We start from the raw sequence: 72,089 nt of genomic DNA, 5'->3' as shown, positions 1-72,089 counted from the left end.
TGCAAAGTGTTTGAACTTATATCAACAATTTATTTGATTTTATTTTTTGAATTTTGAATTTAAATATGATATTTTTTATCCACAGTTTTGATTAATAAATGAGGTATGTTTCAGATATATTATTTTATATTATTGAATATGTGAATGTGGGATAGAGGATATCATATTTTCAATCTTTTATATTGATGCAAAGTTAAAGAAGGAAACAAGCAATTTAAAGTTGCAGGCGTATAACTCTCTACCTACATGACCATGCACATAACTTGAGTTGATTGTACATTAATTTTCAAATTTTAAAATGGTTTTTTTTTTCTTTCTGTGACAGCAATGAGTAAGTTATTGATGAAGTTGGCGATGAAGAGTAAGCATAAGAGAACAAGAGGAAGAGAAAGAGTAGCATACAAGTTATTATAGGTAAAACAAGTGAATTGTTACCACAAAATTTAATAGTTAGATCTTCAGTTGTCGACATAAATTGAAGAAGTGAGACTCCCTAATTAAGAATCACAAAATAAAATTATATTATTAGTATTTCTTTTGATAAAGACTCCCTAAAACTATTATCGAAAAAACAAAACTATAGACAAATTTAGTCTTTTATAGATAAATTTAATAAATTAACCATTCACACTCACAGACATATACTAACACACAATAATTTACGCAAGGAGTAATATATATACTACAAAAAAATTCATTTTAATTCTGTCCAATTCAAAGTTTTTGACGATTTTATAACCGCCACAAAAATACTATTATTTTTACTTGTTTACATTTGATGGCGGTTTTAGATTGCCAAAAAATATATTTTTTATTTTTAAATCGTCAAAAATACACTTTATTTTACAATAATTTTTTATTTTTAAAATATATTTGAAATTATTTTAAAAGCGCATTTTAATTATAAATTGGCAAATAATATTCTATATATTTTAGGCATTTATCAAATTATTATTGAAAATTAACACTAACCATATTAATCATTAAAAATTAATGACTATTATATTGTTATTTAATTCAAGTAACTTATATATAAATAAAAATTTTACTTGTCGAATTCTATGATCACTTATTTTAGTAAATTTTAATATTTATGTGTTTTGTATGTTTCTTGATCAAATATAATTACATAAGGATACATTAAATTAACAACTTTTAACATTATTAAAAAAATCAAGATAACATCTAGCCATAGGTCTAGCATGACATATTTTTTATTATTAAGACATTAACATCCATCAATTCTAAAACATATCCAACATATTAAGTAACTCAAAATCAAATTCTTTTCAACCAAATATTAACTATAAAAAATTGATTATTCTTTTCAACCAAATATGCATACAGATAGGTCTAACATGAATAGAAATGCAATCTTTGTCCCAGCATGCAGGCAAATAATGTGCCTTGGGATAACTTGAGGTATCAATGAGAATAAAATCTAAAGCTGGAGGAAAAAGAAGTAATTTAAAATATGAGAAGTACAATTCTACAAGGATCAGATTTAAATTCCTAATAATTAAGGGGTTAGTTAGTTAGATTAATCCCAAAATCATCATGTTATTAGCTGAAAGATCAACCAGGCTATTTTAATTGTACTTTCATTTACTAATTAAGGCATAATGTTGGTCACATAGTTGATAATGAAAGACCATTGTTCTGAGAAATACTCATCATCTAGCAGTGCCAACAATAACTCTAGCCTAGCACTGGTTGAGCAACTATTTAATTGCAAACACCAAGGAACAAATATATTCTTGAATATTTGCATAAAGTCTTCAGTTTCCCCTACTTTATCCCCATCATATGAAAGCTGACTAGAAACGTGACTTTTGCTCTTAATAAAGACTTCTTCAACAATCATTCGTGGTCCAAATATTGAAACAGCAACTGAAAGAAGTCTCACAGAGTATCTGGTGAATCCTGATATTTAAGAAACAAGGTGAGTCTGGAAAAATATGGTAGAAAATATCATTTCCTTTTAAAGTAATCATTTGAAATTAATATGGTTTAACAATACCAAAATCCTATGAAATTTTAGATATTCTATTTTTCAACAGGATAATCAAGAACAGTGGTGACATCATAACTGATTCCCATATATTGCTGTTTCACTTATTTATATTTTAATTGTTCATAGAATCAATCTTTTTGATGACCCAAAAAATGTAATCTATTTTGTTTACCACTTGTGTCTAGATTTTAAAAATAACTTCTGTTCAAAAGACCTAAAAAAAAATCTACAAAGTAACAATAGAGCGCATCAAACCCAGATTCATTTAACCTTTATAAAGAGATCAATTCTATGCATAGATAAAATATAAACAAGCATACCAGAAAACTATTACAAAGTGAGGAAAAAGTAGGAATAGAAACTCTGTTCTAAAGAACTGTACCTAAGTTTTGCCCTAAACATTTATCCCCAGAGAGAGAAAGTATCAAACAGTTGGCAACCAATTCAAATATTTATCACGTAATTTTGCCCATATAAACAACATGATATTCATGGAACATTACAATCTTTATGGAATGAGTGGTTAACAAACCAAACAGAACCCCAAAGTACTGCATAAAGATTACAATTTCAATTTCTTTTAAGAATAAAAAGACACTATGCAGGGCAAAAGAACAAGATTACATGAAACAAAATGAGTACAGAAAAGAGTACAAAGAGAAAACCTGAATTTATAAAATCAATTCATCACTCCCCACCCCCAACCGATCAAGTAATCAATAAGAAATTTCCATTCATGAACAGAAATGCATAATTATAATTCTTATATTAAGATTTATTTTCATAGAAGCCTACAACAGAAATGTATAATTATGATTCTTATATTAATGCATTTGTGTTTTGCAGGCTAATCTAAAATTTTATGCACCATTTCCTTTTAATCCTAAGTACTTCAATTTCACAATAACTCTAAACTATATTGAAGGTGATAGCTCAACTTTTTATATAATATTTGGCTCAACACAACAATTTCTGTAAGATTTTTTATCCTGTCATGAACTTTGATAAAAAAATTTAAACAAAAAATAGAAATAGAAAAATATCAATGCAAGTCGATAAAAGAACATGCCATATTTGATGAGAGCCTGGCTTGGTGCGTTTAGATGTTGTTATTGCTCTCATATGAGGACGAGCAGAGTCGCAATCAGTAATTGGTGTTATAGGGGAAGACTGCAATAGCTGATCAAGGTAAGGCATATCATCAGTTCCAAAAAATTTCCATGGTTGCCCCTTCATCTTAGATTCAATGTCTCCTACAAGTAGAGCTGCTGCACCTATTTCTAAGAAACTGTGTGCTGTCATGTCTTGATTCTTGATAGCACGATCACTGCATTAAATCATGTTAAATAACAAAGTCAAAATTTTGAAGCACAATAAGATGGAAGAAAACTAACAGGTAAAGTAGAGATATAAACTTTCATGTAAATTATCGCAGCATATTTAAGCATAGGCTGGAAGTGAAGTATAACTAAAGTGTTGTGGAAAAGTACAAAACGTACTTTCATATTGCTAAATCTCATCGTGCCATTTTGTAAAAGTTAAAAGTTTCACAACGAAGTTGGGGTTGTCATATTTTTCAGCATGTGAATGTGTTTAGAATGCATATGGGGCTGCATTGGAAAAACATTCACTCAACTTCAATATGAAAAACAAAGCTGTTGAAGAAAGCAAAGAAGTGAATACTATGCTGACATTGTGAAGTTTAAAATAAACAAATAAATCCACATAAATATTTGAATATAATCTAATCATGAAAAAATTAACAGAGTCGGCATAAAAAGTAAATAAAGTAATTCAACCAGCAAAGGAATCCAATATTATAATGACTAATGAGTAATGACAAAATTAACAAAATCAATATGAAAAATCCATCAAGTAATTCAACCTGCAAGAGAATCCAAACATGCAGCTGTTACATGGCACCCTTCCAAATTTAACAAAGCTAGCTTTTGTAATCCTGAAATCAGCTGAAAAATTATTGAAAATGGAGGAAATGAACTATTCTGTCGATCTGAAATGAAACTCAATTTTCTTCATTCTGTTGATCTTAGACACTTATACATTGAAGATGATCATATATTTAACAATGCTCTAAAACATCATATCATAATAAAATCCATAACTAGATTCACACACACATATATAATCAGAGATAGAGAGAAACTCACATAAAAATAAGAGATATCCAATCATTTGAATTCCTTACACGTTTGTTTATGGACTACTTCAAACATTTATGACCTTCGTTGTCATGGGAGTATCCTAAAATGAACATGTAAAAATCAATATCAACCAAACTCAACAAACAAGTTATAATCAAATCTTTTAACTTAATCAGAACCATCTATACCATATAAAATTGTCCAATATATCCATAAAATACACAAGCTGAATCAAGTGCTTGGCACCACCAGCACTTATGATGGCCTTGGAGTGATCCACGTGGAGGTAATTCTCCGTGCACGTTCTGGCCCAATCATCCGACTTCGTCGTGTTGAACGTTCTGGCCAAATTCCCAATCGTCTTTATGCAAAGAATCCGCTTTCTTGATCCACAATAGCCTTGCAAGCGGGTGAGTTTGGCTTGAACGTCGATTTCCTCAACTCCGTGTCTTTCTCCGCCACTGCGGTAATCTCCATCACCGCCATCGCCAAATTGTAATGCACCGCCTCCGTTCCCTTCCAAATCTACCTTCTCGAACATTCAAGAAATTTTAGGGTTCCAACTTTTTTTGAAGTTATGCCTTTTCCACCACAATTGTAGCCGTAGAAGTCACATTTCTCTGCAATTTTCCATAATCGCGAGGAAACTATAATTGAACGCTGAGTAGAGAGAAGAATTACATTACCTCTTGGACTTTGAAATAATTGTTTGTCGGGGAAGACAAAAGAGAATGAGAGCTTGGCATTTCTTCGTCTAACATCAGGAGCAACTTTTTTGACTTGAAAAACCAGAGAATGAATGAGTGAACCCTAAAAAGTGGAGAGAAAAAGAGTAGTAAAATAGTATTTTTGATTAAAAATATTAAAAATGAAAAATGGGAAATGCTCAAATTAAATTATTTAAGAATAATTTTTTGACTTTTGAATTTTTTTTTTAAAATAATATCAAAAAAAATGGTTGTCACGTGTGACGTAGGATGGGAAAACACGTATTTAAAGATTGTGGCGGTTTTAAACAGCTGAAAATGTGACAGTTAAAATAACTGCATATAATATTTTGTGGCAGTTTTTGGAAACGGCCAGAAAAAAACCGCAACTAATTACATAATATTTTGCAGTATTATTATATAAAAAATGTTATTAGAGAAATACTACAACTAATTAACCCATTCGAATATTATTACAAATTTTACTTTTTATATCTGTTGGAATAATATTTTTGCATCATTCCAAAGTCTTGTACAAACAGGTGATACAAAAAAAATAGTGATTTTTTTAACGTATAGTTAAACTAATGTAAAAATAATAATAATAAATGTTTTCTACATTTATCATGAATATATAATACAAGAACCTATTTTAAGTTATTAATGCTTTTTTTTAATAGAGTCTACGATGTCATGTAAGGTACTTAAGAATATTCTTTATTTTTTCTCAAATAAAATAGTCTAATTTAAATTCTTAATTTACTTTTTATGTTACAATAAATTCATATTCTTCTTTTTTTACTATAAGAAACTAGTTCTTGCAGACTCTTAAATAAAAAGGAGTTTGATAGACAAGTCATTTTAAACCGTACTAAAAGAAGGACAAATTCTTACTCTAAAAACTCGTAAGAACTTTTCATTAGAGATTAATAAGTTGAGGGAAACAATTTCAAAATACCAATAACCATTAAATGGTGAAAAAATTTCAGCAAGTTTGAACGAAAACAAAGATTCTTAATACAATTTTTTTTGTTTAAAGCTGATTTTTATAAAGCCTACGATTCTGTAAATTGGATTTTTTTGGATTACATGTTAGATAAGTTAGGGTTTGGATTATTGTGGAGAAAATGGGTGAAGGTACTAGTTCAAACTAGTTCACTTTCTGTGTTGGTCAATGGGTCTTCAACAGAAGAATTTTATGCGGAGAAAGGTCTAAAACAAGGGGACCCTCTTGCACCTTTTTTATACCATTCAGGGAGGAGGGCTTGACGAGATTGACGAGGAAAGCTGAGGAGCGAAATTTGTTTAAGGGTGTCACTATTGCTGAGAACATTAATTTTTCATTATTGCAATATGAAGATGATGTTGTGGTGGTTGGTGATATTTCTTTCCAGAATTTATGGACCTTATAAAGGCAATTTTTAGGGGGTTCAAACTAGTTTCTGCCTTGAGGGTGAATTTTGATAAAAAGTCTTTTGTGTGGGATTAATATGGATCCTAATTATATGCAAGCAACTCAAATCTTCTTACATTGTAAAACTGCTCCTTTTCCTTTTAAGTTCTTGGACATTCTGGTTAGGATTAACCCAAGGAAAAAAAACTTGGGAAAGTATTATTAGAAGGTGCATGTAAAGAGAGGTTAGTCGAGTGGAAAGCTAGAAAGTTGTGTACTGCTAGAAAAGCAGTGATGATTAAATCTGGTCTTAATAGCATACTAGTTATATGTTTTCCTTCTATAAGGTTCCTCATAAAGTTATGAAGGAGTTGAATAAGATTTAGAGGAATTTTCTATGGCATGGGGGATTGGAATCTAACAAAATTAGTTGCATTAAATGGAGCAAGGTATGTCAGCCTAGATCTAGGGATGGTTTGGGGATTAAATGTTTAACTAATTTTAATGTTATTCTTTTTTTGAAAATGGTATTTTTTGGTAGATAAACATGCTCTGTGGTATAATCTGCTGGAATATAGATATGGCAACTTGTAGTGTCAGCCTACATCAGTTTCAGCATCCTCTTCTCTTTGGTGGCGAGATATGATTTTGTTGGACATAATTGGGGAAGGTTTCTTCTATCAGCACTTAAAGGTTGTGGTGGGGCCTAGAAAAAATATCTCCTTTTGGTCCCATCCTTGGGCGGGTACCAATTCCTTTGAAAAAGTTATTCCTTAGATTATTCTCTATTACTACAAATAAAAATTCAAGTATTGAACAAATGTGTTTTTTTTTTCCTGAAACTAGGGGGAGATGGGTGTGGAAATGGCATAGACCTCTCTTTCAATGGGAGGAGGATTTGCTACAAAATATGTTTATGATTATCTCTTATTTCTATCCAAATGTGGGGGAAGAAGATGCCTGGAGATGGGGTCCTGAAGTTTCTGTACTGTATCTGACGCCTACAATTCACTTATTTATTTGGATCAACCCATTCTGGATGAGGTGATAGATATTTTGAGCAAGCTTTAGTCTTCCTTTGTACCTCCTAGGATTATTTTCCTATCATGGCGCATGCTTCAAAATAGAATCCTCACGATAGATCAATTGATTGTTAGAGGAATGGCCTTTTCTGATTGTAGACACCCAATTTCGTCCGGGGGCACAAAAACAAGGAAATAGACCTCCGTTATGAAGGGAAGGAGCTTCCGAAGCAGGCAAACAACAAGAAAGGACATCAGAAGGCCTAAAGGCCAAATAAGGTGGTTTAAGTAGCCCGGAACGGGCTGTTCCAAAATCGGAACGGGCCGTTCCGAACCCCGAAACGGGACGTTCCAATATCAGAACGGGCCGTTCCAACGTGATTAAAATACCTAAAGAGGCTTGTCTGGAACGGGCCGTTCCAATTCCAGAACGGGCCGTTCCAAACTAGCCAATTTTGGAACGGGCCGTTCCGGAATGGGCAACCCTGTGTTAATTTTTACTCTGGAACGAGCCGTTCCGTTTTCAGAACGGGCCGTTCCAGGGTGTGAAATTTGCACATAATGAGTGGCCCAGAACAGGCCGTTTCGAATCCGGAACGGGCCGTTCTAGCCCCCTTCTAATTCCTATAAATTGAAGCCTCAGGCACAATTCTCCAGGAGGCCAGAGAAATTTCGAATAAGACTCCTTTGAGCACGAAAATTCTCTATCTTTCTCCCTTCTATTATATTTCTTGAGATTTGTGTCGCATCTCTATTTTCTCTCTCCTTCCTATTGTATTTCTTGAGATTTGTGAGGCATACTGTAGTGTGAAAGGTAGCCACAAAGCACCTTCTCCGTATTTGAAGATTCAATAAAGCTTGTTCAAGAGGTATTTCATTCAATCTTCTTCTCTTCTTTTTATTCCTCATCTTTATCTCTTTTTTTTGTTAAAATAAACGTCATAATGTAGATATTTTAGGGTAATCGCTTAATTTATATTTTAAGAATGTAAATAAACATTATGAAAGGGGATTTAATATTTAATCTATTAATTCTTATTACATTATCTTCATCATAGGGTACCGATTTAGGGCGTTGTAAGGGTGCTTAATACCTTCCTTACACGTAATCGACCCCCGAACTCAATTCTGGTTATCAAGACCATTATTGGATCTTTATAAACCTTTCCTTTTTCCAATATTTTGAGTAAAATATTGGTGGCGACTCCATGAACCTATTTTCAAAACCATTAATTAAGGATTAGTCTGGTGTTCGGGCATTCCTTAATTAATGAAACTTTTAAAAGGATGTCTAAACTATTAGTCGCGAGATTGGAAATTTTTGGGTTGCGATAGATGGCGACTCCACTGGGGATGTTTAAAGAGGGTCAAGCCCATTTAATTGATGGAGTTAATAAAATAAAAAATAATAATTTAAATATTTTTCCCCTTTACCTTGTTTGTTTTTTTTGTTTGACTTTGATATCTATTTGCTTATTTAAATTCCGCACCTGTTTGAAATAAAATTGTACACAAACCTTTGCACACAACAGTTCCCCCTACACCCGGGGGCATGAGGGTATTAAACATAGGGAGTGGTTGACGTACGACCGACCCAAGTTTGGCCTTGGAGCCTGCGAGCCTTGTCGGAAATCACACTCAAGGTGATAACCGGTTACTCTATGTAGACCCCTAAAATTGTCCGGGTCGGAAATAAGACTCGAAGACTCTCAAAGATCAAAGGAAAGTCAGCCAAAGGGACTCTTAGAAGACCGTGGGATGACAATCTGTAGGTTTAGAGGTCTTAGAGTAGCAAAAAATAAGAAAGTGGAAGGAGTGGAGCTCAATACGGCCTCTTTGGAGCTCAGTACGGCCCGTATTGCATTTTTGAACTGCAATACGGCCGTACTGAAACCAATACGGCTGTATTGAAGCTTTTGAACCTCAATACGGCCGTATTGAATTCAATACGGCCGTATTGAAGTTCAAAACTTCAATACGGGCCGTATTGACCCCAGGGACCGTACCGCGCCTCACCCCTATAAATAAGACGTCATTTGGACGTCATTTGACACTTTTCCACACAGTTTTGACTCTCTCCTTGAGTATTCTGGGGTTTTTGAGCAGTGTTCTGCCCTAGAAATCGCTCTGAGAGTCAATCCGACGAAGTTCTTGAGTCACGAGCCATTTGCTTGAGTCTCGAACTTAGTCGAAGGGAAATCTTTTGGATTTCCATAGTCAAAAATTATTTAGGAAGGAGCGAGCGAGCTTGTAGAGAGAGGGAGCGCCAAAAAGCCTCCTAGATTTCATTGATATAAAAGCACGCTTCAAAGGTTTCCTTTCCAAATCCTTTCTCTTATCGCTTTCCTTTATTGCTTTCTGATTGCTGCATTACATGTTTAAAGTTTTCATAATGTAGATATCTCGTTTATAATCGTTTACAATAAATAGGGGTAATTTAGTAATTTTACACTGTTATTTATGAAATAATCCGTCATAGGGAACCCGAAAGGGGCGCTGTGGGGTGCTAACACCTTCCCCGCACGTAACCGACTCCCTTACCCAACTCTGGTTGTAATGGCCAAGGTTGATTTATAAAATCAATTGCCTTAAATCTTTTTCCAATGTTTTGAGTAAAATATTGGTGGCGACTCCAAGAACCCTACCTTTTGCGAAAACCACTAATCTATGGAGGGTCCCGCTTGGGATTAACATGGATTAGTGAATCATTTAATAAAATTGTTAGTTCGATAAGGTCTCAGTTTGAGAATAAGTCGTTCTAACAATCCATCACTTTTCAAAACATTAATAAGAGTCCGACCATCGTCGCGAATGCCAAGGTCCGTTTCGGCGGGTGGCGACAGATGGCGACTCCACTGGGGAAGCCTCGAGAGTCAGTCCCATTTAGTGATGGATTCTTTTCAAAATAATAGTTTAAAATTACTTCATTACCCCTTACTTGTATGATAACACGTTTTATCTATTTGGCTTTAATAACTGTTGTATGTTTAAATTTTCGCAATTGTTTGAAATAAAAACTGCACACAAACCTTTGCACACAACAGTTCCCTCTATACCCGGGGGCATGAGTGGAAAGCCATAGGGAGTGGATGTTAGTACGGCCGGTTGTCGAATGGGTCTATAGGTGCCCGTAGACCGTTGTCGGAAAACATCACTCAAGGTGATAACCATGAACTCAAGTCCGACAGTGCGTTGGAACTTTCCATCGACTTACGACGAGAGGGATTGGGTCCCTATAATGGGGGCACCTTGGGGGCCTCAGACCAGTGAGAACAGTTAGAACCTCCTTGAATATGCACTTTTCTGCAGGATACCCCTACCTCGTGATTCGCTCGTGACTATTCGTGGATGAGTGAATTGTTTGTGTATAGGTTTATGTGATATTGTTTGTGCATTAATAAAACCTCGTGATAAGGTCTAAGAATAATCCCCATGCATGAAAATACCATGACATGAGAGGAAAAACCATGTGTGAAAATATAATAAAAGTAAGGAGCATGTACATCATTACCAATAAGACATCATGCATCCTCATAAATCATGCATTTTAGGTTCACCAATACCTCTTGACATGAGTATAAGAGACCCATAATTATCGAGATTCTCCGTTGGGGAGGGATCATAAGTCAAGGAGGGTGGTAACACTCTGTTTTAAAAAGGCAGCGCCTTAAAAATGGAGGGTTATCAAGCCCATGTCAAGAGCGTATTCATCCCATAAATAAACTAATTAAACATTCATTTTAGAAAGTGGCTGGTCATCTCTCTGTCCTCACACGCGCGCAGAAAATCAAGAAGATGGAAGCGCTGGAGGACCAAAATAAGAAGCTTACAGCCGAGCTCTCACAACTCAAAGAACAAATGGCGCAAATGATGGAACTCATGCGTCACCATAATGTACATGGGTCTCACCACAGTGACCATGAGTCCCATCATCATGAGGAAGAGGAGCACGAGGAAGAACCTCCACGAGCTGTACCCCTTGGGGCGGGGATCATGATTAAAGAGCCCGAGGTTTCAAAGGAACAATTCCATGCTCTTGAGGATCGGCTAAGAGCTATGGAGGGGCATGATTTTGACATCAAAGATGCCGCCGACATGTGCTTGGTGAGGGACATCCAATTCCCTCCCAAATTTAAAGTGCCAGATTTCCCAAAATATGTGGGATCGACTTGCCCCAAAAGTCATCTCACCATGTATTGCCGAAAAATGGCTGCATATGCTACCAATGAAAAGCTCTTAATTCATTGCTTTCAAGAGAGCTTGGCTGAAACCGCACTCAATTGGTACATGCAGCTGGATGGAAATCAAGTGTGCACATGGAGACAGTTGGCCGACGCCTTTCTCAAGCGCTATAAATATAACATCGACCTAACACCCGATAGGTCTGATCTTCAAGCCTTGAGTAAAACAAATGATGAATCTTTCAAGGCGTACGCCCAACGGTGGAGGGAGTTGGCGGCACAAATAGAGCCCCCGCTGTCGGATAAGGAGACGGTGTCCTTATTCATAAATTCGTTGACCGGTCCCTATTATGACAAAATGATAGGGAATACGACAACGCTCTTCTCGGACATCATCATCATTGGAGAAAGGATGGAACAAGGGCTGAAAAGTGGGAAGCTAGCTAAGCCTTCCCAACCATTTGAAGCTAAGAAGACCTTCGGGAAGAAGAAAGAAGGAGGAGTCAACGCCATAACCGTTTCTTCATCTTCTTCCACTTCGAAGTCAGGAAAGTCGCAATATAACCCTGTGAGGAAGCTTGACAAACTTCCGACCACATATAGCGACCTCTTGCCGAAGCTAGTAGAAGCCCATCTTCTAGCTTATGTTCCGCCAAGGAAGATGGATCCACCTTACCCCGAGTGGTACAAACCACAAGATAAATGTCTATACCACTCGGGGGCACCAGGGCATTCAACGGAGAACTGTAAAGCTCTCAAATACAAGGTCCAAGACCTCATTGATGCTGGGTGGGTCACCTTTGATTCGACAGCACCCGACGTGAGCAAGAATCCTCTACCAAAGCAGGAGTAGAGAATGGCAAGCCACAATAGGGCCCCTCCATATTTTTCTTTTCTTTTAGGGACTCGTGATCAGTACCCGAGATCATGAGAACCTTTTCATGTAAATAAGGGTCTTTGTACAAATTTTAATACATATCAATAAAGAGGCATTTTTCACACATTATTCTCTCATTTGTTCTTTTCTCTCTTTCTCTCATTAATATTAATAAATGCTAAACCTAAACAGAACCAATAAAACAATTATGTCTGTGATTGTTCGCTCCGACCGGGATCCGAAAGTTGAGGATGAATGGGTTGAATTGGACAGTGATGAGAAGACCATTTCTCCGGACTTGCAAAGACTGCTAGATCAAGAGGCTCGTCTACTCCAACCGCATCAAGAAAAATTGGAGACCGTGAATTTGGGGCAAGGCCAAGAAATAAAAGAAGTCAATATTGGAACCCATATCAGTGATGAAATAAGGGAGCAATTGATCCAGTTGTTAAAGGAATACAAAGATGTATTTGCATGGTCGTACCATGATATGCCCGGTTTGGACTCTAATATCGTCGAGCACAAATTACCACTGAAAGAAGGGTTTCGACCCGTCAAACAAAAGCTCCGACGAGTCAAGCCCGAATGGTCTTTAAAGATCAAGGAGGAGGTAGAAAAACAATTAGACGCGGGATTCCTGATTGTATCTCAGTATCCCGAATGGCTGGCTAACATAGTGCCGGTCATTAAAAAGAATGGGAAGGTTAGAGTTTGTGTTGACTACAGGGATCTTAATCGTGCTAGTCCAAAGGACGATTTTCCCTTACCACACATCGATACATTGGTGGATCATACAGCCACAAACACACTCTATTCCTTCATGGATGGGTACTCTGGGTACAACCAAATCAAGATGAATGTGGAAGACCGCGAGAAGACTTCCTTCATTACACCCTGGGGTACTTTTTGCTACAGGGTAATGCCTTTTGGACTCAAGAATGCGGGTGCCACCTATCAACGAGCGATGGTGACGTTATTCCACGATATGATCCACAAAGAAATTGAAGTATATGTGGATGACATGATCGCAAAGTCAAAAGATGAGATGGACCATGTCCAATATTTGAGAAAATTATTCAATCGGCTTCGCAAGTACCAGCTTAAGCTAAATCCGGCTAAGTGTACTTTCGGAGTTCGGTCAGGTAAACTTCTCGGGTTCATTGTCAGTGAAAAAGGCATAGAGGTGGACCCTGATAAAGTAAAGGCAATAATGGAAATGCCTCCTCCTAAAACCAAGAAAGAAATAAGAGGATTCCTCGGCAGGGTGAACTACGTTGCAAGGTTCATCGCACAGTTGACTGACACGTGCAAACCAATATTCAGGCTGTTGCGCAAAAATCATTCTGAATCGTGGGATGAGAATTGTCAACAAGCTTTTGATAAGATCAAATAGTGCTTGGCCAATCCACCAGTATTGGTGCCGCCTGTCGGGGGAAGACCATTGATCCTCTATCTAACTGTGCTTGATGAGTCCATGGGAGTTGTGCTAGGACAACAGGACGAAACTGGAAAGAAAGAACGAGCCATCTACTACTTGAGCAAGAAATTTCTCGATTATGAAACCCGCTACACGCCATTAGAAAAGACATGCTGTGCGTTAGCGTGGGCAACACAACGGCTCAGGCAGTATATGATAAGGCATACTACTTGGTTGGTTTCCAAAATGGATCCAATCAAGTACGTGTTCGACAAACCAATAATCACTGGGAAGATTGCCCGATGGCAAGTACAGTTATTAGAATTTGACATAATACATGTCACACAAAAGGCCATCAAGGGCAGCACCCTAGCTGATTACCTAGCACATGGGCCGACCAACGACTACCAATCCCTTCAGGATGATTTCCCCGATGAGCATATAATGCATTTACAACATGAAGAGCTTAAAGATGATGCGTGGACCATGTATTTTGATGGAGCCTCCAACATGCTTGGACGAGGGATTGGCACAGTGCTAATCTCTCCACAAGGAAAACACATTCCCATAACGGCAAGACTCAACTTCGATTGTACAAACAATATGGCAGAATACGAGGCTTGCGCGTTGGGAATCCAAGCAGCCATCAACAATGGTATCCTAAAGCTCAAAGTGTTTGGTGATTCGGCCCTAGTCATCTACCAATTACGAGGTGAATGGGAAGTCCGAAATCCCAAATTGATACCATATGTTGAGCACATCAAAGATTTGACACAACTCTTCCAAAGTGTCGTCTTTGAATACATTCCAAGGGAGGAAAATCAGTTTGCCGCTCTCTTGCTACACTATCATCAATGTTCGCCTTGGATAATGAGCATGAAATGCCCATCATCAATATCCAGAGGCATGATAAGCAAGCGTTTTGCCTTCTGATAGATGAAGTAGTTGATGATCATCCATGGTTCCATGACATCAAGCAATATTTGACAAAAGGGGAATATCCTGATATGGCCAGTGATAATGACAAGAAGCATATCCGAAGAAGGGCCATGGGATTTCTACTAGTCGGCGAAACCCTCTACAAGAAAAATTATGACTCGGTCTTGTTGAGATGTGTAGACCAAGTCGAAGCTCAAAACATGATCAAAGAAGTTCATGAGGGGGTTTTCGGTACCCACATTCCCGGGCCCGCAATGGCTAAAAAGATCCTCAGGGCGGGATATTATTGGTCGACCATGGAAAAGGATTGTTACCAATATGTGCGAAAATGCCATAAATGTCAAGCATACGCCGACAACATTCATATCCCACCAACCCCACTCAACGTATTGGCTTCGCCTTGGCCATTCTCAATGTGGGGCATGGATGTTATTGGACCCATTGAGCCGAAAGCATCCAACGGGCACAGATTCATTCTTGTGGCCATTGACTATTTCACCAAATGGGTAGAAGCGGCATCGTATGCTCATGTGACCCGAAAGGTGGTAACATCCTTCATCAAAAAGAATATGATATGCAGATACGATATTCCTGATAAGATCATCACTGATAATGGATCCAATTTGAATAACAAAATGGTGGGAGAACTGTGCCAAGAATTCAAGATCCAACACCACAACTCTTCCCCATATCGGCCAAAGATGAATGGGGCAGTCGAGGCAGCCAATAAAAACATCAAGAAAATAGTGCAAAAGATGGCTGTCTCATTTAAAGATTGGCACGAGATGTTACCCTTCGCTCTCCATGGTTATAGGACTTCCGTACGCACATCTACCGGAGCTACTCCATTCTCCCTTGTCTATGGGATGGAGGCAGTTCTACCTGTCGAAGTCGAAATACCCTCTCTGAGGGTAATCATGGAAGCAAAACTTTCCGAAGCAGAATGGGTTCAAAGCCGGTATGACCAGTTGGACCTTATTGAAGAAAAACGGCTGAACGCCATATGCCATGGTCAAGCCTATCAGAGAAAAATCAAAAAGGCTTTTGACAAGAAAGTCCACCCTCGAGTCTATCATGAGGGAGAACTGGTAATGAAGAAGTTGCTACCAGCTCAAAAGGATAAAATCGGAAAGTGGGCCCCAAATTACGAAGGACCATATGTGGTAAGGCGAGCCTTCTCAGGAGGAGCACTGATCCTCACGGACATGGATGAAGAAGAACTTCGATACCCAGTCAACGCTGACGTGGTAAAAAAGTACTACGCTTGAAGACGTTGCTTGCACAGGCTCGCTAGGATGAAAACTCGAAAAGGGCGTCCTAGGCAAAAGTTAGGGCAAAATAAAAAGCCCGCCAGTACAAGGGTACTAGGCAAAACAAAGGCAAAATCATCCCCGCTAGGACACGTCCTAGGCAAAAGTTAGGGGCAAAAGAATAAGACATAAAAATAAAGCAAGCAACGATCACTTGAATCGAAAACCGAAAGGCGATTCAAGTGATTATCTTCTAGAAGCAAGCGTCTTGCAATGTCTACACTCCTGACTCAGGCATATCACCCGAAGCGATTAGGGGAACGCAAGGACAACAATTACAGATATAATTGTTAAGCCCAATGTATATAGCCTACCCTGGCCAGCCATTCTTCAGAAATTCCTTCTGTATATCTTTATGTAAAAACACTTGTGAATATCAATAAAATATCTATTCACTTTCTCTTCTCTCTTGACCATGTGATTATGCCTCTAAAATTGGTATTTCATAAAAATTGTACGAAATTCCTTTAATAATCGGTCAATAAAGAAAAATTGGAGGGGTTCTTATAAAATCCGTAATCTCCTGCATAAAAGGCTCACAAAAATATTCCCTCACGTCGACGACAGAAATTCCTCCAAGAAAAGGAAGATAGGGAGAGCCATTCATTTTTCTAAAAAACATTAATAAAAATAATCAAACTTGCATTTTTGCATCACACACACATTAGTTGCACATTCAAAGACCTTATCATGAGGCAATCGCATAAAATAGAAAAATAGAAAAATTGCTTGTGTGTGACAGCAGTCAACAGAAAAGGCCAAAAAACGACAAAAAGGCAAAAATACAGAAAAAGCCAAAAAATGACAAAAAAGGCAAAAATACAGAAAAAGCCAAAAACGACAAAAAAGGCAAAAGATTTAGAAAATCAATCGCATCGTACAGAATAACTGAGCCTGGAGAGGCTTGCCGAAATAATACTCGTACAGAATAACTGAGCCTGGAGAGGCTTGCCGAAATAATACTCCCACAGAATAATTGAGCCTGGAGAGGCTTGCCGAAATAATACTCCCACAGAATAATTGAGCCTGGAGAGGCTTGCCGAAATAATACTCTCTCAGAATAACTGAGCCTGGAGAGGCTTGCCGAAATAATACTCCCTCATCAGAATAATTGAGCCTGGAGAGGCTCGCCGAAATAATACTCCCCAGAGATATCTCAGCTTCCACTCACGGACCAAATTCCCCAGTGAAAGCTATCAAACCAAGATCAGCAAGATTCCCCAAGGAGGGCTTGATCGTCTAAACAGAATATCCGAGTCGAAAGGACTATGACCTCCTCAGTGGAGGATAGCTTTCCAACTCAAGCGATGAGTGAAGCTAAGCCTGAAGAGGCTTTCTAAATAATACTCTGGGATATATAAACTTTAAATCCCCACTCGCCTACTCAGAGGCACCCCTTCAAGAAAAATCACAAAAGACAAATAATCATTCCCCAAGTGGAATCCGGCTCTCAGCCAAACATCAAGCGTCGAGATGATCTGCCTAACAGAAGAGGCTAATCACAACAAAACGACAAAATCCCCCAGCGGATGATAGCCTACACAGAGGCAACAAGATCAGAAAACCAAAAAGAGTCACCCGAATAAGGATAACCGGGATACTCCACCATCGTCGAAAGGACGTCAGCCAATCATAAGGCATCGCTCACATCAGAAAGAGCATCTTCGTGTCTACACCCCAAGGAAACAGAAATTCCTCAATGGGCACCAACTACGCAAAGGAAAGTTGGGACACAAGAACCTATGAATAACTGCACATCCCCTAGACGGATCCCTGCGTTATCCAGCCCTCAGCGGCATCAATATCAAAAACAAACTGTCAAAGCAGCATCGTGGACTGTGGAGACAAAACCATCACAGATCCCTGGAGAGGGCAAACTCACATTGCCAGTGTCGTCAAGAACACGCTGGTATAGCCTGGAGAGGCGGTACTCAGCTACCCCGAGGTTGTCAGGAACACGGAGGTATGCAACTACCCCGAGGTTGTCAAGAACACGGAGGTATAGCCTGGAGAGGCGGTACTCAACTACCCCGAGGTTGTCAAGAACACGGAGGTAAAGCCTGGAGAGGCGGTACTCACAACTTCCAGCTCGGGCGTCGAGTGAAGTTGAGCCTGGAGAGGCGGTACTCACAGCTTCCAGCTTGGGCGGCAAGCGAAGCTAACCCTGGAGAGGGCAAACTCAACTGCCTAGGATGTCAGAAGCACCGAAGCAGAGCCTGGAGAGGCGGTACTCACAGCTTCCAGCTTGGGCGGCAAGCGAAGCTAACCCTGGAGAGGCAGTACTCACAACTTCCAGCTCGGGCGTCGAGTGAAGTTGAGCCTGGAGAGGCGGTACTCACGCTACCAGAGTATTCAGAAGCACGAAGGTATGTAGCTTCCGGCTCGGGCGACGAGCGAAGCAAAACCTGGAGAGGCTACTCAGCAATTTTCCACCGGAAGACACTACAAGTCAGAAGGATGGCCTTATTCCCCGGACAATTGGGTCAACTCCTTTACTTATCAACCGGTACACTAAAAGGCCGTTTGACTAAGTAAAGGGGGGGCAGCTGTAGACCCCTAAAATTGTCCGGGTCGGAAATAAGACTCGAAGACTCTCAAAGATCAAAGGAAAGTCAGCCAAAGGGACTCTTAGAAGACCGTGGGATGACAATCTGTAGGTTTAGAGGTCTTAGAGTAGCAAAAAATAAGAAAGTGGAAGGAGTGGAGCTCAATACGGCCTCTTTGGAGCTCAGTACGGCCCGTATTGCATTTTTGAACTGCAATACGGCCGTACTGAAACCAATACGGCTGTATTGAAGCTTTTGAACCTCAATACGGCCGTATTGAATTCAATACGGCCGTATTGAAGTTCAAAACTTCAATACGGGCCGTATTGACCCCAGGGACCGTACCGCGCCTCACCCCTATAAATAAGACGTCATTTGGACGTCATTTGACACTTTTCCACACAGTTTTGACTCTCTCCTTGAGTATTCTGGGGTTTTTGAGCAGTGTTCTGCCCTAGAAATCGCTCTGAGAGTCAATCCGACGAAGTTCTTGAGTCACGAGCCATTTGCTTGAGTCTCGAACTTAGTCGAAGGGAAATCTTTTGGATTTCCATAGTCAAAAATTATTTAGGAAGGAGCGAGCGAGCTTGTAGAGAGAGGGAGCGCCAAAAAGCCTCCTAGATTTCATTGATATAAAAGCACGCTTCAAAGGTTTCCTTTCCAAATCCTTTCTCTTATCGCTTTCCTTTATTGCTTTCTGATTGCTGCATTACATGTTTAAAGTTTTCATAATGTAGATATCTCGTTTATAATCGTTTACAATAAATAGGGGTAATTTAGTAATTTTACACTGTTATTTATGAAATAATCCGTCATAGGGAACCCGAAAGGGGCGCTGTGGGGTGCTAACACCTTCCCCGCACGTAACCGACTCCCTTACCCAACTCTGGTTGTAATGGCCAAGGTTGATTTATAAAATCAATTGCCTTAAATCTTTTTCCAATGTTTTGAGTAAAATATTGGTGGCGACTCCAAGAACCCTACCTTTTGCGAAAACCACTAATCTATGGAGGGTCCCGCTTGGGATTAACATGGATTAGTGAATCATTTAATAAAATTGTTAGTTCGATAAGGTCTCAGTTTGAGAATAAGTCGTTCTAACAATCCATCACTTTTCAAAACATTAATAAGAGTCCGACCATCGTCGCGAATGCCAAGGTCCGTTTCGGCGGGTGGCGACACTCTAGCCCGAAATACTGTGACAGACCTTAGAGTTTGCCAGGTGACGGTGACGAAGATACTGGGTCCCTATAATGGGGGCACCTTGGGGGCCTTAAAGACCATTGAGATTAGAACCGTCCTATACAACGCACTTTTCTTGACAGGGACCACAGACCAAGAATTTGATCATGATCGTTCGTGGGTGTACGTTGATTGAGCATATGTGTGTGCATTTGTTTGTATTATTTTTTTCTAATAAGATGGATTGGAATTTTATAATAAGCAAACAATAAAGATAATAATAATAATAAATAATAATAAAGATTTTATACCCTTTTGTACATTCTTAGGTCAGCATTCCATTAACATCATATAGGTAGTTTCCTTTTTGTAAAAAAAAAAAATCAATAAAAGAAATCTCATCTTTACCATGCATCATTCCCCTTTAGATAATAGAAACATGATAAAGATTAGGTAAAAAAAATTACATGCATTCTAGATTAGCTCATTAATTTCATTCATTTTATTTTATTAGCTAAGGAGGATTAGGTTGTCGTATGTATAGAAAGTTAAGAAAAGTGAATGCTCTAATATACAACAGTATCTGCGCTCTAAAGAAAAACCCAAATCATCTTCAAAATACTACGGTTTGACCCTTGCTTTGATACGCTTGTTGAAGTAAGTCTTCTTAGAATCTAATATAGATTCTCGCTTAATACTGTCAAAATCTATTTGAGCATTCACTGATAAACAAATCAATGAGACTGATATTTATTATTCTCAACTTTCTATACATTCTACATTACATTCATTTAGAGCATATCCCTCCTTGTAAAAGGATAAATGAGAATAAAAAGGGGAATTAACCTATGTGCGTTAGTCGGAAGTAATGGAAGGAAACCAGGCATAAAGAGTTTAGGGTAAATCATCAAGACGCCAACTTTTATCCTAAGAGGACAAAGTCGTGTCGTGCAACGTGAAATCCAAGCGGAATAGGAATGGACGAATCCACACTCCTAACGAGTTGTAAGCTAATAAAGAGAACTTGAGGATGACGAATCTCTCAAACACTAAGACAAAACGATTAGAGCTTTCTCGAAAGGTGATTTCAACAAGAGAGAAGCATTGCTTGTTAAGAAGCTGCTAGAATGAAAACCCGCAAAGGGCGTTCTAGGCAAATAATAAAAAAAAAATAAAAAAAAAAAATAAAAAAAAAAACAATGTTTGTTCGAGCTGAAAATCGAGAGATAGCTTGAATGTTCCTCTTGAGATTTCATAGAAAGCTCTATCATCGCTTCTACCTATTTTTACATCTCAGGAAAGATACGGGTTGAGAAAACCTTCATGAGAGAAGAAGCTAAAGGCCCTCCCTCTACACAAAATCTTCTAAAGCGCCACATCCAAGCAAGTGGAGGACTAGCTCTACAGTTAGATGACCTAAGCCTCTCTGAGGGGCAACCTCCTTCTTTTTCTTTGTGTTCGAATCACGAACTTGGGGCATGCCCGGGCCCTCAAGCTACATTAAATGGGCACGTGTAAATTGACAATTCTATTTTAATGCCATACATTTTTCTACTTCATTTCTCTTCTCTCTTTTATCTACTCTAAGCCTCGTCAACAAACCTTAAATGAACAAGTACATTTGAAATAAGGACGTCATTAGAAACAATGGCTTAATATGCAAAAAAAAAAACACATAAAGATCAATCAAATTGGGCATGACTTATGGATAAAAGTCCAAATGAAATCAGTGCAAGGGGCATCCCCCTTTAATGAAGGAATGAAAGATGATCACAAATGCTGCAAAAATAAAATCCTGGCAGGAAACCCACTAAGGGGACTGCGCAAAAATTAGGGCAAGGTCCGCTAGGAGACCCACAAACAAAAAGGGTAGCCTAGGCAAAAGTGAGGATCAAAGAAACAAGAAAATGTCCGCTAGGGAACACATCTCAAGTAACTTAGGCAAAAGTTAGGACAAAACAGCATCCCGAGCTGAAAATCGAAAGGCGGCTCAAGAAGATCATTTAATCAATATGCAATCCCAAGTCATCGCTTAACTTTGAAGGAAATAATAAGCTAACGCGGAAAATGATTTACTCACTTTGAATGTGCTTGTTCATCAGCCTAAACCACTAAGCCTACCTCGGCCAGCCATTCTTCTATAAACCATTTTTGAAAAAAAATCCTTTCTAACAAAACTTTTACAAAAAATATATATGTATATATCCCCTTCCTCTCATTCCTCTTGACCTACATGGCATTAAGATAAATTTGAGAGATACACGGAATATGCACAGTGAACACTCACAAGGAAAAGATGGAGGTGTCCTAGAACAGAGTCTAGGTACACCTGATCTAAGGGCTAACATATCATATTTGGTACAAGCGAGAAGGCCGAACTACACAAACCTCAGGTTCAAAAAGCAACACTAAATTCAACACGGCTAATGTCATTGATCAATGCGCATAGATTAATTTATTGAAAGTAAAATCAATCTGCATTTAGACATTAACATATAGGCATCATTGCATAGCATGCATAGGGAACAAGTATGCACAAAAAGGTATAACTTCACTTTATAAAAAAAATAATAATAAAAATAAAATAATAATAATAATAAAAAAATCCAATCCATTCCTATCTTGCATTTTCATGTGCATCCATGCATCCATACTCACCATGGGGCATCCACAACCATCCATCAACAATCAAACAATCAATCATTAATGAATCAAAAGGACTCCGCAATAAGTGCCTGGAGAGGCATACTCACGTGGCAGGGACGACACTAGAATCCCTACTAGTCATCCACTTCTCTGCCCACCAACACAGGGGCAAATCAAACATCTCCTGCCCATCCACCTAGGGGCAGTCTTTCATCCCACAACACCAACAAGAAAAGCCAAGAAAGGGAAACACAAATTCCAATTGACAGCATCTGAACAAAAGACAAAAGCAGCCTAAATTAGAGGCATCACAACGCACCTCTTGCCCAACATCCTTGGGGCAATATCTACCACAAGTCAAGCAAACCAATGAGGGCATCGACAGTTTCCTCAAAATACAACAAAGGTCTGGAGAGACTGTACTCACATCCCAATCCAGTATACAACAAAGCCGTGAGGGAAAGGTATGGAGAGACTGTACTCGCATCCCAATCCGGTATACGAAAAAGCCGTGAGGGAAAGGTCTGGAGAGATTGTACTCGCATCCCAATCCGGTATACGAAAAAGCCGTGAGGGAAAGGTCTGGAGAGACTGTACTCGCATCCCAATTCGGTATACGACAAAGCCATGAGGGAAAGGTCTGGAGAGATTGTACTCGCATCCCAATCTGGTATACGACAAAGCCGTGAGAGAAAGGTCTGGAGAGACTGTAATCGCATCCCAATCCGGTATACGACAAAGCCGTGAAGGAAAGGTCTGGAGAGACTGTACTCACCTCCCAATCCGGTATATGACAAAGCTGTGAGGGAAAGGTCTGGAGAGACTGTACTCGCATCCCAATCCAGTATACGACAAAGCCGTGAGGGAAAGGTCTAGAGAGAATGTACTTGCCTCCCAATCCGGTATACGACAAAGTCGTGAGGGAAAGGTCTGGAGAGACTGTACTCGCCTCCCAATCCGATATACGACAAAGCCGTGAGGGAAAAGTCTGGAGAGACTGTAGTCATCTCCCAATCCGGTATACGACAAAGCCGTGAGGGAAGCTGAGCTACGAAAATACTCCCTCTTCAACAAGCTACAAATAAAAGAACGCACTATCACAAGAGAAACAATGGAGCATCTAGTTGAAGATCGAAGATCAGGAGTACGGTTCGTCAGCCTTGTTACCCAATAGAGTATCTAACCAACACTCAACTACTCTAAAGGGCGAGGACACGAGCAAGTACACCTATCCAAGAGAAGGAACGTAGAAGCGCCAACACCAAAGAGACGAGGAGGAGACCCGGACGAAATGTCTACGTCTTTACTTGCCTTTGGAAAAGAAACACATAGCTACTCCAAAGGACAAGTAAAGAGGGGCAGCTGTAGACACCCAATTTCGTCCGGGGGCACAAAAACAAGGAAATAGACCTCCATTATGAAGGGAAGGTGCTTCCGAAGCAGGCAAACAACAAGAAAGGACATCAGAAGGCCTAAAGGCCAAATAAGGTGGTTTAAGTAGCCCGGAAGGGGCTGTTCCAAAATCGGAACGGGCCGTTCCAATATCAGAACGAGTCGTTCCAACGTGATTAAAATACCTAAAGAGGCTTGTCTGGAACGGGCCGTTCCAATTCCAGAACGGGCCGTTCCAATTCCAGAACGGGCCGTTCCAAACTAGCCAATTTTGGAACGGGCCGTTCCGGAATGGGCAACCCTGTGTTAATTTTTACTCTGGAACGGGCCGTTCCAGGGTGTGAAATTTGCACATAATGAGTGGCCCAGAACGGGCTGTTCCGAATCCGGAACGGGCCGTTCTGGCCCCCTTCTGATTCCTATAAATTGAAGCCTCAGGCACAGTTCTCCTGGGGGCCAGAGAAATTTCGAATAAGACTCCTTTGAGCACGAAAATTCTCTATCTCTCTCCCTTCTATTATATTTCTTGAGATTTTTGTCGCATCTCTATTTTCTCTCTCCTTCTTATTGTATTTCTTGAGATTTGTGAGGCATACTATAGTGTGAAAGGTAGCCACAAAGCACCTTCTCCATATTTGAAGATTCAATAAAGCTTGTTCAAGAGGTATTTCATTCAATCTTCTTCTCTTCGTTTTATTCCTCATCTTTATCTCTTTTTTTTTGTTAAAATAAACGTCATAATGTAGATATTTTAGGGTAATCGCTTAATTTATATTTTAAGCATGTAAATAAACATTATTAAAGGGGATTTAATATTTAATCTATTAATTCTTATTACATTATCTTCATCATAGGGTACCGATTTAGGGCGTTGTAAGGGTGCTTAATACCTTCCTTACATGTAATCGACCCCCGAACTCAATTCTGGTTATCAAGACCATTATTGGATCTTAAAAAACCTTTCCTTTTTCCAATATTTTGAGTAAAATATTGGGGGCGACTCCATGAACCTATTTTCAAAACCATTAATTAAGGATTAATCTGGTGTCCGGGCATTCCTTAATTAATGAGACTTTTAAAAGGATATCTAAACTATTAGTCGCGAGATTGAAAATTTTCGGGTTGCGACACTGATCCACAACAATCGTGTCCATTTTGTTCTATTTCTTTGGAATCATCACAACACTTGTTTTTGGAATGTGAATTTTCTAGAAATGTTTGGCATAATTAATATTTTTATTTGGTCAGGGATCCGTTTGGAGCTTCCATTTTCTTTGTCTCTAAAAACAATGTTTTTCCTCCTTAGGAGCATGTGTTTAAATTTAGGTAAAGCAAAAAGAAAGTGGAGGGATATTTTTTGGCATGCAACAATTTGGGTTATTTGGACCAACAAAAATGAAATTTTTTTTAGAGACAAAATGGTGTTGCATTTTGATTTTCTTTATCAAATTAAAATTACTTCCTGGAATTGGTGGATGTATAGGAATGGTTGAAATCCAGGTTTTTCTTTTAGATCTTGGTGTATTGACCCATGACTTTGTATTTTTGGGAGTTAACTAGTGAGTTGTTGGTGTATATCCTTTTGGACAGTTCTACTTTGTGTAGAACTTTTATATAACCTCTTTCTTTAGTTTTTATTAATATGAGATGTGCTTTTCAAAACAAAAATGAAGTAGGATTAAGGGCTTTCTTGAGAATTGCAGATGGTGTGAATGGAACTTGTAAATGGCTTGACTAAAAAAGAACAAGGAAGTTGCTACGGTACTTTCAAAGATTGAGGAGTTTCAATATATTCTTTTTTGTAAACTTATAAAAATTTTAAAAAAAACCTAATTTAATTATAAAATGAATAATCCAAATTATATTTATAAAATGAAAAGTAAGATAAAATTATAGAGATTAAAATTATAAGATTTTAATGTTATAAAACATTAAAAAAAATTAATAAATAAAAAAAATATTAAAATTACAATATAGAAATTCAAAAATTTAAGACAAAAGACAAAAATATATTTAAAAAATTATTAAAATTAAAATATAGAAAATTAAAAATTTTAAGTGAAAAGACAAAAAATATACTTCAAAAATTATTAAAATTAAACTATTTAAATATATAATAATATTATTACAAATAAAATTAGAATATATAAAATAAAAGTAAAATGACTAAATAATTTAAAAATTTAAAAAATAAAATATCATAAATATTATTTAAATAAATTACTAAAAATATAAAATATAAAATAAAATTATAATTACAACTGTACCGGTACCATAGAATTTCTCAAAGAACAATTAATGAACAAGAACAATAAACTTATAAATGACTTAACAATAATAAATTGTATAAAAACAAACATATGAAGGCAAAATTTTATGGGTAATCAATTTATAAAGATGCTAAAAATGTACACGCCTCTATCTACTCTTGTTAGTCTTTTTATATAGTTCATATATAAATCATTTTCCAAAAACTATACTAGTTAATATGAAATTTCTGCCTTTTGTAATACCTTATATCCAATATCAACATCATAAATGAACAAAAACAATGAACAAGAACCAGCGAGATAAAGGGGCGGCAGTGAGAAGCGATGAACCAGCGGCGATGAGTTGCGTGCGGGGCGCAACGGAGGAGCTAACTGAGGGTAAGTCAGAATGGAGCTCTTCCTCACAATTGGAGCTCTTCATAGCAAAAAGAGATAGGGGTAAGTATTTTTCAACATACTTTTTAAATCATTTCAAATTTAAATTAATGTAAAATTTATTTTCTATATCCATTATGTATAGTGTATTCTTAAGGGTTGATTTTATTAGCCAAATATTATGCTAACAAGAGCACAATACATCCTAGATAGAATATATATGAGTATTAATTAGAAAAGAGAAGTATACAATATAATTTTAATATATATATATATATAGAGAGAGAGAGAGTGAGAGAGAGAGGATAGATATATTCTCACTACTAGAAACAGAGTGCAAATTCTGAATGTGAAACGGCCCGTTCTGCTTAAAGAATTTGCACTCTGTTTCTTTAAGCAGAACGGTCCGTTCTGCTTTTGGAACGGGCCGTTCCGCTTCCCAGATCAGCCCACATTTGCCTCCATACACGAAAAAAAAAAATTTAAAACCAACTCAGAATTCGGTTCCCCGGGAACCGAATTCTGAGTTGAAAAAACAAAAAAAATTACATTTTGATGCTCAGAATTCGGTTCCCGGGGAACCGAATTCTGAGCTTGAACAGTAAATGGTTCTATCTTGGTAAATAATCCTGCACAGTGATCATTCTTGTAATTTTTTTTTTAAAAAATATTATTTCAGAAAAAAATTCCTAAAGCCTGCACACATCATTAAAAATAAATTGGCAAAATATGCTAGGTGACGGGACAACTTAAAGGATTAAATAAAGAAAAAAGATAGGTAATATTAAGTTTTAAAAAATTAGTATATTCTTACTTGGTATTTTATTTGATCATTTAATTTGTTTTTAAAAAATATCTTTGTTTTTTTTTTATATTCATAATATGTTTAATAATTGATTAAATTTACTTTATTAAACAAATTAACTAGATGTGTATATTTAATCATAGATCAAATTTACTTTTATAGATTAATTGCACGTGACGTCCTCTTAATTTTAAAATTTTAGAGCACAAGTTGTGATAACTTTGCAATGCTAAGTTCTCTTCTAAAAATGAAGTATTTCATAATTGTTAATTTAGACTAAGCCATTATAATAATAATAGTATTACATACAATGAGAACCTAATGATTTTATTCACTGTAAGAAAGAAAGGATTTTTCTAACATTTTGTTTTAAAGAGAATGGATTAATTAGATGAAACATTTATTTAATCCTAAAGGTTTGGAAGCAAACATTGACAGTTTGATAGTCCTAAAACTTCTCTTTAAAACTTTAAAACTTTAAAACATATCAAGCTATTTAAAAAAAAATGGGATTAGCTAAGGAGTACACCTTAGTTGGTTCCACCTTGTAAGACATGTGAACTATGACAGTTCAAAGATCCTACAACTATAATAATAATAATAATAATAATAATAATAATAATAATAATAATAATAATAATAATAATAATAATAATAATAATAAATATATAGTGATAATAATAGTTAATGTAATTACAATAATAATAATAACTATGGGGTTCTTCATTTATATTCATAATATCTATCATTTTAAAAGGGATTATTTGAATGTGACATTCTTTTAATTTTAAAGCTTAAAGGTGCAAGTTGTGACAATTTGTCATCTTAAAGTCTTTCTTATTTAAATTTTAAAATATAATTTATATAAAAAAATATTGCCACAACATTCAACATAAATAATCTAAGTTATTATATCAAAAATTTTATTGGAGGAATGGTTAATTAGATGTGACATCTTTTTAACCTTTGAATTTAAAGTACAAGTTGTGACAACTTATCTTTAAATTTTTTCTCCAAAAAAAAAAAAAATCCCCAACCAAGAAATTTTTTAAGATCATAACATCTATAGCAATAATTATAATTAAAATTTTATTGAATTGACTTTGGTGTACACTTTAGTCAATTTTATATTTTTAGGGTGAATGAGTTGAGACAATTCAAGAATCCTATATTTAATAAAAATAAAATTTAATTAAAAAATATCAACACACAAATATTTTTTTACAAAGAACTACGTAACTCCGATTCTTCATTATACATGAAGATATGTAGGAGAAAGAAATAAATCTTGTTGAGCCAAAAAATAAAAAATATATTATTTTCCTTTTTATATAACAATAATAATTTTAACTTTTTTTAATGCATTAGTTAAATGAGATATATTTCATCATTTTTGTGAGATAAATATTTTATAAATTATAAATAATTTGTTTAATTAATTAAAGGTAATCGTCTTAGGACGAACGTTGTGAGATGCTAATACCTTCCTTACACGTAATCGACCCCCGAACTCAAAAATCTGGTTTTCGTAGACTATTTTCTAATTTTATGATTTTTCTAATGTTTTTCCGTAAAAAATAATATTAGTGGTGACTCCCTATTTTTTAATTCATTTTTCACCGTCCCATCACAATCTCGGTTGCGACAATGGGAGTATGATATACAATAAATGTGATTATAGAATGTGATACGCTTCTATTCCAAAGCTTAATAATTAAATATTTAAAATATAAAAGTGACGTAATTAAAATCATTATAAAATACTTAAACTTTAACTCTTCTATTGAAAGAGTTTACAAAACTTTTAAATAAAACTCTTAAATAAAAGGATAACCACATAAGTTCATAACAAAGCACAAATAATCTTAATACACAAATCCAACAGAAAACATAAAATAAAATCAACTGTAATTACAATCGCAAAATCATAAACTCTCCACCTAAATGTCATATTATTAGAGAAAAATCTCAAAATAACTAAGAAAGTTCTAAGCTTCACTTCTATCTTACTCATCCCCATATACTTGGTCTATTTTTCAAATGGTGATCAACCCAAACACATACAAAAATAATAACACAAGAAATGAGAATATATTTCATCTATGTACAACACATAAGGTATACGGATAGTTAAAAAATACATAAATCATAATTAAACTTTGATATATATATATATATATATCCATCTCCAACATCCCAGACATACATTGATAATACCAATCACACCACATCAACAACAACTATTCATCTCATTCAATATATCTCAATCATAAAGCAAGACTTGTGCAAATGCATATGGTTAACTCTATGCATGTGATACTGATACCAATCTCCTCATCATCACCAATTCAAGGCAGCCTAGGAGCTATGGATTGGATCACTACATATTTGGTGACACTCTTAACTAGGGGCGAGGTTTACCAGGATCCAATCGAACCATTACAATTGGCCATGGTTACCTCACACTGCACATTAGAGGCTCCCTACCATAACATCCCCAAGATCTAGTTAGATGATCATAGACACTCTTTTACATAGACTCGTACTAAAAGGTGATGTGATAAGAGAACAAAAGAAAAAAAAATAAAAAGAAAAGAAAAGATTTTGAAACATACATGTTTTGACAAAAGAGATGAAAAAATAAGTCTTGTAGGAACTTCAAGTATTCATTGATTTTATAGAAAAAATATATTCATATATCAATTGTAACAAATTATAAAAAAATATCAATTTCACAATAAAAGAACATTATTTTGTTAGTTTGCGAAATAGGTTATTAAATTGTGACACCCTTCTACCCCAACATTAATATACAACAAATGTAATAATTTTTTTTTTCTTTTTGGGTAAATAAAATCTTTCATAGTTGACAAATGTCTCAAATATCACAAGGTAGAAGATTCACATTCATAACTCATAAATCATAATTCAATGTAAAAATTACAAAAGAAAAGAAGTTAAGATTTTCAATACAATTTAGTGACAATAAGAAATCATATATATATATATATATATATATATATATATATATATAATAATACAGGAAATATAAATTAACTCCAGTAAAGGTGGCAGTGCCTCCTGGTTAGGAATTAATTTATAACTTTCAAGTCATATAATAAAAATAATATGACATAGATGCATATTTTGGTCTTTTAGGTGTTCAAAATTACAAAAGAAAGATTATAACTTTATTTACATTATTTCTTTGCTAGAAAATACAAAAGAAAACAAACTAAAGTTATTAACCCAATAACATATTAAACTAAGCTAGCTAAGCCCCGATGTCACATCCTATTAGAGCATGCCCAACTAAAGCATTAAGCCTCATCACCAACATCCTCATGATGCTGATCACCTGTAACATAATTTAAACATATACAAAAACAACAAGGGAGTGAGAAACATCTCACTCAGTTTCAGGTGCAGAAATAAAGGCTAGATAGCTTACACACACAATATATATAAGTCACATGTAAACAATACACATAAATAATCAATATCACATATATACTCATTTATCATGCTTATGATGTCATGGACTCGACTCATAAATGCATGCATGTGGCGCCATAAGGAAGTTTCACATATCATCACTGGTGACCCTAAGGTACACCTTGTTAGCATGTTACATCGTGGATGACCATAAGGTACACCTTGTTAGTCGTGGGTGACCATAAGGTACACCTTATTAGCATGTTACATCGTGGGTGACCATAAGGTACACCTTGTTAGTCGTGGGTATGCGGCCTCAGCGGCACACCTGGAGTAATATATGCATATGATGCATGTCATACATTTATAATCTCATTGACTCAACATTTAACTTATTACATAATTTCGTTTAGTACATCATGTCATTATTTGTCATAGTCTCATAATCATAGTTTGTCTCAATAGTCCATTCTTAGGTCTCATGTCATTTGTCCATATTTCACATGGTCATGTCATAAATACTCCTCATAAGGTCCGCATAGGAATTCACAGAGGACATTCTTTTTCATATTAAAACTTATTTAATTTTAACATTAATTCCATATTCATTTGTTACTTTCAAGGAACAAAGTAACAAGAACAAAGTAACAAGAACAAAGTAACAAGAACAAAGTAACAAGAGCAAAGTAACAAGAGCAAAGTGACAAGAACAAAGTAACAAGAACAAAGTAACAAGAACAAAGTAACAAGAACAAAGTAACAAGGAATAAAGTAGACCAAACAGAACCACAGGCAAAGGATTGGGGGCCAATCTGACAAACAGACTATCCAACAATTATCCACACACCCCCGAGCGAGGTTTCTCACTCCCCCCTTACCTGGATAAGCGGAGCTGGAATTTGGGTAGGGCCTCCTCCTCTAGATTCCCTCTTTCCTTCCCTCTCTTTCTTTCTCTTTCTCTTTCTCTCTCTCTCTCTCTCTCTCTCTCTCTCTCTCTTTCTCTCTCTAAGATTTTCACTTCTCCCTCATTTATAAAATTTTCACCCCCTGCCCCTATTTATAGGCAACCTGGTGTACCCGGAACGACCCGTATTGAATTCGGAACGGCCCGTTCCGGATCCTTCGAATCTGTGCAAAATGTACAACTGGAACGACCCGTTCCAAAATTAGAACGACCCGTTTCAAAAAGCAGAACGACCCGTTTCAAAAAGCAGAACGACCCGTTCTGAAGCTCACGTTAACACTGATTGACCATAGTTGGAACAGCCCGTTTCCAACTAAGGTCTTTAGGCAATTTCATAACCTTGGAACGGCCCGTTTCCCTTTGGGAACGGCCCATTCTGGAAATACAAAAATGGGTCCTTTTCTTCTTTGGAACGGCCCGTTCCACTCTTGGAACGGCCCGTTCTGGTCCCTAAAAAAAAACTTATTATCATTATCTGGAACGGCCCGTTCCACTTTTGAAATAGCCCGTTCCAGCCTAAAAAAAATAGAAAAAAAATAAAATTTATAAAAATTTTCATAAATAATTTTAAATTAATACAAACCTTTATAAAACCCCTTTTATTAACAAAATAACTATATAAAAATAATTAATAATCAAGTAGCAAATTCGGGGTGTTACAATTCTCCCCTCCTTTTAGAAATTTCGTCCCCGAAATTTACCTGAAAACAGAAATGGATAAGCTTCTCGCATCTTGCTTTCTAATTCCGATGTAGCATTTTCTTCAATATTTGCTCCCCAAACGACCTTAACCAAAGGGATTTCCTTTCCTCTTAGTTGTTTCACCCTCTTGTCATCAATCCTTAAAGGAATCGTTTCATAGGTGAGATTATCCTTCACCTGAATGTTGTCGGACTCAATGATATGGGAAGGATCATGGACAAACTTTCTGAGTTGGGAAACATGAAAGACACTATGGAGATTTGAAAGAGATGGAGGCAAGGCAATTTGATAGGCTACATCATCCTTTTAAGAATTTGATAAGGACCAATGAAACGTGGAGTAAGCTTACGGGATTTCAGTGCTCTGCCTATTCCTGTCCAAGGAGTGACTTTAAGGAATACATGATCACCTTCTTTAAACTCAAGGTCTTTTCTCCTCTTGTCATTATAACTTTTTTGCCTACTCTGGGTTGCTTTCATCCTCTCTTGGATCATCTTAACCTGTTTAGTAGTTTGTTGAACAATCTCAGGTCCTAACATGACATTCTCTCCAGGTTCTGCCCAACATAAAGATGTTCTACATCTCCTACCATACAGAGCCTCATAGGGTGCCATCCCAATACTGGAATGGTAGCTATTATTGTAGGTAAACTCTATCAAAGGTAGGAAACTATCCCAACTACCTCCATGTTCCAAGATGCAAGCCCTCAACAAGTCTTCCAAAGACTGTATTGTTCTCTCAGTTTGGCCATCTGTCTGGGGATGGTAGGCTGAACTCAATCTAAGCTTAGTGCCTAAAGCCTTATGCAAACTCTCCCAAAATCTAGAGGTAAACCTAGGATCTCTATCAGACACTATACTAGTAGGAACTCCATGCAACCTCACAATCTCACTGATGTACAACTTGGTTAACCTCTCTAAAGGATACCTAATATTAGTGGGAATAAAATGGGAAAACTTAGTCAATCTATCCACAATGACCTGTATAGCATCCAAGTTCTTCACAGTCTTAGGTAATCCAACTACAAAATCCATAGAGATGCTATCCCACTTCCACACAGGCACATCTAAAGGTTGCATCAGACCTGAAGTTTTTTGGTGTTCTACCTTAGCTTTCTGACATACTAAGCAAGCATACACAAATTCCTCCACTTCCATCTTCATCTTAGGCCACCAAAACATCTTCTTAAGGTCTTGGTACATCTTAGTGGCTCCTGGATGGATACTAAGGCCAGTCTTATGACCTTCTTCTAGGATTGCTCTCTTAAGCTCTAGCACACTAGGAATGCACAACCTATCCTTAAATCTCAAAACTCCATCCACTCCAACTTTAAACTCACTCTCCACACATTGATTCAACTTCTCTATTTGACTCAATAAGAAAGGATCTATCTTCTGACCTTCTATAATCTCATCTATCAAGCTATTAATCACTTTCAAAGCTCCCAACTTAATACTCTTAGAAGTCAATTCACACCCTAAGCTCATATCCCTAAACTCCTCAATCATATGCAATTCCCTCATCATCAAAGAAGACACTTTCAAATATTTTCTACTCAAAGCGTTAGCTATAACATTAGCCTTGCTGGGGTGATAATTCAATTGAAAGTCATAATCCTTAAGGAACTCTAACCATCTTCTCTGCCTCATATTCAATTCCTTTTGGTCAAACAAGTACTTAAGGCTTTTATGGTCACTAAAAACCTCAAACCTAGACCCAAACAAGTAATGTCTCCACAACTTAAGCACAAATACTATTGCAGCTAACTCAAGGTCATGGGTAGGATAGTTTTGCTCATGAATTTTAAGTTGTCTAGAAGCATAGGCTACTACCTTACCCTCCTGCGTAAGCACTCCTCCTAAACCCAATTTAGAAGCATCACAAAATACCTCAAAAGTCTTACTAGGATCAGGTAACACTAACACAGGGGCACTAGTTAATCTCCTCTTAAGCTCTTGAAAACTTTCCTCACACCTAGAATCCCACACAAAAGGTTGGTCTTTCTTTGTCAGCTTAGTTAAAGGAAGAGCTAGCCTAGAAAAATTCTCTATGAACCTTCTGTAATAACCGGCTAGTCCTAAGAAACTCCTAATATCAAATACTGATTTAGGTGTACTCCACTCTAACACAGCTTCTACCTTAGCAGGATCTACAGCTATCCCACCCTTGGATATCACATGTCCTAGAAAGTTCACACTATCCAACCAAAATTCACATTTTGACAATTTAGCATACAACTGTTTCTCCTTAAGGGTTTGAAGAACGATCCTAAGGTGCTCAACATGCTCTTCCATAGTCTTGGAATACACTAGGATATCATCTATGAAGATCACTACAAATCTATCCAAGTAAGGGTGAAAGATCCTATTCATGTAGTCCATAAAAACACCAGGTACATTAGTCACACCAAAAGGCATAACTAAATACTCATAGTGCCCATAGCGGGTCCTAAAGGCAGTCTTAGGAACATCCTCAGCTCTCACTCTAATCTGATGGTATTCTGACCTTAAATCTATCTTACTGAACACACAAGCTCCAACTAGTTGATCCATAAGGTCATCTATCCTAGGCAAAGGATACTTATTCTTAATAGTCACTTTATTCAGTTGCCTATAGTCTACACACAACCTTATGCTCCCATCTTTCTTCTTGACCAACAAAACAGGCGCTCCCCAAGGCGAGACACTAGGCCTAATGAATTGTTTTCCTTGTAGTTCTTCTATTTGTTTCTTAAGTTCAACTAACTCTGTTGGGGACATCCTATAGGGTGCTATAAATATAGGTGAGGTGCCTGGTACTAAGTCTATGCTAAACTCAATCTCTCTCTCAGGTGGTAAACTAGACACATCCTTAGGGAATACTTCTGGAAATTCTCTCACTAAGGGAATCTCATCTAGCTTACTATCAGTCTCAAGTGTTAAGGAAGCGAAGATCATGTACACTCTTTCATTTTCTTCTAAACAAGTTTTAATGTGAGCAGCACTAAGAAATTCTGTACTCTTACCTTCACCAAAGGAAATAGATTTTTCAAAGCAGTTTAAAAGGACATGGTGAGAAGATAACCAATCCATACCGAGAATTACATCTAATTGACTAAGAGGCAAACAAATTAAGTCAACTAGAAACTGCTTATCAAAAACTGTCAAAGAACATTTCAAACACACTAGAGATGTAGTTACAGGACCATTAGTAGGGTTTCAACAACTAAATCAAAATCTAACAAAGACACAAGTAAATTCAATTTTTGGACACAAGAGACAGAAATAAAGGAATGAGTTGCACCAGAATCAAATAGTACAATAAAAGGAGTCTCAGCTATGAAACAAGTACCTTGTATCAAATTTTCTGACTGAGCAACTTCAGCACCACTAAGAGCAAATACTCTCCCTACGGTCTTTGGACGCTCAATTTGTGAACCTGATCCAATAACACGTGTTCTTCGTGGTTCAAGACATTGGGTGCTGATGTGACCCTTGCCACTGCAATTGAAGTAGGTAATCTCCTTGTCAAGACACTTAGACTGATTATGACCAACACGTCCACACTTCCCACATCTTCCTGAAGGAGTGGACACAGACCCTCCAACACTTCCAGTAGCACTAACAGTGGATCTTCTAGTAAGAAACTTTCTTTTATTAGCAGCAACTTTACTCCCTTGAAATCTATTAGAAGCGGAGTAAGGCTTACTCCTAACCGAAGTACTAGAACTCACAGCACGGATAGGACCTCCAACTCCTTTATAAAAAGCAGCCCGAGCACGGTTGTAAAGATCATAAATGCTGCACTTATTGACTAGAGTGGGAAAATGATATATCTCCTGATAGTTAATTGCAGTTTTCACTTCAGGACGCATACCATTTACAAATTTTATGCATTTAGCTCTTTCACCACCCTCACCATGGTAGTGTGTACAATAACGAACCAAAGCATCAAATTTGGCAGCATACACAGCCACTGTGTCGTTCCCTTGATTCAGCTCAAGGAATTCCATTTCTTTCCGACTTCTCACATCATCCGGGAAATACTTCTCAAGAAAAGCCTTCTTGAAGTTGTCCCAATTCAAGTGCACCCCTCCATCAATCATCCTCCGAAGTGCTCCTTCCCACCAAAAGTGAGCATCACCAGTCAACATGAATGTGGCCAACTTCACCTTCTAAGCGATAGGACAATCCATAACATTGAAAATTTTCCCGATTTCTGTTAGCCAATTCATAGCAGCATCTGGGTCATATCCTCCTTTAAAGGTAGGTGGATGATTTCGTTGAAATTGCTCTAACCAGTTAGGAGCGACCTCAACCCTATTGTTATTATTCATAGCTTGTGCTAATGCTTGGAGAGCATCAACAATCGCACGATCATTTCTTCCAGCCATAGTCTAAGAAAATAATACAATTAATAAACATAATCAATCATTATACTAGCATACCAACAAGTTCTACAATCAATTCAGTCCATCATTCATTAAACAAATAAGCATAGTAAACTCATAACTCATGGTCGATTGGATCGACCTGCTCTGATACCACTAAATGTGACACCCTTCTACCCCAACATTAATATACAACAAATGTCATAAAAAAAATTTCTTTCTTTTTGGGTAAATAAAATCTTTCATAGTTGACAAATGTCTCAAATATCACAAGGTAGAAGATTCACAATCATAACTCAGAAATCATAATTCCAATGTAAAAATTACAAAAGAAAATAAGTTAAGATTTTCAATACAATTTAGTGACAATAAGAAATCATATATATATATATATATATATATATATATATAATAATAATAATAATACAGGAAATATAAATTAACTCCAATAAAGGTGGCAGTGCCTCCTGGTTAGGAATTAATTTATAACTTTCAAGTCATATAATAAAAATAATATGACATAGATGCATATTTTGGTCTTTTATCAAGGGTGTTCAAAATTACAAAAGAAAGATTATAACTTTATTTACATTATTTCTTTGCTAGAAAATACAAAAGAAAACACCTAAAGTTATTAACACAATAACATATTAAACTAAGCTAGCTAAGCCCCGATGTCACATCCTATCAGAGCATGCCCAACTGAAGCATTAAGCCTCATCACCAACATCCTCATGATGCTGATCACCTGCAACATAATTTAAACATATACAAAAACAACAAGGGAGTGAGAAACATCTCACTCAGTTTCAGGTGCAGAAATAAAGGCTAGATAGCTCACACACACAATATATATAAGTCACATGTAAACAATACACATAAATAATCAATATCACATATATACTCATTTATCATGCTTATGATGTCATGGACTCGACTCATAAATGCATGCATGTGGCGCCATAAGGAAGTTTCACATATCATCACTGGTGACCCTAAGGTACACCTTGTTAGCAAGTTACATCGTGGGTGACCCTAAGGTACACCTTGTTAGTCGTGGGTGACCATAAGGTACACCTTGTTAGTCGTGGGTATGCGGCCTCAGCGGCACACCTGGAGTAATATATGCATATGATGCATGTCATACATTTATAATCTCATTGACTCAACATTTAACTTATTACATAATTTCGTTTAGTACATCATGTCATTATTTGTCATAGTCTCATAATCATAGTTTGTCTCAATAGTCCATTCTTAGGTCTCATGTCATTTGTCCATATTTCACATGGTCATGTCATAAATACTCCTCATAAGGTCCGCATAGGAATTCACAGAGGACATTCTTTTTCATATTAAAACTTATTTAATTTTAACATTAATTCCATATTCATTTGTTACTTTCAAGGAACAAAGTAACAAGAACAAAGTAACAAGAACAAAGTAACAAGAACAAAGTAACAAGAGCAAAGTAACAAGAGCAAACAAGAACAAAGTAACAAGAACAAAGTAACAAGAACAAAGTAACAAGGAATAAAGTAGACCAAACAGAACCACAGGCAAAGGATTGGGGGCCAATCCGACAAACAGACTATCCAACAATTATCCACACACCCCCGAGCGAGGTTTCTCACTCCCCCCTTACCTGGATAAGCGGAGCTGGAATTTGGGTAGGGCCTCCTCCTCTAGATTCCCTCTTTCCTTCCCTCTCTTTCTTTCTCTTTCTCTTTCTCTCTCTCTCTCTCTCTCTCTCTTTCTCTCTCTAAGATTTTCACTGCTCCCTCATTTATAAAATTTTCACCCCCTGCCCCTATTTATAGGCAACCTGGTGTACCCGGAACGGCCCGTATTGAATTCGGAACGGCCCGTTCCGGATCCTTCGAATCTGTGCATAATGTACAACTGGAACGACCTGTTCCAAAATCGGAACGGCCCGTTTCAAAAAGCAGAACGACCCGTTTCAAAAAGCAGAACGACCCGTTTTGAAGCTCACGTTAACACTCATTGACCATAGTTGGAACGGCCCGTTTCTAACTAAGGTCTTTAGGCAATTTCATAACCTTGGAACGACCCATTCTGGAAATACAAAAATGGGTCCTTTTCTTCTTTGGAACGGCCCGTTCTGGTCCCTCAAAAAAAACTTATTTTCATTATCTGGAACGGCCCGTTCCACTTTTGAAATAGCCCGTTCCAGCCTAAAAAAAATAGAAAAAAAATAGAATTTATAAAAATTTTCATAAATAATTTTAAATTAATACAAACCTTTATAAAACCCCTTTTATTAACAAAATAACTATATAAAAATAATTAATAATCAAGTAGCAAATTCGGGGTGTTACAATTCTCCCCTCCTTTTAGAAATTTCGTCCCCAAAATTTACCTGAAAACAGAAATGGATAAGCTTCTCGCATCTTGCTTTCTAATTCCGATGTAGCATTTTCTTCAATATTTGCTCCCCAAACGACCTTAACCAAAGGGATTTCCTTTCCTCTTAGTTGTTTCACCCTCTTGTCATCAATCGTTAAAGGAATCGTTTCATAGGTGAGATTATCCTTCACCTGAATGTTGTCGGACTCAATGATATGGGAAGGATCATGGACAAACTTTCTGAGTTGGGAAACATGAAAGACACTATGGAGATTTGAAAGAGATGGAGGCAAGGCAATTTGATAGGCTACATCATCCTTTTAAGAATTTGATAAGGACCAATGAAACGTGAAGTAAGCTTACGGGATTTCAGTGCTCTGCCTATTCCTGTCCAAGGAGTGACTTTAAGGAATACATGATCACCTTCTTTAAACTCAAGGTCTTTTCTCCTCTTGTCATTATAACTCTTTTGCCTACTCTGGGTTGCTTTCATCCTCTCTTGGATCATCTTAACCTATTTAGTAGTTTGTTGAACAATCTCAGGTCCTAACATGACATTCTCTCCAGGTTCTGCCCAACATAAAGATGTTCTACATCTCCTACCATATAGAGCCTCATAGGGTGCCATCCCAATACTGGAATGGTAGCTATTATTGTAGGTAAACTCTATCAAAGGTAGGAAACTGTCCCAACTACCTCCATGTTCCAAGATGCAAGCCCTCAACAAGTCTTCCAAAGACTGTATTGTTCTCTCAGTTTGGCCATCTGTCTGGGGATGGTAGGCTGAACTCAATCTAAGCTTAGTGCCTAAAGCCTTATGCAAACTCTCCCAAAATCTAGAGGTAAACCTAGGATCTCTATCAGACACTATACTAGTAGGACCTCCATGCAACCTCACAATCTCACTGATGTACAACTTGGTTAACCTCTCTAAAGGATACCTAATATTAGTGGGAATAAAATGGGAAGACTTAGTCAATCTATCCACAATGACCCGTATAGCATCCAAGTTCTTCACAGTCTTAGGTAATCCAACTACAAAATCCATAGAGATGCTATCCCACTTCCACACAGGCACATCTAAAGGTTGCATCAGACCTGAAGGTTTTTGGTGTTCTACCTTAGCTTTCTGACATACTAAGCAAGCATACACAAATTCCTCCACTTCCATCTTCATCTTAGGCCACTAAAACATCTTTTTAAGGTCTTGGTACATCTTAGTGGCTCCTGGATGGATACTAAGGCCACTCTTATGACCTTCTTCTAGGATTGCTCTCTTAAGCTCTGGCACACTAGGAATGCACAACCTATCCTTAAATCTCAAAACTCCATCCACTCCAACTTTAAACTCACTCTCCACACATTGATTCAACTTCTCTATTTGACTCAATAAGAAAGGATCTATCTTCTGACCTTCTATAATCTCATCTATCAAGCTATTAGTCACTTTCAAAGCTCCCACCTTAATACTCTTAGAAGTCAATTCACACCCTAAGCTCATATCCCTAAACTCCTCAATCATATGCAATTCCCTAATCATCAAAGAAGACACTTTCAAAGATTTTCTACTCAAAGCGTTAGCTACAACATTAGCCTTACTGGGGTGATAATTCAATTGAAAGTCATAATCCTTAAGGAACTCTAACCATCTTCTCTGCCTCATATTCAATTCCTTTTGGTCAAACAAGTACTTAAGGCTTTTATGGTCACTAAAAACCTCAAACCTAGACCCAAACAAGTAATGTCTCCACAACTTAAGCACAAATACTATTGCAGCTAACTCAAGGTCATGGGTAGGATAGTTTTGCTCATGAATTTTAAGTTGTCTAGAAGCATAGGCTACTACCTTACCCTCCTGCATAAGCACTCCTCCTAAACCCAATTTAGAAGCATCACAAAATACCTCAAAAGTCTTACTAGGATCAGGTAACACTAACACAGGGGCACTAGTTAATCTCCTCTTAAGCTCTTGAAAACTTTCCTCACACCTAGAATCCCACACAAAAGGTTGGTCTTTCTTTGTCAGCTTAGTCAAAGGTAGAGCTAGCCTAGAAAAATTCTCTATGAACCTTCTGTAATAACCGGCTAATCCTAAGAAACTCCTAATATCAAATACTGATTTAGGTGTACTCCACTCTAACACAGCTTCTACCTTAGCAAGATCTACAGCTATCCCACCCTTGGATATCGCGTGTCCTAGAAAGTTCACACTATCTAACCAAAATTCACATTTTGACAATTTAGCATACAACTGTTTCTCCTTAAGGGTTTGAAGAACGATCCTAAGGTGCTCAACATGCTCCTCCATAGTCTTGGAATACACTAGGATATCATCTATGAAGATCACTACAAATCTATCCAAGTAAGGGTGAAAGATCCTATTCATGTAGTCCATAAAAACACCAGGTACATTAGTCACACCAAAAGGCATAACTAAATACTCATAGTGCCCATAGCGGGTCCTAAAGGCAATCTTAGGAACATCCTCAGCTCTCACTCTAATCTGATGGTATTCTGACCTTAAATCTATCTTACTGAACACACAAGCTCCAACTAGTTGATCCATAAGGTCATCTATCCTAGGCAAAGGATACTTATTCTTAATAGTCACTTTATTCAGTTGCCTATAGTCTACACACAACCTCATTCTCCCATCTTTCTTCTTGACCAACAAAACAGGCGCTCCCCAAGGCGAGACACTAGGCCTAATGAATTGTTTTCCTTGTAGTTCTTCTATTTGTTTCTTAAGTTCAACTAACTCTGTTGGGGACATCCTATAGGGTGCTATAGATATAGGTGAGGTGCCTGGTACTAAGTCTATGCTAAACTCAATCTCTCTCTCAGGTGGTAAACTAGGCACATCCTTAGGGAATACTTCTGGAAATTCTCTCACTAAGGGAATCTCATCTAGCTTACTATCAGTCTCAAGTGTTAAGGAAGCGAAGATCATGTACACTCTTTCATTTTCTTCTAAACAAGTTTCAATGTGAGCAGCACTAAGAAATTCTGGACTCTTACCTTCACCAAAGGAAATAGATTTTTCAAAGCAGTTTAAAAGGACATGGTGAGAAGATAATCAATCCATACCGAGAATTACATCTAATTGACTAAGAGGCAACCAAATTAAGTCAACTAGAAACTGCTTATCAAAAACTGTCAAAGGACATTTCAAACACACTAGGGATGTAGTTACAGGACCATTAGTAGGGGTTTCAACAACTAAATCAAAATCTAACAAAGACACAGGTAAATTCAATTTTTGGACACAAGAGACAGAAATAAAGGAATGAGTTGCACCAGAATCAAATAGTACAATAAAAGGAGTCTCAGCTATGAAACAAGTACCTTGTATCAAATTTTCTGACTGAGCAACTTCAGCACCACTAAGAGCAAATACTCTCCCTACGGTCTTTGGACGCTCAATTTGTGAACCTGATCCAATAACACGTGTTCTTCGTGGTTCAGGACATTGGGTGCTGATGTGACCCTTGCCACTGGAATTAAAGCAGGTAATCTCCTTGTCAAGACACTTAGACTGATTATGACCAACACGTCCACACTTCCCACATCTTCCTGAAGGAGTGGACACAGACCCTCCAACACTTCCAGTAGCACTAAAAGTGGATCTTCTAGTAAGCAACTTGCTTTTATTAGCAGCAGCTTTACTCCCTTGAAATCTATTAGAAGCGGAGTAAGGCTTACTCCTACCCGAAGTACTAGAACTCACAGCACGGATAGGACCTCCAACTCCTTTATAAAAAGCAGCCCGAGCATCAACCCTATTGTTATTATTCATAGCTTGTGCTAATGCTTGGAGAGCATCAACAATCGCACGATCATTTCTTCCAGTCATAGTCTAAGAAAATAATACAATTAATAAACATAATCAATCATTATACTAGCATACCAACAAGTTCTACAATCAATTCAGTCCATCATTCATTAATCAAATAAGCATAGTAAACTCATAACCCATGGTCGATTGGATCGACCTGCTCTGATACCACTAAATGTGACACCCTTCTACCCCAACATTAATATACAACAAATGTCATAAAAAAAATTTCTTTCTTTTTGGGTAAATAAAATCTTTCATAGTTGACAAATGTCTCAAATATCACAAGGTAGAAGATTGACAATCATAACTCATAAATCATAATTCCAATGTAAAAATTACAAAAGAAAAGAAGTTAAGATTTTCAATACAATTTAGTGACAATAAGAAATCATATATATATATATATATATATATATATATATATAATAATACAGGAAATATAAATTAACTCCAGTAAAGGTGGCAGTGCCTCCTGGTTAGGAATTAATTTATAACTTTCAAGTCATATAATAAAAATAATATGACATAGATGCATATTTTGGTCTTTTATCAAGGGTGTTCAAAATTACAAAAGAAAGATTATAACTTTATTTACATTATTTCTTTGCTAGAAAATACAAATGAAAACAAACTAAAGTTATTAACACAATAACATATTAAACTAAGCTAGCTAAGCCCCGATGTCACATCCTATCAGAGCATGCCCAACTGAAGCATTAAGCCTCATCACCAACATCCTCATGATGCTGATCACCTGCAACATAATTTAAACATATACAAAAACAACAAGGGAGTGAGAAACATCTCACTCAGTTTCAGGTGCAGAAATAAAGGCTAGATAGCTCACACACACAATATATATAAGTCACATGTAAACAATACACATAAATAATCAATATCACATATATACTCATTTATCATGCTTATGATGTCATGGACTCGACTCATAAATGCATGCATGTGGCGCCATAAGGAAGTTTCACATATCATCACTGGTGACCCTAAGGTACACCTTGTTAGCATGTTACATCGTGGGTAACCCTAAGGTACACCTTGTTAGTCGTGGGTGACCCTAAGGTACACCTTGTTAGTCGTGGGTGACCATAAGGTACACCTTGTTAGTCGTGGGTATGCGGCCTCAGCGGCACACCTGGAGTAATATATGCATATGATGCATGTCATACATTTATAATCTCATTGACTCAACATTTAACTTATTACATAATTTTGTTTAGTACATCATGTCATTATTTGTCATAGTCTCATAATCATAGTTTGTCTCAATAGTCCATTCTTAGGTCTCATGTCATTTGTCCATATTTCACATGGTCATGTCATAAATACTCCTCATAAGGTCCGCATAGGAATTCACAAAGGACATTCTTTTTCATATTAAAACTTATTTAATTTTAACATTAATTCCATATTCATTTGTTACTTTCAAGGAACAAAGTAACAAGAACAAAGTAACAAGGAATAAAGTAGACCAAACAGAACCACAAGCAAAGGATTGGGGGCCAATCCGACAAACAGACTATCCAACAATTATCCCCACACCCCCGTGCGAGGTTTCTCACTCCCCCCTTACCTGGATAAGCGGAGCTGGAATTTGGGCAGGGCCTCCTCCTCTAGATTCTCTCTTTCCTTCCCTCTCTTTCTTTCTTTTTCTCTTTCTCTCTCTCTCTCTCTCTTTCTCTCTCTAAGATTTTCACTTCTCCCTCAGTTATAAAATTTTCACCCCCTGCCCCTATTTATAGGCAACTTGGTGTACCCGGAACGGCCCGTATTGAATTCAGAACGGCCCGTTTCGGATCCTTCGAATCTGTGCAAAATGTACAACTGGAACGGCCCGTTCCAAAATCGGAACGGCCCGTTTCAAAAAGCAGAACAACCCGTTTCAAAAAGCAGAACGGCCCGTTCTGAAGTTCACGTTAACACTGATTGACCATAGTTGGAACGGCCCGTTTCCAACTAAGGTCTTTAGGCAATTTCATAACCTTGGAACGGCCCGTTTCCCTTTGGGAACGACCCGTTCTGGAAATACAAAAATGGGTCCTTTTCTTCTTTGGAACGGCCCGTTCTAGTCCCTCAAAAAAAACTTATTTTCATTATCTAGAACGGCCCGTTCCACTTTTGGAACAGCCCGTTCCAGCCTAAAAAAAAATAGAATTTATAAAAATTTTCATAAATAATTTTAAATTAATGAAAACCTCTATAAAACCCCTTTTATTAACAAAATAACTATATAAAAATAATTAATAATCAAGTAGCAAATTCTGGGTGTTACATAAATCCCAAATTTTGTTAGTTTGCGAAATAGGTTATTAAATCCCAAATCATGTGAGTGGAATCAAATTAAGAATATAGTGAAGAAAAAAAAAAGACTACCTAAAAATTAGTATTTAGACATGCCATGATATACAACAATGGAGGAGCGACCGTCGAGGTGGGAGAAGGCAAAGATAACGGAGGAACAATCATCCCACGTAAGCGACAAATATATAGTCGTCGTGATTTTTGCTTCATCGGAGAAGCTATGGCTAATGAGTATTTGGAGGATTTATGGGGTGGGGAGATGGCAAGGGTTGATAGATGCGACAGAGGATCAATAGAGAAACTGCGATAGGTGAAGATTTGAAGGATTTGGGGGATGGGCATGGAGGAGGTCAATAGGTGGTGAAGGACGATTAGATGACAAAGTACGACCATTGTAGGTAGATGAGTTATGGATTTACTATAGAGCTATAGGTGGTGCTACAAGTATTTAGGATTTGTGGTTATAGAGATATAAGATTCGTAGTTATGAAAATATATTAGAATAAAAAATATATTATAGAATGACAGGTAAACAATTTTTCTGACATGACATTTTAGAGAAATTTTAAGTTGATGTGTTAACATAATAGAGAGTAGGTGGTGCTCTACGTATTTAGGCTTTGTCGCTATAGAGATATAGGGTTATGGAAATATATTAGAATAAGAAATACATTATAGAATGCACATAAGTAATTTTGCTAACATGATAACATATTAGAGACAATGTGTTGACATAATAGAGAGTAACTTACCTTTTATATTATAAATAGATAAATATGTTTCAAATGACTTCATAATCTTTGTTTTTAATACTTTCTTTTAGTGCCCCTTTGTTTTATTTAAGAGATTGTTGTAAATTTAAAGTATTTCAAAAGGCATAAAGTCTCACATCAACTAGTTTTGCATTTGTACATTAGTATATATACCTACTTGTGTTATCAGCATTTAGAGTGGCTATAAATAATGGTGCTCACACAACCATGTTGGCTTGATGCAATTTAAATCTACATATTTGCCCATTACACATGAGATATACGGGCTCCTAGCATAGCCTCTAACTTAGACATTTATTTTTTGCTATTCTCTTTATATTGTAACACAATGTGTGTCAAACATATCCTTAGATAATCATCCTTTTGGAAAATAAACTATATTCTACAAGTGTAAATATCTTTCCAAGTGATAAGAAGGAAAAGTTTCGAGTGAGAAACCTAATTGTTATTTTTCATGGGTACAAATAAAGTTCAAAGGATTTTTCTTAAAAAAATATAGGATGCATATTCCAGTTTGGATGTTACAAATATTAATTACTATCTCCGTTTCAAATACTTGATTAATCAAGATTAAGAAAAATAATTAATTCAGTTGATAACAATAAACTGGGATGGCTCATTCCGAGTCTGACACGCACTTAATAACGACGCATACAAATTGGAAGAATTATCCGGCAAGGTCATCCCTCGGACATGGAATTCTACCCATTTGAAGACTTATTACAGTTAGAATTTGATTCATGTACATATGTAAACGTCTTATGATGCACTCTTTTCCTTGAACTGGTCTTTTTTCCTCTTAAAAAATTGTGAAAAGAGGTTTTTGGCCGGCAAGGTTTTTAATGAGCCATCCATTCATTAATGACAATATAATTCAGCTATCTATGACTCACTTTACATTTTCACAACTTTTTCTGTAAGTCTTCCCTCCCGAGAAACCCTCTCGGCCAAGGATGTGGCTTTAAATTCAATTAAGTCTTCCCTCCCGAGAAACCCTCTCGGCCAAGGACGTGGCTTTAAATTCAATTAAGTCTTCCCTCCCGAGATTTCTCTCGGCTAAGGATGTGGCTTTAAATTCAATTAAGTCTTCCTTCTCGAGAAACCCTCTCGGCCAAGGACGTGGCTTTAAATTCAATTAAGTCTTCCCTCCCGAGATTCCTCTCGGATAAGGATGTGGCTTTAAATTCAATTAAGTCTTCCCTCCCGAGAAACCCTCTCGGCCAAGGACGTGGCTTTAAATTCAATTAAGTCTTCCCTCCCAAGATCCCTCTCGGCTAAGGATGTGGCTTCAATTATTTACAAGTCTCCCCTCCCGAGATTTCTCTCGGCTAAGGATGTGGCTTCAATTATTTACGCCTTCCCTCCCGAGATTCCTCTCAGTCAAGGATGTGGCTTCAATTATTAACTACAAGTCTTCCCTCCCGAGAACTCTCTCGGCTAAAGACGTGACTTATTAAATTATTTAGCCTTCTCTTCCGGGAACTCTCTCGGCCAACAACGCGACTATCAAAAATTTGCCCTCCCTATCGACACTCAACTCGGCCCAGAACGCGACAGTTCCAATTTTCTAAAATTCTTCTCGGCATGACGTAATTCGTTACAAATGTTATATCAGAGTAAATGTATTTGACAACAAAAGTAATTTGCATTAAAAAGGGGCTCCGAAATGATGGATCATGGGATTCTGATTTTGTCTTTCTTGGCCGAGAGAAGTGTAAATACAACTTCTTTTTTGTATATGACTATCTGTTTAGGGATTTGGGGGTTACTCTCCCTTTTGATAAGTTTTTCGCGGGCGTACTTCGGTTGCTTAACGTCGCGCCGACACCACTTCATCCTAACAGTTGGGCCACGATGCAGGGGTTTCGGCAATTGTGTATAGCACTTCTCATCGAGCTGACTCCCCACCTGTTCCTGTATTACTATGCCTCTCGGCCAACAAAGAAGGCGAAGTGGCTATCTCTGTTCTGAGCGGAACATTGTTTACTTCAGCCGTTTACTACGTCCTACAAAGAATTTAAAGTAGGATTCTTCAAGGTGATGATCCGGCCCAACACCGGTAACAAATACTTTTTTGATGATGAGGGGAAAGCATTATTTCCACTTCTCTCGGCCAAGAAAGACAAAATCAGAATCCCATGATCCGGATTAGCCTCGATGCCCCGGCTTGATAGCATGAAACCCAGGAACTTGCCGCTCGAGACACCGAATACACATTTGTCAGGATTAAGTCTCATCTGGTGCCTCCGAAGTGCATGGAAAACTTCGGCCAGGTCGGCTACATGGGAAAGTGTGTCGACCAATTTGACCAACATATCGTCTACATAAACCTCTATGTTCTTCCCAATCTGATCACCAAAAATCTTGTCCATAAGCCGTTGATATGTGGCCCCGACATTCTTCAGGCCGAAAGGCATTACTTGGTAGCAGTAATTGGCAGATACCGTAACGAATGCCGTTTTGTCCTCATCTCGGGAATGCATTCGGATTTGATTGTAACCTGAGTATGCATCGAGAAATGTTAAGAACTTATGGTCGGCCGCGCCATCAACCAATCGGTCTATGATCGGCAACGGATAGGCATCCTTGGGACAGGCTTTGTTCAAGTCTGTGTAGTCAGTGCACATTCGCCACTTCCTGTTCGCCTTCCTGACCATAACAACATTGGCCAACCATGTTGTGTACTGAATTTCTCGAATGAAACCCGCTTCCAAGAGCTTGGATACCTTTGCTTCAACTGCCTTTTTCCTTTCTTCCGCCATTTTTCTTTTTCGCTGGGCAACCGATTTTGCCTCTCGGCATACTAAGAGTTTGTGACATAGGAAATTGGGGTCGATACCTGGCATATCGGCCGGCCACCACGCGAACAGGTCTTTGTTTTTCCTGATGACTTGTCTGATTTCTTGCTTTTCCATCTCGGACAGGTTAGAGCCCAGGTAGGTCACGTGTAGGTCGGTCGACCCGATAACGACCGGGTGTCGATCTTCAATCGACTCGACCCTCTCATCCTGCTCCATTCGAGGGTCAAAGTCCACAATTGTGTCAAGTTCTTGCGCTACCGTGTGTACATGTTTTACTCCGCGAGGCTCGACCGTTTCGAGACGAGGCAGCCGAAGACTGGCGAAATAACACTCCCTAGCCGCTTTTTGATCGGCATGGATTGTGATGATTTGGCCTGAATCCAACGGGAATTTCATGGCTAAGTGAGGAGTCGACACAATCGCACCCAGTTTGTTGAGGGAAGGTCTGCCGAGGAGGATGTTGTAGGACGTGTTGGCGTGCACCATGACGTATTTGATCGAAATGTCCCTGGCTTCGGCTTCGTCGAAACAAAAGCGTGTGGATAGCTTGATGTATCCCTTGGTTTAAACGCGCTCACTGGAGAACCCGACTAGGGGCTCGTTATACGGGATCAACTCGGCCTCTGGGATGTCGAGTTGTTTGAACGTGTTCCAGTATAGGATGTCGGCCGACCTCCCCTAGTCGACCAACGTCTTCCAAACGATGCAATTGTGTATCTCGACACTAATGACCATGGGGTCATCCTGATCTGGATCAATGCCTTGAAAGTCAGCTTCGGTGAATGTGATGGCTAGCATCCTTCGCTGAGTGCGTTCAACCGCATGTACGGCTCGGACGGCTTGCAAGTGTCTCTTTTGTGCCGAGGAGGTGGAACCTCCGCCTGCGAATCTGCCAGCAATGGTCTTGATAACCCTTCGGGGCTGGGTTGCCGGCTCCTCTTTGTAAGGACGCCTGTCGGACCTTTCTCGGTCAGGTTGATCCCGGCGATGTTGACAGTCGTCGTGTCGGGGAGACTGAGGGCGATCGACAAAGCGTTGGAGTTGCCCTTGTTTGATCAAGTCCTCAATCTTGTCTTTTAAGGCTGCGCACTCCTCGGTCGAGTGGCCCAGGTTTTGGTGGTAGTTGCAAGACTTGGTTGTGTCAGCGCGCGGAGGGGTCGAGGCTCGCTTCGGCACGGCCAGGACCTCCGAGGCAAGTGCCTGGTCCCAGACAACCGATTGACTAGTGTTCAATGGAGTGTAATGAGAGTATCTCGGCCCGTGGACAGGTTTTTCTCGGGAGACGAGATCTTTGGGGCGTCCACGATAGGAGCTTTTAGCCGGCTTCTCTATCTTTGTTGTTACCTCTGCCCTGGCTTGGTTGCAAAACTCCGCAAGTTCTTCCATCTGCATGTAATTATCGGTGCGGTGTCTCAGATCATCCATGTTAGAAGGGGTTTTTTTGCATATGCTGTTAGCAAATGGTCCTGGCTTCAGAGCTGTAGTCAGGTGGTGAAGGGTGACGGCCAGATTTAGGTCTCGGATCTCCAGTGCCGCTTTGTTGAATCGGCTCATGAAGGTCCGAAGGGATTCCTTCTTCTCTTGTCTTATGCTTACCAACGCGAGGGAGGTTAGTTGGTGAGGCCGACTGGTGGCGAACTGGATGGTGAATTGGGATGCTAAGGTGGTGAAAGAGTCGATCGAGTTGGCCGGGAGACGGGTGAACCAGCTCAATGCTCTTCCTTTCAAGGTTGTTGGAAAGATGCGACATAGGGCAGCGTCATCGGTGGTGCTGAGGGTGACCTGGGTGAGGAAAATGTCGACATGCTCGTCGGGGTCGGTGGTTCCGTCATACTTGTCTAGCGGAAGGGACTTCCAATGGTCGAGAAGGGAGGATTGCATGATGTTCGGGGTGAAGGGGTGTCGGTGTGCTCCGACCGGTGTGGTGTACATCGATCGACCAGGCGCCTGAGCAGTCGAGGCATGGTATCCTGGGGAGGCATTAGGAGTGCGGGGGATAGAGGTATGAGGTCCGAGTGAGTGGAATGACCCCTGAGTATGGGTCAGCTCGAAGGGTTTCCTTGTGGGATCTTGGTTTTGGTTTTCCAGGGCTACGTTCTCCTCCCGTAGGGCGGCCATCTCACGAGCATCTTTCTCTCGTTGCTGCTTCATGGCGGCCATTTCCTCCTTCATCTGCCGCAACATCTCAGCCATGTTCGTCTTGTCAACTATTTCGGCATTGTCCGCCTCGGACCGGTGTTCATCCTCGGATCGGTGGTCTTCGGTGTGTGTTCTTCTCGTCTTCGCCATGATACTTGGTGTCTTCGAAATAGTAAGTCCGTCTCTTCAAAGCTGTTGGTTCGGCCCCACGGTGGGCGCCAAAATGTACCTATCTAAGGATACACTCGTAATCTTCTAGTAACTGGGGGGCCGAACGAGAGTTTCGGGTTGATGCTTCAGAGGGGGGAGGTTCCTGCAAAAGGCACTCCGACGCTTAAGTCAGGACAAGCACGATTCTCAAGAGTAATAAATGAATAGTGACATACCTCGTTACGTGTGACTTATTTATACTACCTGTCATAGGCCTGAACGTGGTGGGCCTTCTCTAACATTTACCAAATTAGGTAATACGATGTTAATCGGCTGGTTATGCCTTAATTGCGTGTTGTCCCTTGTTAATCATGATCGTCATCCTGATTATTCTGACTCTGTTGATCTTTGGCCGAGCCGATATGGAATGGCCGAGACGTCCTCTTCATCTTCGGCTTTTGGTCGAGCCGATAGGGAAAGGGTACAGTTCTCGGTCTCTTGCCGAGCCGAAGTGGTGTCCGAGCTGCGTCAATATCTGATAGGACATGACGTGGCGGTCCACGTGGCCGATCCACATGGCCGATAGGACCCTTCCGGTACATTATGTATTATAAGAAAATTTAAAAATTGGAGAAAAAATGGGGAGGGGAGTCGTGTTTGTATAAGTTTAAGGTTTAAAGTTTAGAAAAAAATTAAAAACACGACTCCCAAATTTTTTTCTAAAACAGTCGTGTTTAATAATACGACTTCACTTTTTTAAAATAAATTAAAATTAAATAAATAAAAAATAAATGCAGTGGAGATAATCAGTAGCGTAATGGAGAAAGAGAGAATTGTAGGGAATTTACATACTGAGGATATGTTTGGAGAGGTTGGTGCACTTTGTTGTAGACCTCAAAGCTTTACCTATAGAACCAAGACTCTCACACAACTCCTGAGACTGAAGACCAATACTCTTATAGAAGTAATGCATATTAAAAAAGAAGAAAACATACAAATACGCAAAAATTTCCTTCAGGTGTGGTTTCTTGGCTTGTGAATTACAAATCATAAATCATAATACTTATGGTTGTTTTGTTTTTAACTCTTAAACATAATAGAAGTGATGCAAATGCAGCATTTCAAGCAGCTCAAGGATCTGAGTATCAGAGATTTGATGGTGGAGAATGTGGAAGAAGAGGACCTTAACAAGTTCACATCCATGTTAGAGTCCTTAACATAATAGAAGTGACCCTAACATGGATGTGAACTTGTTAAGGTCCTCTTCTTCCACATTCTCCACCATCAAATCTCTGATACTCAGATCCTTGAGCTGCTTGAAATGCTGCATTTGCATCACTTCTATTATGTTTAAGAGTTAAAAACAAAACAACCATAAGTATTATGATTTATGATATGTGATTCACAAGCCAAGAAACCACACCTGAAGGAAATTTTTGCGTATTTGTATGTTGTCTTCTTTTTTAATCTGCATTGCTTCTATAAGAGTATTGGTCTTCAGTCTCAGGAGTTGTGTGAGAGTCTTGGTTCTATAGGTAAAGCTTTGAGGTCTACAACAAAGTGCACCAACCTCTCCAAACATATCCTCAGTATGTAAATTCCCTACAATTCTCTCTTTCTCCATTACGCTACTGATTATCTCCACTTCTCCAGACACTATAATGTAAACATCATCTGGTGCTTCATTTCTAAAACAGTCTGTGATAATAATTAATCTTTATATTTGTGAGAGGATATAGGTGAAATTTAATTAAAATAAGGGTAAATGTGAAAGAAAAAAAGAAGAAGATATACACTATATCTTGGTGATTTACCAATTCAAAATTATTTTTACAAATTAGTTGTTAAAATATGAATGCTTTAAAATTAACCGTGTTTGCATGATATTATATTCAACTTCTCACAGTTATTTTTAGGCGGTTATAACCTATAAATAAATGTCAAAATATGAGGGTTAACAAATTTTTTTAAGACAATCATAAATTTAAACCGTTTAACCTAAAGTCAAAGTTAGTTATGAAACAATTACATCTTAATAGATTTTTTTTTGGTATATCTACAAGTTAATAGATTTTTTTTTTGGTATATCTACATCTTAATAGATTGATCAATCACCTCATAATAACCTCAAATAATATTTTAATGATATTTTAAAAAAAAAAAATTATAAGTTATTGAAAAATTATTATAAATAAGATAAAATTTGTTATCAACCATCTCTACTTTAATTAAACAGAATCCATCCATTATAAGTTAGCAGTTTTAATGTATTGTTCCATAAAAAAAAAATTAAAAAGAAATATCATTAAGCACGTCAATTTGAACGAATCAGTTTTTAAAAATATTGAACCATTATATACATCATCAAGACATACATGATACAATTCATGTCATGTGATTTACTCTAACAATGTTGTTCTTACCTGAAATTGGTCTGGTGACAACTTCTTTGATGAGATTAGTGAGTCTCCTCTGCTTCGTAAGTTGGGCACGGGAGTGGTACCTGCAAAAGAGACTCCGATGCTTAAGTTAGTTTCTGTAGATGTGAGTGTCGTATTTATGGTGCACGTACCTTGATATTGATTAGGGTTTTTTTCCTTATACAGATATCTTATAATTGGTTAAGATAAGATTGTGCACTTATTTTGTTATCTTGTCAGTTGAGACATGGTCTAGCTTTTGAACGATGTGATGAGGTGGCTTGAGATTGAGGTGATCCTCGACGACCAAGATTGTCGTGACATCATACGTCCGACATTACCGACTTGAAATGAAGGATACAGATGTGAATTGCACCGTATGCTATCCCTACACTAATTGGAAATGTGCTAAAATCTTCTCGTTTTCCTTCATATGCGAGTGTGCTATAATCAACTATGCTGCCATGATTTATGCTAGTACGACACGAACTTTTTCATCAAAATTTAACAACTTTTAATTTCTGAAATCATGAAACACACCTTAGCGTAACAAGTTTTACATGAAAGAAAAATATAAGTAAGAGAGAACTAAAAATAAAGAACAAAGCAAACATTTATGCAAACAAATCAGTGCAAAAAATTTTCTAAATGTCTACTAAATGCAATGCATCAAACAACTTATGTCCTTAATAAATACACAAAGATTTGGAACTCTAATTACTTATATCTAAGAATCGTCATCCAATTAATGATATCTCAAAAAATGTGAAAATTTCAATCTTATCTGAACTTCATGAACAACTTGGGACTCCTAGTGTAAAAATATGTTGACTGGGTTAAGTCACTTAAGAAAAGGATCAGAAGTCTAATGTAGTCATTTTCTTATCTCGTCCTACCACATATTCTCTGCAAAATAGGCACTTACCTGCCAACTTTGCATGGTTCTTCCACTCAAATGCTTTGCACTTTACCACACAAGGTCTCAAAGGAGTGTTTGTTATTAAGAGCATATTATGGCTAAACATTTCCCCGATAGCCTTTTTTTAGGATACCGAAGCTTTCAGAAACCAATGGCCTCAAAGGAATGTTCAATCAACTTTAGATTTTATTTATGTTTACTCTTAAGACAAACAATTCTCTAGTAACCAGGTGTATACACAAGATTTCAAAGAAGTGTTTGTTTTTAAGAGTATTGTGACTAAACATTTCCGCGATAGCCTTATTTTAGGAGACCGAAAATTCCAGTAACCATTGGGACCTCGAAGGGGTGTTTACCAATTTTAGATTTTATGTTATGTTACTCCTAATACAAACAATTCTCCAGTAACCAGGTGCAGTGAATGTCACCAAGAGAATTTATGATATAACGAAATTTTACTTAACTAATTAGAAGTCCTCCCCAAATACTTTCATTTCAAAACCCAATCGTGTAGTGTGTGTAGAGAGCTTACAAGATGTCATGAGTCAGAGAAAAAATATTTTTGACTAGAATAAAGAGATACCATCAAGCAAATGAGGAATAAAAATATAAGGAGTTAAAGTACCAAATACTTATTAATGTTTTTGTTGTTGTTTAACACAACATGCATGATAATAAGCTAGTAAAGCTAAGAAAAAAAATAATATGATCAATGCATGATATTGTGCTAAATTTTTTTTTTGAAAATTCATGATGAATTAAAATTACGATGCATGCTCAGAAACAAACCCTCATGAAGAAATTTAACTACAGGAGCATAATCAAAATTTTCTCACATATTTGACATCGGAAGACCTTGACTTTGGAGTCTTGTCAATGTCAGGTGTGGGATCGAACTGGAATCTGCAAGCGGAGCACGTGATTAAAACAGTTTTCGTTTTAAGGCAATTTTCTCCATGTTTGGGTGCACTTGAAACCGTAGGAACATAGAACTTGCACCACTTTCTGCACCGAGGACATGCCTTTTTGGTAACTTTGATGCCATGTATTTGTTGATTTGAAAGAACCAATTTTTGATTATTTGGGTTACATAGGTCACACCGAGCTTTGTAAATGAGTCTAAGAGCACCCAAAGTTGCTACGGAAGCGTTCTTTGTTGGGTTAACCATCTCTACCAATTTGTCGCATTGATTCTTGATGCTCTCAATGTCATCAAAGCCTTCCCCAATGCCAAGAAATTGCTTCCAATTTGTTGTACCGTTGTTAGGGTGGGTCCAAAGATAAGTGAGATCTGAAATAATTTTTTATAGAGAATTATTTTCTTTAAATAATATAAGTACTTGTTAAGTCTTCTTATCAATAAATCATATCCACATATTTAATTATTCTATTTCATAAAAATCAATAATATAAAGACTCCCTCCGTCTCATTTCTTTAATGATTTAAGATTAATGTACATTGACTAAAAAAATATTAATAGATATAAATTTAAATTAAAAGAATCTTATTTGACAGCTCACTAGTATATGTGTATTTTATGGGTTAAATATTTATTATATATAAATAAATTTTAAAATAAATATACATATAAATAAATACTATCTTTGAATATAAATAAATTATATTTAATTTTTTTTAATAAATACATATTTATAAACATTTAAGTTATAGTTTTGATTTAAGATAAATAATTTACATTATGATACAAGATTATTTTTAATTATTGATAATTTATTTTAAAATATTAAAATCTTAATTTATAAATAAATATGATAAATAAAAAATTAAATTGGTTAAAAATTTAAAGAAATTTCTAAAAAGACTATCAAAGAATAAAATTTTAAAATATTTTTACATGAAATAACTATTCATATTTAATATATAGAGATTAATTAATAGAATTAATTGTAGTGTGTTCATTGGTTGTATACCCCATTCTTTCGTAAAAATAAGTGTGCAATTTGTCAATAGAAAGTTTATTAAATATATGTATAATTAAACGAATTCTTTGATATAAAAACAACAATTCTTTGATATAAAAAAGGCTAACATGACTAAAGAAATGAAATGGGGAGAGTAATTTTAAGGTTTTATGTAATCTTTACCTTTGAATCGACCTTGACCTTTGCCATGTTTTGTCGAAGCAGCGAGGTGGATTTTGTAGGCAAAAAGAGTTTCATCAATGCCATCTATATTGGAGTCTAGGGTTTTGGCCATGGTGGCACAAATGATGGCTCCTTTTAAGTCTCCCCGTTTAAATTTTTCCTCTGCATTCTTTTGTGCAAACATTGCTAGTGGATCTACCAAATGCACTGACATGGCTTATAGGTCACAATATGAAACAAGAACTAATTCTTTCTCCAAGTGAAACAGAAGAAAAGAAAGAAATGCAAAACGATTCCTTAAGGACAAAGAAAAGTGGTGTTCAAAGTGTTGTAACGATATAACCTGAATTCCAAATTAATGCTGAGTTCTTATATAGTGGGACATTGTGGCGCGTTATTAACTTAAACGAATATTCGATTTTCAAATCATATAACTACTTTATTTTTACTAGTGAATTTCATCTTATCTTTTTTGTAGTAACTGTATGTGCTATATTTTTTTTTATTGATTCGTAACTGTATGAGCTATCTTGTTCAGATATATTGAGAATATTTTTTTTTATTGATCCGTAACTGTATGAGCTATCTTGTTTAGATATTGAGAATTTCTCTTTATATATATATATATATATATATATATATATATATATATTGCATGAATTTTGTGTTGTATACTTTGAGTGATAATTTAAAAAGATTAAAATATTTATTATTTAATTTTATCAAATGAATATTTTATTTATTTTTGTTGACCGAGTATCTTTTATCCTTTTTATTTGGTTTCTTAAGAGTTAGTTTTATCTTATCTTATCAACCACTTGACATATCTAAAGTAATTTTGAAAAATAAAATTTTCATTATAAATAGAACATACACAAGATTTTGAACATATTTCGCACTTTCGCAACCGAGATCGCGACGAGAAGACGAAAAATAAATTAAAAATGACGAGTCGCCATCAATGTTATTTTTTTATGGAAAAACATTGGAAAAACTATAAAGTAGAAAATAGTCTACGGAAACTAAATTTTTGAATTCGGGAGTCGATTACGTGTGAGGAAGGTATTAGCACCTCACAACGTTCGTCCTAAGATGATTACTTTTAATTAATTAAACTAATTATCTCCCTTTTATTATTTGTTATATCTTGAAGGACTTGTACATTATGTAGAAAAGTTTTTAAGGATAGTACTATCACACATTTCAAGTTATTTATTTTGTAATTATAAAGTTTTAGATAAGAAGGAAGACTCTTGTTAATGATTGATTGTGAAGATGGATAGTAAATGTATATTTTAATATTCAATTAGGGATTTTTTTTTTTTGCTAATATGTTCAATTATGATTAATTAAATAAAATATTAACCTGCATTTTAATAATTTCATGAGATATAATTGTTATTAGGTCTTCCCTTTTAACTAATTATATCATAAAATTATATGTGTGCTGTATACATAGATATGGTAAATATACTCTTATTTCCTTACTTTATATATAAATATACTCTTAAATTATATATCTTTATTTTTGAAGCGTTAAAAGAACAAGTTTAGCATTTATTTTTATTTTAGAATAATTTGATAGTCTTCACATATATCTCATTCTTGCTTAATTAGCTGCATTTTCTAACGTCACTATGCTAGCTTAATAGTTATGGTAGTTAATTAGAAGGAAAAAGATCAAGATTAGATCTTCATCACAACCATATTTATAATATTTCTTTTATTTTTAAAAAAGTTACATAACACAAATCTTCATTTTAATTATAACATGTTTTAATCAAAAAAATTCATATTATATTAAATATAAAATAAACGAATTTTAGTTTTAATCACTATAAAAAGTTATTTATTTATCATTGTAAATGCTCAATTTTGTCCCATTCTCTTTTCATTTCTTTCTTTATAAATTAATCACATGTTAGTACATTTTTTTCTTTCTTATTCAATATTCAAATTAAAAGTAAAAGGCTCAAACTCAACTCTCTTTAGAAGGATAAAAATTGTGCCAAATGTCAATCATTATTGTGCAAAATTAACTTGATAAAACTAAAATAAATTAATATTGTATGACACAATTTAAAAAGGAAGCATAACTTAGTGTCTCACGCAACTCCAAATCATGATAATAAGATAATTAAATGTTTTTCACAAGATAAATAAGGAAAGAATATCTACTCACTACTAGAAAATTGAAAAATAGCAACCGAAATTAGCAACCAAAATTTATCAGTCGCTATTTTGTAATATCCCAAAATTTTATTCAAATGAAAAGAGTTATTTATTATGTGAATAAGTATTTTATTCCCGTATTTTACTATTCATGTATACGTATTTTACTATTTATGTATACGTATTTTACTATTTATATATACGTATTTATGAATAGTATTTTACTATTCATATGAATAGTAATTTTGAAAAAAAACGTAAGCGCTTACGCAAAACTCAAATTATTTGGATGAATAGTATTTTACTATTCATGAATAGTAATTATATTATTATTTTAATGAATAGTGCATAGTGCATAGTAACTTATAATATTATTTTAATGAATAGTGCATAGTGCATAGTAACTTCAAAATTTCTATAAATAGGGACCTAAGGATTTTGAAAATTCATAACTAGAGAGAAGAAAAGTTTAGAGAGAAGGAATTCTAGAGAGATAGAAAGAGAAAATAAGAGAGAAGGTTCTGCCTAGGTTGTGAAAAGAGGAGGAGAATAGAGAAGGTTCTGCTCTAGTTCCGGTTCCGGTTTAAGGAGAAAGAGAGGAGATTCTGCCCAAATTCCTATTTATCCAGGTAAGGGGGGAGTGGGAAACCTTGCTTGGGGGTGTAGAAATAATTGTTAAATAGTCTGTTTGTTGGATTGGCTCCCGATCCCTTGTCTGTTGTTTGATTATTTGAATATATATTATTACTGTGTTTTGTTTGTACTACTTGATTTTCTTGTTGCGGTAATTAATAATTATAATTAATGGATAACTTCACTTTTACTATTCTAAAATATTCATTGAATGGAAGACTAAGCCTCCTATTAACTTATAAATTAAGACTTATTATCTAAATGGAAGGCCGAGCCTCCTTATTTTCATTAAGCTTCCTATTTTATTTAAGGATATAATTATACCAGGAAATATAAATTATATGATCCCTAAAGACCTTTGAACTATTGGACCCTTGACTTAATGACCTTGGACTATTGAACTGTTGGACTGTTGGACAATGGACTATTGGACTATTGAACCTTTGGACTATGGGACTATTGAATTATTGGACCTTTGGACTATTGGATTAATAAAATATAATATAAGTATGAATTATGCTTATGATATGGTATATTATAGGAAATTCTGTAATATGTGAAATGTTAAGTTTATGATTGTATGACATGCATCATATGCATATATACTCCAGGTGTGCCGCTGAGGCCGCATACCCACGACTAACAAGGTGTGCCTTTGGGTCACCAATGATGTAACCAGGTGTTCCTTTGGGTCACCCACGATATGCTAACTAGGTGTGCCTTAGGGTCACCAATGATGATATGTGAACTTCCGTATGGCGCCACATGCATATATTTATGAGTTGAGTCTATGACATCATTGCATGATAAATAATTATTATATATGATAATGATTATGTGTGTGTGCTATTTAACTTTTATTTCTTCATCTACAACTGAGTGAGATGTTTCTCACTCCCTTGTTATTTTTTTTGTATATGTTTAAATTTATGTTGCAGGTGATCATCATCATGAGGATGTTGGTGATGAGGCCTAAAGGCTTCTTGGGGCATGCTCTGATAGGATGTGACATCGGGTTTAGCTAGGATTTCTCTTATGTCTTTATTGTTCTAAAAATATTTTCTTTTCTTGTGTAATTTAATAAATTATAAATTGATTCCTAACTAGGAGGCACTGCCACCTTTACTGGGATTAATTTATAATCTTTGTTTTATAATAACTTCTTGAGTTTAATATTTATGTGTATGAATTATGAATGTGCATCTTCTACCTTATGATACTTATTGTTTTATATCATTCTATGAAAATCTTTTATAAATATAGTTTATGTTTATTAATGATGTTGGGGTAGAGGGTGTCACATATTTAGCTACTGATTTAGCGACCGATTATGAATAATGAAAATAGCGACCGATTCAACGACCAAAATAAGTCGTCGCTAGAAAATCGGTCGCTATTTCGGTCGCTAAATAAGAAATTTTGATTTTTTAGCGACAGAATCAAATTCGGTGGCTATTTCGGTCGCTAAATTATAAATTGTAATTTTTTTAGCGACAAAATTAAATTCGATTGCTATTTCGGTCGCTAAATTATAAATTTTGATTTTTTTAGCGATGAAATTTAATTCGGTCACTAAATATTAGTTAAAGTTAGCGACATAATTGAATTCGGTCGCTAAATAATAGTTAAATTTAGCGACAGATCATCAAATTTCAATGATCCAACCATTGAAATTAAAGTTTTTAATGCATAGGTCAAGTCTGCAAATTTTTAAAAATTTTGAAAATTATTAGATTCTCTGTTTCACTAATTCAAAATTGACAAATAATCATAAAAATATTTTATATGCTAATTTAAATTAATGAAATAAAGTATTAAATGATTTTCAAACTTTTTAAAAATTTGTATATTTGATCTATGCATTAAAATTTTTAAATTCAACGGTTAGATCGTTAAAAATTGATATAAAACATGAGTTATTCACAAAATAAATCTAACTATACTTATTGTAAAGCCTATTTATAGATTCAATTCTAATGATGAAATAATGTCTTTCTTTTATAATATTAACGTAATTATAAAATTATTAATATTTATCATAAAGACAAAAGAAAAATCTCGTAAATCGATGAAAATATAGTTAGATTTTATTTACAAAATATAGAAACACAAAAGTATGTGTTTAACTAATATAAAATAAATTTAAAAAGTATGATTTTCTATATTTATATAAAAAAATATATTTATAGATAGTTTATTTTTTAAAATAATTATTACATTAAATACTTTGGTTTACTTTAAATATGTTTTGGTCAGATTTTGCAAGTGCTTTGTTGAGGCCTCTACTCCTCAAGATTGGTAGTGGGAGCACTTACAAAAGAGACTCTTAACATTCAAATGAAAAGGGATTTAACAAGTAGAAGATAAATGAATTGGTTGGATTATAAGTAATATACATGTGCCCCTTTATATAAATGGAGTTATTATCTTTTAAGTAATTATCTTTAAGTGCATATATATATATATAGAGAGAGAGAGATAGGAGAGATTCTTTTACTCCAAGAGTAAGTCTATCTAAACTTACTCCGTTTAGTAATTCATGTTCTACATCAAATTTTAACGATCCAACCGTTCAATTTAAAGTTCTTAATGCATAGATTAAATCTTCAAATTTTTAGAAAATTTTAAAATCATTTGGTACTTCGTTTCATTAATTCAAATTGGATAATCATAAAATTATTTTATACATTGATTTTAATTAATGAAAAGAAGTATCAAATAATTTTCAAATTTTCTAAAAATTTGAAGATTTAATCTATGCATTAAGAACTTTAAATTGAACGGTTGAATCGTTGAAATTTGATGTAGACTTACTCTTATAGTAAAAGGATCCATCCTCGTATATATATATATATATATGTGTGTGGGGTGATAATTGGATAATCAACCTAATAACATAAATAATGAATGCTTGTGGATAAAGTAGTTCTAATAAAGTTGATTCAAGATAATATCAAAGAATTATCTTGATAATTATGTTTTTTTTTTAATAATATTTGAGTTGTGTGGTAACCACCTCTCGTTGGTGTGGTCACCTTGGCCACCTAGACTGTTTGGAAGACTTCAGGACTAGCTTTATATGGATAACACAAATTGATTTGTCATTTCAAAAACTAAAAATCAATTTTTAATTATATTAATATTTTATATGAAATAAAAGAGTAATATCACACGTATAATAAAAATTATCCATCACTTTTATGTTTATTTCTCTTCATCACTTCATTTATTATGAAGAGATATTATTAATGATAGAAAATAATAAATACAAAAATAATATTGTAAAAGTTGTTGTACATGTACCTTTATTCTAAACAAAATAAGATGATAAAACTAAAATAACACGATTTAATGTTTTAATATAATTTTTTAAGACAAAAACATATTATCCATTTTTTACCCTTGGTTCCTTTATTATTATTTTTTAATTTATAATTTTGGTTTTTTTATTTTGAAATAGAGACACTTATCTCCTTATTTTTAAAAATACACAATTTTAGTCCTATCTCAATTTAATATTTGTTAATCATTAATTTTTGATGTTGTAAAGTATTCTATCACCACTTAAATGATGTGATATTTAATAATATGTAAAAATAACGTAAAAAAATATTTATTTGTATATATTTCAAGGAATTATGGATATTTATTTTATGAATAAATCTTATTTGAATGATTTTCTTTAATTTTTTTAATCTCTAAATATTATAGTACTAAATGTCACATTATTTAAATATGAATAAACATTAAAATTTAAAGATTAATGTATGTCAATTTAATAAGAAGACTAAAATTTTATATTTTTAAAATTATGAAGACTAAATATCTCTATTTTAAAATATAGACAAAAATACAATCTAGCCAAAAATAATCCTTGATATATATTTTGATAAATAAGATAATGTTTAAATGTGTTTTTTTTATTTATAAATACATATTAATATATTTGAAGTATAATTAAAATAATGATTTTTATTTAATCATTCAAAAACTACTATTCACTCTATTTTATATGGATAAATTAAATTTCAAGAATATCATTCTGTTGTATTCGACTTAATATATGGCATTTGATGGTTTGATGAGTTACGAAATAGAAATCTTTAACATAACCACTAGTGTCTGTATTGTAAGCACAAGATTATACTTTGGAAATCCGCTGTTATTATTGTAATTTTTATACATAAAAAATTAAATATAAAAAATGAAAATGATATATTTTAATTAATATTTTTATTGCGTTATTGTTTTTTTAGCATTAAACTAAATAATAAAAAGATAGTAATTAAGAAAATATCAAGAATCTAAAAGTCACAAAAAATTTGCAAGGACTAAAATAATACAAAAATATATTTGTATATACTTCAAAAATATTTAAATTAAATTAAAAATCATAAAAATAAATTATATATAACTAATATTTCAAGCAGTACATTTTTTAAGATAAATGTTTATTATATATAGGAAAAGTTTATGATAAATTATTTAGACAAATAAATAATATTGTTAAATATCTAAATTATATTTAAATTTTTTATAAATAAATATTTTGAAACATATAATATTTTAGATTTATGATAACTAATTTAAATTATGAAAGAATGTTATTTTTAAATATTAATAATTTTTAATAAAAATATTAAATACTTGAGCAATATAATTTATATGTTAAAAGAATTAGATAAATAAACAAATTAATTATATAATAGTTTAAAGAATCTTTATAAACATTCTCGTTGTAATTCTCTTAAAAATATTTTTGAATAAGATGATTATTCGTATTTAATATATTATATTAAATAATAAATATATCAGTTAATCGATTTTTTTTAGACCGATGATGTAGTTTTATTTTAAAATTTTCGTAATGAATAAATTTTAAAAAAGTTATAGAAATGGATAAGTCCTATTTGTTTAACACAAAATTTAGGATAAAAATCGTATTTGAAAACATGACTTCTCCATTTTAAAATAGTACTTTAAAAAATTAAAAAGTATATAAAATTATATTAAATATCAAGAATATTAGTTTAAATGTTACCAAATTAAATTAAATATTATAAAATTAAATTTACTATTATGTATAAATATTTAGATTTTATTAATAGTAATTTTAGAAAATTTATTTTAGTTTTTAAAAAATTATATATTTTAGAAAATTTATAATAGTAAACAATTTTTAAAAAAATTGATTTTCAATATATGAAAAAAGGGGAGAAGAAGTCGTAGTTTGTAGTCATGATTCCAATTTTAAAATACTATTATTAAACATGACTTCACTATTTTTTTTAAATAAATAAAAAATAAAAAATTTATAATTTGGAAGATGAATATTATAAAAATGGAAGTTGTGATTACAAACACAACTCTCTCCCTCCCGTTTTTTTCATTTTCTTTTTAATTTTCAAAATATTTTTAAAAATTGAAATCAATTTTTTAAAAAATTGTTTACTCCACTATTAAAATTTTCTGAAATGTATAGTTTTTTAAAAGCTAAAATAAATTTTCTAAAATTACTATTAATAAATCTAAATATTTATATATAATAGCAAATTTAATTTTATAACATTAAAATTAATATTTTTCATATTTAATATAATTTTATATACTTTTTAAATTTTTTTAAAATATTACATCATTTGTTACAAAATTTATTTTAATTTTTAAAAGTATTATGTGTACCTGTCTAAGGATACACTCGTAATCTTCTAGTAACTGGAGGGCTGAATGAGAGCTTCAGGTTGATGCTTCAGAGGGGGGAGGTACCTGCAAAAGGCACTCCGACGCTTAAGTCAGGACAAGCACAATTCTCAAGAGTAATAAATGAACAGTGACATACCTCGTTACGTGTGACTTATTTATACTACCTGTCATGGGCCTAAACGTGGTGGGCCTTCTCTGACATTTACCAAATTAGGTAATACGATGTTAATCGGCTGGTTATGCCTTAATTACGTGTTCTCCCTTGTTAATCATGATCGTCATCCTGATTATTCCGACTCTGTTGATCTTTGGCCGAGCCGATATGGAATGGCCGAGACATCCTCTTCATCTTCGGCTTTTGGCCGAGCCGATAGGGAAAGGGTACGGTTCTCGGTCTCTTGCCGAGTCGAAGTGGTGTCCGAGCTGCGTCAATATCTGATAGGACATGACGTGCCGGTCCACGTGGCCGATAGGACCCTTTCGATACACAAGCCCCCCAGCCTTGAGGAGTGAAACGACGTAAAGGGTAAGTATGATGTTGTAGTTGTGGCGGTTGAGTTCGTAGCCGTTAGGCATTGATAATGGGAACGTGAAGGGTTTGTAACCGTTCGGCATTGATAGTGGGAACGTTAAGGGTTATAACCGTTGGGTTGATAACCGTTGGACATTAATGATGGGGGATTTGAAAAGTTGTGGCTTGTGAACCGTTGGATCAGGTTGATCTAACGGTTCATAGGGGTGTGGCGGTTGGCATGCGTCCCTTGAGGACGCTATAAATAGAGGTGGTGGGGACCAATTCGCCACGTTTACTCATTCTAGTTTCCTTTGCTCCGAGCCGACGCGAAGATCATCCTTCACCACCAACTACCAACCTAGACCGACTTCACTTAAAGGTACGTTTCCCATGGCTGATTTTGACAGGGATGTGGATGATAGGGTTTCACAAGTTGGCTCCTCCGGAGATAACGGGAGTGCATCTGCCGATATGGGCTCGCGTGAGTCTCTGGACTAGCGTGATGTTTCGGCTTCGGCATCGAATAGATCGGCTAGTGTTGAAATCGTTGAGGGGTTTGAACATTCGCAAAGTGTGGAAGAGGCTTCTTCTCTTGAAATGATTGAAGGTCGGTCGAGTACTCGTAAAGTCAGCTCAGCCTCTTGCCACTTCGGCCCTATAGAAGTTCCCGGCTATAGGTGGGTGCACGGAGAGGTGGGTAGCGCATTTTCTCGCTACATTGATAAGAGTTCGATTGCATTGCTGTTCAACGCCGAGAATTTTGTCACACTTCCGGAGGATGAGGTGCCGTCCGGTTTCTTCTTCGAGCTGTGCCGAAATGATGGATCATGGGATTCTGATTTTTTCTTTCTTGGCCGAGAGAAGTGTAAATACAACTTCTTTTTTGTATATGACTATCTGTTTGGGGATTTGGGGGTTGCTCTCCCTTTTGATAAGTTTTTCGCGGGCGTACTTCGGTTGCTTAACGTCGCGCCGACACAACTTCATCCTAACAGTTGGGCCGCGATGCAGGGGTTTCGGCAATTGTGTATAGCACTTCGCATCAAGCCGACTCCCCACCTGTTCCTGTATTACTATGCCTCTCGGCCAACAAAGAAGGCGAAGTGGCTATCTTTGTTCCAAGCGGAACATTGTTTACTTCAGCCATTTACTACGTCCTACAAAGGATTTAAAGTAGGATTCTTCAAGGTGATGATCCGGCCCAGCACCGGTAACAAATACTTTTTTGATGACAAGGGGAAAGCATTATTTCCTTTGTACTGGACTCGGATGCCGAGGAAGTATGACGTGGTGTCCAAGTCTAAGATGTCTCCTGAGGAGCGAGCTGATTTGGCCGTGTTAGAGAAGCTGCCTCGGCCCTTGCCGTGCCGAGAATTAGTTTGGCTTATGAAATCGCCGCGACCGATTGACACTTTAATTGGTATAGCATCTTTCTTATGTTTAAATTCATGTGTCGTCATTGATTTTGACTAATTTTTGTGCAGGTATCATGACGAGCTGCGGGAGTGATGACTTGGACATCTGCAATTTGATCTGGGGCCGAGCTGCTACGTCGGTGCCGACTGTGCAAGGGGAGAATCGGGCTCTGGTCTGAGAGACGGACCGACCCTAGCCACAGCCGAAGGGAAAGAATACCCAGGACGCTCACAAGGCGAGGGTTGTTAAGAGAAAAGCCTACGAGGCAAGGGCCGAGGCCGAAGCTCGGAAGCAGAAACAGTAGAGGTTGCCGATACTCGTGGCTTCTCAGGGGTTGGTGAGTCCAAGTTTCTTGGCCTCTAATGTGAGTGCTCTGGATTATCTGAGCCAAGACCTGACTTCGGAGTTGGGGCAGACGATGTTGGGACAGATGAGCACGACCCATAAGTGGACCTTCTTCTGCGAGTTCCAAGCTCGGTCCTTGGCTTTGGCTCAAAGCATTATGATGCAGCGAGTGCCGAGACCGAGGATCTTCGCCGACAGCTTTCTGAATCGGAAAAGTCCGTGCAAGAAGCTTTTGCTGCTTTGTCGGAGGCGCAAGCTACCAGCAAAAAATTGGAGGCCGAGATGGATCGCCGGGGCCGCATTAATGATGACCTGGCATTGAAAGTGCAGCATTTGGAAAATTCTTTGAAGGTCGAGGCCGAGAGATCGGCCAAGCTGGCGGGAGAATTGGAGGCCGAGAAGAAGTGTTTCGGCGCATATATAGAGAGGGCTAGGAGCAAGGTTCTCTCTCAACACGAGGCCGGCTTCGCGCAAGCGGCACGGCAGACCCGACATTTTGGAAGCCTTTCTTCGGACTTCCAGTTTGATATGTCGATGGATTTCTATCGGGGGAGTATGTCAATTTGACGCAAATCCCCCCGAATGAACAACCGGACGCTGAAGCTCCTGTTCACCACCAGGCCGGACCTAATAATGAAGAACAGGTGAATGAGGGAGTTGCCGAGCAGGAAGCACCGGCCCAAAACTATCCTTAGACTACTTTTTTCTCCTAATACATACTCATTTCTCTTAACCAAATAGAGTGCAAGCCCTATATTACTTTTCTCCCCAAATTAATTGGATTTTCTCTCCTAACCAATTAGAGTGCATATTTTTTTAAAGAATTTATAATTAATTTATTCCTCCAAATTAAGAGAACCTAAAACAATTAGGTGACGATATTTTAATATAAAATAATTAATATATGAAACCCAATGAATTATATCTTATATATATAAAAGGACAAATCATTGTTCTAATTTGAGTCTTATAAATAGGAATAAAAATAATATTATTATTTTTATTAGTATTTAAATATTTAATACTTAAATTAAATAAATTGTATATTCGAACAATGATGAAATCAAGTCTCTTGAGATCTCAAATTTGAATTAGCTGAATAAAGGATAAGTGAATAGGAGGATAAATCCCAATAATATAATTATTAAAAAAAATCAATACTTCAAGCCTATCTTTTATTACATTTTCATTAACTAATGTAGTTTAAAAATAATAAGCATCATATGGGTTATTTATTTGTGAACTTAAGGTATCTACTGAAAGGAAAGTTTTATCTTACAATACTTTATGGTATTAAATGTTGGATTTTAAATAGTCCAGAAGAAAAATAAGGTTTTGGATAACATAAAAAGATTTTTTAACAAGTACTTAACGCAACTGTACACAAAGATCTAATAAGTATTTTTCTGAATTCATTCACTGCATTTGCATCCAACAATCAAGTCCTTGACGACTTCTCTCATTGTTGGTCTCTCACTTGGATGCTTCTCAATACATCTCAATGCCACCAAAAGTACTTGTTCAACTTGCTTCCTCACCTCTGAAGCCAAAAATTCCTCTGCAAGGCTCGAATCAACAATTCCATTAATGCTTCTTGTGTTTTCCCACATTGATTTAACCCACCCCACAAGATCTGTCTCTTCCATAAATGAAGGATCATCTAGCACCATCTTTCTGCTTATCAGCTCTAGCAAAACCACTCCATAACTATACACATCAGACTTCCTACTCATCACTGTTGAATAAGCATTCTCTGAAACATATCAAAGTAAAAATGTGTTATTCCATACAAGAATTTATATTTAAAAAAGAAAAAAAAAATTATAGTATAAATAATGAACTAAGATTTTGAGTAAACTTCTCCATAACTACTTCTAAAAGAGAAAAATATGAAGGAAAAATTAATTAAACTTATCTATAAGCTAAAATTAACTTATACACAAGATAATTTGTAAAAGTTCTCTCTTATTAACTTTTTAAAATTTTATGCATAATCTAATTTTAGCTTAAGGAGAAGTTTATTTAAATTTTTCTTCATACTTTTTTTTTCTAGTAGAAGTGTTTAAGAAGTAGTTTATGTCCTAAAAGACTAGAGCTAGAAGAGTTACCTGGAGCAATGTACCCAACTGTACCAGGAACAGATAAAGATTGCAATGAAGTATGTGAATGGTCTAGAAGTGTGGCAATGCCAAAATCAGCAATATGAGGCTCCATATCAGAATCCAAAAGTATATTCTTTGGTTTAATGTCTCTGTGCACTATGAAAGGATCAGAATCGTGATGGAGATATTCAAGTCCGTGTGCAATTCCAATAGCAATCTTATAGCGGACACTCCACTCTAAAGATGGTGGTGGATACTTCTCATGCAAAACATCATGGAGACTTCCATTTTCCATGTACTTGTATAGAATTAGACCACAGTCCTTTCTTAACCAAAACTTTTTTATTGTTAACAAATTTCGATGCTTAATCTTCCCAGCGGTTTCAATCTCTCTGCTCATGCTTGTGATTTGACCTTTGTTATCCGCAAAGGGGACTTTCTTTATGGCAAAAACTTCGTCTGAACTGAACTCAACTTTGTAGATAACTCCATGTGCTCCTCTTCCAATGATATGCCTATCATTTAGGTTCTCTGTAACGTTCATCACTTTTTTGAGGAAAGATGAATTTTGTTTAGGGAAAATCTTGACATCTTGCTTGTAGTGTAGAACATAAACAAGACCAAGTAACAGAAATGTTACAACTAGTGTGGATCCAAGTGCTATCATCACAACTTTAACTTTACTCAGCCCCTTTGGATGTGTGGAATTGTTCTCATCACATGGCTTCAAGGTGTTATTTTTGGAACATTTAAGCCCATATAATGGAAAACATCTAACACATAAGCCAGGATTGGCCAAGAATGATGATGGAGAAGAATTGAGCAAGTTCACTAGTCTGTCTGGAAGAGGACCATAAAAGGAATTGTATGAAATATTGAGTGCAACCAATGAAGAGAGATCTTCAAGAACATCAATTTTTCCAGTCAGATTGTTAAGAGAAATATCCAGGCTTTGCAGCAATTTCAGTTTCCCAATCTCTGGAGGAATTTCACCTGTCAACTCATTAGCACTTAGATTTAATCCATAAAAAAGATTCTGAAAATCACCAATTGTTCTAGGAATTTGGCCTCCAAAATTGTTTCCCCCAAGATGTAGATCAGAAAGGTACTTAAATTCTGATAAGAAAGTTGGGATACCACCAGTGAAACGATTTTCTCTTAAATTCAATGTAACTAACCTTGTCCAATTTCTCAAACTTGATGGCAATGAGCCATTGAGAGAATTGAATCCAGCATCAAACACTGCCATTTTGTGACAATTTGACAGCTCAGGTGGCAAAGGACCTTCCAACTTGTTGTGAGAAAGGTTCAGCCTCTGAAGAATCACAAGGCTCCCTAGCTCAGACGGTATGTGCCCTGAAAATTTGTTGTTGGACAAATCAACATCAGTAAGATTTGTGAACTTTCCCAAACTTGATGGAATTGGTCCACTGATCTTGTTCTCACTGATGTTCATGTAGGAGAGACTGCTAGTGCTTTCAAAATCAGGTAGAGTTCCTGCTAAGTTATTAACATCAAGACGTAACCTAGTAAGAGTTGTACATTTCCCTATGTCAATAGGTATGCCACCTTGAAATTGATTTGAAACTAGGAGTAACCTATCTAATTGTTGTCCAAAGCAAAGATTAGGTGGTATGGTGCCAGTGAAGTGATTATATGAGACATCAAACAGCACTAAACTGGTATTGATTCCTAAGTTTTGAGGAATAACCCCAGTAAATTGGTTGTTATACAATGTGATATTTTTCAGTTGTTTGAGTTCTGTCAATTCCAAAGGTAGTTCCCCAGAAAGGTTATTGTAATGCACATTCACATTCTCAAGGCTAGAAATTTTCCAAAGACTCAGTGGAATTCCACCTCTCAAATGGTTGTTATTCAATCTAAGATCTTGCAATTTACTTAGCTTTCCTAATTCACTTGGAATCTCTCCCTCAAGTTCATTTTCATTTAACCCCAACACATTTAAGGACCTACAATTACCAAGTTCCAAAGGTATTTGTCCAGACAAATGATTGGTGTCAAGGCGAAGAACAGAAAGTTCACTTAGTTGACCCAAGGATGATGGGATTCTACCTCCTAAATTATTGTTGGGAGCATAAAATTCTGTTAATCCACTGCAATTTCCCAAACTTGAAGGTATGACCCCACTAAATTTATTGAATGACAAGTCCAAATAATATAAACCTTTGCATCTGGCAGAACCAAATAATGGAATAGTACCCTCAAGTCTATTATTTTGGACACCTATCTTAACAACACTTTTGAGATTGGTAAGACTTTCAGGTAGAACTCCATGCAATTGGTTTTCTTCCAAATACAACTGCACTAAGTTACTGCAGTTTCCAATGGACGGGGGGATTCTTCCTGACAACTGATTATTATCTAGATACAGGCTCAAAATTTTTGTCCCGTTTCCAACATTCATTGGAATGGGGCCAGACAAATGGTTTTGGTTCAAGAGAAGATCTTCCAAGTGTTGAAGTTGAAACAAGAACTCAGGAATTTGACCAGTTAGCATATTGTACATAAAGCCAAAAGACACTAAATTCAGCAAGTTTCTCAAACTATCCGGTATTTCTCCAGCAATATTGTTATAAGAAAGGTCTACATATTGAAGCAGACTACAATTTCCTAACTCAGGAGGTATTTTCCCTGAGAGATTGTTAG

The 72,089-nt window shown here is 36.1% G+C and overlaps 3 protein-coding genes and 1 long non-coding RNA gene across 13 annotated transcripts in view; 1 reads left to right on the top strand and 3 right to left on the bottom strand.

The window, feature by feature from the left end:
- Positions 1-1,448: 1,448 nt before the first annotated feature.
- On the bottom strand, positions 1,449-5,016 carry LOC109788479 (uncharacterized). 10 transcript variants are annotated; one of them, XR_014428566.1, is made up of 6 exons: positions 4,863-5,016; positions 4,365-4,705; positions 4,221-4,276; positions 3,900-3,971; positions 3,514-3,624; positions 1,449-3,341 (listed from the first exon to the last, which is right to left on the bottom strand). XR_014428566.1 is itself a non-coding variant. In XM_020347210.3 (6 exons), exons 3-6 carry the CDS (start codon positions 4,205-4,207, stop codon positions 1,854-1,856), a joined length of 435 nt encoding a protein of 144 aa, XP_020202799.1. In that variant the 5' UTR covers positions 4,208-4,276; positions 4,365-4,705; positions 4,863-5,015; the 3' UTR covers positions 1,449-1,853. The 10 variants fall into 10 exon arrangements, 4 of the variants coding, with proteins under 4 accessions (XP_020202799.1, XP_020202800.1, XP_082918468.1 ...); XR_014428564.1 differs by having other exon boundaries at positions 3,900-3,981; positions 4,183-4,276; positions 4,863-5,015; XR_014428562.1 differs by having other exon boundaries at positions 4,183-4,276; positions 4,863-5,015.
- A 44,465-nt stretch (positions 5,017-49,481) lies between these two features.
- On the bottom strand, positions 49,482-51,092 carry LOC145950344 (uncharacterized). Its single transcript, XM_083061433.1, has one exon. It carries the CDS (start codon positions 51,090-51,092, stop codon positions 49,482-49,484), a length of 1,611 nt encoding a protein of 536 aa, XP_082917559.1.
- A 7,743-nt stretch (positions 51,093-58,835) lies between these two features.
- Positions 58,836-60,578, top strand: LOC145950712 (uncharacterized). The gene is made up of 2 exons (XR_014428581.1): positions 58,836-59,338; positions 60,281-60,578. It is a non-coding gene; the product is annotated as an uncharacterized LOC145950712 (long non-coding RNA).
- A 7,830-nt stretch (positions 60,579-68,408) lies between these two features.
- LOC109788476 (uncharacterized) overlaps positions 68,409-72,089 on the bottom strand; it is a 6,242-nt gene continuing 2,561 nt past the window's right edge. The window contains exons 1-2 of the mRNA XM_020347207.3: positions 69,429-72,089; positions 68,409-69,073 (exon numbers count right to left, since the gene is read on the bottom strand). The exon at positions 69,429-72,089 is cut by the window's right edge and continues 2,561 nt beyond it. Coding sequence (XP_020202796.2) covers positions 68,733-69,073; positions 69,429-72,089 — 3,002 coding nt within the window. The 3' untranslated portion in view covers positions 68,409-68,732. The remainder of the gene's footprint in view (positions 69,074-69,428) is intronic.

The sequence above is a fragment of the Cajanus cajan genome, chromosome 8, assembly GCF_000230855.2.
Source record: "Cajanus cajan strain Asha chromosome 8, NIPB_CcT2T_4, whole genome shotgun sequence".
Lineage (NCBI taxonomy): Eukaryota > Viridiplantae > Streptophyta > Magnoliopsida > Fabales > Fabaceae > Cajanus > Cajanus cajan.
Note: the sequence above shows the minus strand (reverse complement) of the source record. Positions and strands in the feature narration are given on the sequence as shown.

Bases quoted from the DNA above. Each gene is read 5' to 3' on its own strand.
- LOC109788479 (XM_020347210.3), bottom strand. From the start codon at position 4,207: ATGATTGGATATCTCTTATTTTTAT. The intron at 3,982-4,182 runs GTGAGTTTCTCT...ATAATTTTTCAG, and splicing joins TGGATATCTCTTATTTTTAT to CTGATTTCAGGATTACAAAA. The intron at 1,924-3,083 runs GCATGTTCTTTT...CTTAAATATCAG, and splicing joins CCAGGCTCTCATCAAATATG to GATTCACCAGATACTCTGTG.
- LOC145950344 (XM_083061433.1), bottom strand. From the start codon at position 51,092: ATGGCGAAGACGAGAAGAACACACACCGAAGACCACCGATCCGAGGAT.